Genomic DNA, 72089 nt, shown 5'->3' on the forward strand with positions numbered 1-72089 from the left:
ACTATTTTCAAGGAATTGGGGATGCAAGCCGCAGAAATATGCCCTATGCCTACTGTGAGTGTTTAGGGTGGTGGCACTGATGCGGTAGAAAGTGCTATTTCAGAACATAAATCTGCTTGTGGGAGCGCTATTGCAGAAATTCATATTGCACCAACTGCTCCTGTAGAAGGGGAAAATGCAGTCAAGGTACATTATTTTATTTTACGGACCCTTTATTTTAATGTACCTCCCAAATTACTCTTAAGTTATCTTCTAAATATGGATTGAAATGTTATTATTTTAGTGGGACATTATGTTCCTACTGTGTGACATCATAGATGCCATCTGACTTCATTCCTTTCTGACACAGAATGCTTGTGAGACATCCATTGTAGATGATCGTGGTGATGGACTTTCTAAGAATAGGGTGGAAGGTTGCCTCCTGATTGTTGATAAAGGAGAAGGAGAATATTATGTGGCTACTTTTGTGATGCAAGAAGATATGGCACAGGGATCGCAGCAATGAATATTTACTCAATATATAAGGAGTGAACTCGAGGTTGAAGTGGCTGACTTTTGCAAAGATTTGATTCTTGGTGTTTTCAATAAGGAGTGTGATAAGAGCCCAAAACTGTAGTTTTAACCCTGTAACAGTCATACTTTTAGACCAATTATGTGAGTAATAATTAAGAGTTAACACTGATTACGTGTTTTTATGCATTTCAGGCTTCAAAGTCCATTATGTGTAGAAATGTGCCACTTTAGCAAGATAAAGGAGCAAAGGTCGGTTACTAAGGAGTTCCGTGATTAAAGGCCAAGATTCAAGAAGACAAAGCCTTTCTAAAAGCCCGGTCAAAAGCTGAAAAGTCAACACGGGCAGAAACAGCACACAAAGTCAGCAGAACTTCCAAAGGCCGTATCTTTGGACTCATACCTCGGAATGGGGCCTACCTTATGTCAAAATGACCGGCTCAGAAAGAGCTTTCCAATGGTCTAAGCCTTGATCCAATCAGAGGCGCAGAAGTGGATGAAAAGTCTGTTGAAGGCAACTGCAGTTGAAGAGGCCTTTTTGGACTGAAAGAATTGGGTTTTGGGCCTGATTCTCTGGCCCAAAACATGGCTCCAAGCCCATGCACGATTTTTGGATCTGAAAACATTTAAAAACAAAAGCTTAGCTCTTTGTTAATGGTAGCTAATTAGACCTAAAAATATAGATAATTCTAGATCTAGATCTAATTGTTTTTAATTTAGTTTAGCTTCAATTCAATTCTTGTTTTAGATTAAACTCTTAGAATTATTGTTCTTAATTAGTTTGATAAATAAAATAGCTATTTGTCAATTTTGATTTTGTCATTTCAAATTATAGATCTAGTTTTAATTCTTGTTGATTATCATTTCTGAGTTATTAAATTAGATTGAAGTATTGTTAGTTAAATTAGTCAAGTTAGAATTTTGATATGATGTTTAGTTATAATAATATGGGAAATGATGGTTTGATGAATCAAGGCTAAACCTCCATTAGAGGGGTTGATGAAGCCTTGATGAAAGCTTAGTTGTAGAAGTGTAGCATCGTTGTAGAGTCTATTCCATTCTAGAAGGTCGTGTTTCGCCATGAGAATGGGTAAACGACCTCACATGCTAGTTATAATTGGTAGAAATGCCATGTTAATTAGGAATTAGAACGAGCAATTCTTACAGTAAGAACGTAAGAATTGGATTACAACAGTCTATGCTAGGTGATTAAGTTGGATTCGAGGTGGAATCAATTCCCCTCTAATTCTTTATCTAGATTCACATTCAGTATTCAATATCATTTCGTTATTCGTAACTTGTTAATTTCATTCACCTCGTAGTATAGAATTCCCCTCGTAAACCTCTCATTAGACTTAAGACCGATTAGTTAACTATGAAATCATTCCATGCTAGAGAACTAGGAGTGGAACGAATTTGTTACTCCACTCTATTTCAATAGAATTGAGAGTAGAAAACTTGATAAATAGAGACACGTAAGAAGTTTTAGTTTACTTACGTTTTGAGTTTCATCGTTCATTTCGTAGGTAAACTATCATTTTTATGTTTTATCAAATGGCGCCGCTGCAATCTTAGTTTCACTTTAGCATTGTTTTCATAGTATAATTAGTCATTTTTAAGTCCCATTAAACCCACCCACCCTTGTTTGATTCATACTGTGCTTGTCCGTTTCAGCATTGAAAACTTCCGAGAAAAATTTGCACGGAGCGCACCCGCGCCCAAAAGGAGCGCACCTGCGCTCAAGTTCTTGGAAGTTTGGAAGCGACCAGCGCCAAACACTGTAACTTTAACTTACAGCGACCAGCCACGAGCTTAATTTTGCGATTTCCACGAGTTTGATTCGAACTTTGATTTTTCAAGTTTTTCAGTGTTCTAACTAGTTATATACACTGAACACGCGTAAACAAGACGCTATTCATAAGCGAAGCAAGGATGCAATCAGGTATTCCTTTCTTCCACACCTCGCAACTCCTGTTAGAGGTTTATACTAGTATATCAGGATTGTTTGGAGTGTTGACGTGTTTAGCTAAGTTTGGTCTTAGCCTTGTATGAGATTAAGGTCCAGTCGAACAAAACACCAAACGTAATTACAACAACAACGTCAACAAATAATTCTATCTAGTATACCACCCACTACACCTCTAGCTACTATTTCACACACACCACCTGATATAATGCCTGAAGAAGGAGAGACTCCTCTCTCTGACTTCTACAAAGCCTTGAGCGATAGCCCCAAATCTTGCATCGTTCTAGCGGAGACCCGATTAGGGGATTCGAATCCCCCTAAATATTTTAATTTGTTACCCGTTTTCATGGTTTAGACCATGAAAAACCTTATCGGCATCGTAGGATTGAACAAGTCATAACAACATTGCACCATCCCTACGGTTGGTGCGGAACAAATTAAACCGATGGTATTCCCTTTCACCTTAGCCGATAAAGCGCGTCTTGGTTAAGCTGCTCAAACGCTTAATTACGTGGACTCGTGGGCTAAACTTGTTCATTTTTTTATGGAACATTTTACCCACCCCCCTAAAGACGGATGAGATGCTTTCCAAGATTCATTTCTTTTCGACAAAATCCTCATGAATCATTTTGGAGGCTTGGAATCGTTCACCGATCTCCTTATAGAGTGTCACATCATAACTTAGCGAAAGACACGTTAGTTCGTGCCTTTTTCAAAGGACTTCTACACCACCATAAAGAAGTCCTTGACATAATGAATGGGGGTAGTTTCTTAAGTAAAGGAGCCTCGGAGGCTTATAAATTTATAGAGGATCAAACTAAGCGAAATAACAACTGGGGGTAGTGACGATATCCACCGCTCCGCTAGTTCTTCTAATACCGTTAAGGCCGCCGGTATGTTTGCAATCAAACACGATCCCGAGCTTAAAACTCTAATCGAATCACTCACTAAAAAGGTAGAGGCCATTTCTGTTCAACAAAAGCCTATCCCGTCATGAATGTAAATTCAAATCCATGTAGTTTCTTTGGAGCCCCGAGCATCCCGACATCCATCGTCCTATAGCCTATGAGCGGGCTTGTTCCATTAATAGTGAACCTAACCCTTGGAGACAAAATCCCAACTTCGTTGGAGAAATAACCAACACGTCACACCTCCGGGTACAATAATCAATATGTTAGGCCAACGCGTTTATCCAAGCTCCACCACGACAAGGGCGAGTCGGGGGTAATTTTAATAATTACAACAACCAAGTGCAACCTCGACAAGGTCAAGTACAAGGTCAGGGTAGTTATAATAATTATAACGCTATTAGAGGTATCGTTCCGGTAAATAATAACTATCAAAATCCGCCTATAAATAATTCACGCGAGATAGTTCCAGTCACACCACCCATGACTACTACACCCACACAACTGGATCGTCTTGACACCTTCATACAAGTGAGCCAAAAACTTTTCCAAACCATGGCTCAATCTAACCAACAGCTTCTACAATCCTTTAATAATTTAAGCCAATAGTTGGCCCAAGATAAAGCCCAACCCAAAGGTGTGTTTCCAGGTCACGCAATACCTAATCCTAAAACAACAAACACAGCCTTTGAGGTAACCAATAATACTAGTAATGAATATGAAAATGTAGGTGAGCTAAAGGCCATCACCACTTTCCGTTTTGGCAAAGTGGTTGATAACAAAGTAACTTTACCTATAGTTACCCCACCAGTAGCCCCTACACCTGCTATTTTACTAGATACCGAAATAGAAACTGAAGAACCTACCACTGTAGAGGTACCAGTTACAACACAACCTAAGAAACAGAAAGCCAAGGTTAAACATCCAGGGATACCACCATTGCTAAATATAGAGCGAAGCCACCGTTTCCACAAAAATTAGCCATGTTAACTAGGGATACTAATTATGAGGAGATTAGGGACGTTTTCAAGAATCTAACTATAAACCTTCCCTTCCTCAAAGCTATTAAAAAGCTACCACATCATGCTAAGTTTCTTAAGGAATTGTGTACTACTAGGCGTAAGACAAATATACCAAAAGACGCTTTTTAATGGAACAATTCCCAACCTTATCCAACATAATGGAATTGTTAAGTACAAGGACCCTGAGTCGATCCTCTTTGTAAATGCACCTTAGGAGATTCTTATACAACGACCAGCGTTATTAGACTTGGGGGCTAGTGTTAACTTACTCCGTTTATTTGTATAGACAAATAGGTCTAGACGAGATGCAACCCACTAAAATGGCGTTGCAATTAGGTGATCGGTCTATTAAGTATCCTAAGGGTGTGGTCGAAAAATGTCTTTGGTAAAAGTTCGGGATTTCTACTATCCGGCTGATTTTGTCATCCTCGATCTGAGGAAGTCGTTAATGACTCTATCCCGATCATCTTAGGGCGTCCCTTTCCTCGCAACCGCCAATCGCTCATTAATTGCGATGGTTCAATGTCCATGTCTTTTGGCCATCTTCTTTGTTGAAGTAAATGTTTTAAAACAAAGACACATTTACCCGATTAGTCTATGGATGGAGAGGTTAGCATGATCGAGAGCTTCGCTCGAGATTATTTCAACAACATGTTCCCTGATAATCAACCCGATTCGTCTGTTAAAGCCAACTGCAGCTGAAGAGGCCTTTTTGGACTGAAAGAATTGGGTTTTGGGCCTAATTCTCTGGCCCAAAACATGGCTCCAAGCCCATGCACGATTTTTGGATCTGAAAACATATAAAAACAAAAGCTTAGCTCTTTGTTAATGGTAGCTAATTAGACCTAAAAATATAGATAATTCTAGATCTAGATTTAATTATTTTTAATTTAGTTTAGCTTCAATTCAATTCTTGTTTTAGATTAAACTCTTAGAATCATTGTTCTTAATTAGTTTGATAAATAAAATAGCTATTTGTCAATTTCGATTCTTGTCATTTACAATTATTTAGATCTAAATTCCCTTATTACGTAGAAAGCTAGACCTAGATTAGTTAGATTATTAATTTAGTATTTGAATCATAGTTTTATTATTCATTAGATTAATAAAATAGTGTTCTCCATAATCTAGTTTCATTTTCATTAATTGTTTAGTTTCAATTCGTAGATTCAATTATTTGTCAGTATTAGTATCATTCAATTATTGCATGAGTAGTTTTGAATTGAGTTTAAACAAGTAAAGTTCAAATCTTTATATCATGTCTTGTTTGAATTCCATTGGGAATGATAGCGTGATGATTCTCGGCTAAACCTCCATTTGAGGGGGTTGAGAAGCCTTGATGAAAGCTTAATCCCGATTATCGGAGAGTCATCGTAATTTCCTTTCCACTCTAGAAATGATTAGTTCACCATGAGAATGGGTGTAATCGTTCACATGCTAGTTATGAATTGGTAGAAATGCCATGTGTAATTAGGGATTAGGAGTAACAGTTGTTCTGCTTGGCAGATTCAATTCGGATTACTGACGATTATCCGATTAGTAGGATTAAGTCGAAGTTAAGGTGAAATCAATCCCCTCAATTCCTTATCATAGAATCGACGTAGCATTCCCATAGTTGTTCTAATAGTCGACTAGTTGCATCTTGTGGGTAGTTGCATCGTAGTCTAGTTGCCATTTAAATGTAAATCTCTCATTAGACTTTAGTTAAGAGTAATTATCGTGAGAGCCGCGACATCTGCGGAAGGACTAGGAGTGGAACGAATCATCTACTCCACTATATCTCGTAGGACTGAGAGTAGAAATCTTTGATAAATCTTAGGCTCATAAAATAGTTTTAGTTTACTTACGTTTTGAGTTTTATCGTTCATTTCGTAGGTAAACTATCATTTTTATGTTTTATCAGAGTGGGATTGCTAGATAGAGCTCCTGGTGTTGCTAGTCGGAAAAGTGTTGGAGATGACCTGACGAAATTGCATACCTCAAATGTACAAGTGTCATATTACTGGAATAAGCATGACAATGATGAAACCAGTCACTCTAACATTGTTAGACAGTATGGGAGTGGTTTCATATTGACATCAGCAGCTTCTATGGACTATTCAGGGGAGGATGGCTTAATGATGTGGTATGTCTCTGTCTATTAAAGTACTTCTTCTACATATACTTGATGTTGATTATTATTATTGTTTTTGGGTTCGAGGTACTGGACTCGTACATGTGCTTACTAGGCTGGTGGTACACTTCCGTAGCTCAGCCCTGTGGAATGGAGAATTTGTACATCATAGTTGCAGAGTCGTGGTTCTCGATAATTTCACACACATTTCATGTCTTTTATTCTACATAACTCTATAATAATTTATTCTTTCCTTATTTTATTCAGTATAATGATTTATTTTATTTTATTTTATTATTGTAATGACAGCATTATTTGTGTGATTTGTACAATGGATTGGCCACAATTTTAGAAGACCAGCAGATGCCCGTAGAAGATAAGCTTTGTGCAGCGGGACTACAAATTGTCGGTAATTTAAAGACCCGTATCATCGAATTGGTTCAGCGTGACAGTTCAAGGCCAGACTTGAGAAACTGCCGTGGGTTGATGATGACGGTGAATGTTGAAGGAGTGCATTGGATCCTCATCATCGTTAACTTTGTCACGTGGACTGTTCAAATCTACAACTCGTTGGAGAAGCCTAATGATGGTGTCGTCTAGGCTCTGGACCCCACACCTCGTTTGACAAAGTTGTTGACGGTGCTCCCTTACGCACTTTTGAGCTCAGATAGTGAGTGTATAGACATGGCAAAACTGGGTCGTCAGTGGAAATTGGAGTTTGCCGAATGCACCAAACAGGATGACGACACCAGCTGTGGTGCATACACACTTGCCTTTGCTGACTGCTTACTCAAAAATTTGCCACCCGCCTTTCAATCAAAGAGGCGAATGTATATCAGGAAAAGAATAGCAAAGGACTTGTTGGAGTGTAGCATGACTGACGAAGAGTACTATATGAGGAAAGTTGCTCGGTCTTTGGACTTTGATGCGGGAGAAAAAAACTCCAACAGTCAAGGGTATATCTAAAGTTGAAAATGCACCAACTGCTGCTGCTGAGGTTGAAATGGTTGTTTAAATATGTTCCAAACACTCATTTATACTCTAATTTTGGTTTAAAAGTCTGCTACTTCAGTAGGACATTGTGTGACTGTTGTAAGATATCATAGTTACCTACTGAGTTCTGCACAATTTTTACGCATGATACTTGTCTGATTATTACTCAATCAGTAACGGCTATGCCGACCCCTTCCTAGCTTTGGAAGTGTCTTCCTTTTATCTTTACAAATAAAAGTGTCACGTATATCATATACCAATTATCGTGAGTAATTATGTTCCTCTGTCGAGACTACTTATTTGCTATCTCTTACAATTTGACCGCCCTAGGTTCTTCATCGAAAATACGATAGCCAAAGATCTTATAGACTACGGGTTGACTTCCATGCCTGGTGACCTGTGAAAAAACTAAAAAAAGGCTTAGTGGTTCATTGACGGAATGGACAAACTAATTACGTGCTCTTGGATTTTGTTTTTCATTACTGCTGGACTATATTTAATTACTTTTGTGTTTAATCCAAACATCCCCTCCACCAAGACAATTTATGCTCCCACTAAGACCTTATGCACGTTCTTTGAAAAATTGATAGATCTCTGTTGCCCAGGTGAGAGCGTAAAATCGCTTTACGACATCATAAGTGTTCTTTGATAAGGGTAGATCTCTGATGACTTTGATGATACTTTTTTGTACATATCCCCAACTTAAATGCACCTTTATCCTAATTTTGGAAATCTAATTTGACGCGGACACGTGGTCGACTGGTAACTGCCCAAGACTTCAATTATAGTGTGTCTGGTGTAGCAGATCACTTAAGTTTTCGGGGAATTTTGTGAACTAAAATGGTCATTGGATTACAGCTGAAGCTCACTTCTCACCTTTGACTTCTCACCTTCTTCCCAATTAAGATATAAAAAATAAAATAAAATAAAAACCTCGACCAAAGTGATGGAGACAACAGATAGATTGAGCAAGGCTTTAAGCAAACCCTAAAAGGTGCATTTTTTAGGATCCTTCCCCCACTACAATACCAAACCCTAAAAGGTGCGTTTTTTATATACGGAAAATTATGGTAGTTGAGGAATTCCATGGTTTCTTACTTCAGTTGATATTGTGATAAATGTGTTTGATAATGTAACCAACTGATGAGGAATTCCTTTGTTCTTATGTATGCATTACCATTAGAATTAATCGTATGTGGTATCTACGATGTGTCAAAGTTGTTTCTTGTCCACTTATTAGTTATGTTGTTGTAATGTGCTTACAAATTGTGTCCATGTATGCAGTAGTTGTAAGACGAAGGGGAAGAAATTTACAACCAGTTTAAGGTGGCAAAAATGATTGTATAAGGTTTTTTTAGGATCCTTAGGGTCCCTGGAGAGCACAAGATTGATTAATTTGATACTGATGAAGGAGAAAATTTTTGGACTTCTCCATTTCGGTTTCTTCTGAAGGTTGATGGGACTGTGGACTCTAGGGATTCTAAAAACAACTGCATACAATCATTTTAGCCACCTCAAATTGGTTTCAGAGTTGCTGAAAATGAGAATCGCTCCATGATACATCTCATTCAAGTTGTCGGATATGGCACTACTAACTGGGCTTTCCACCCAACATCCACCTAGCTGGTATTATGAAAGGGTCCGTTATGAAATAAACGAGAATGAGCCAAGTGATTTCCGGACGAGGTATTTTCCCTTAATAGAAGCTCATTCTTCTCTACATGGTCAAATTAAATGTAAAGATATTCTCAAGGCTAGGGAGACAGCCAAGGATATTGCCATAACTGATCCAAACAGGGCTGATGATATCCACCGCCTTAGCAGGCTTTTCTGTCTTCGTGCTCCTGATCATCTTAGCTAGTTTTTGAGTTTTTATCAAGTTTTATGCAGGAAGTCTGTGTAATGGAGAACTTAGAAGATGGGAAGTAGATCTTCATCCTAACCTACAAGACCCTGATTCAACTGCAGTTGATATGGTAATACCAATACTTCTGCTTCACCATTAATTACTTTTTAATTAATACACTATGCTTAAGGAGTTGGGGTTGCACATCGAAGAAAAATACGCTATGCTTGCTGTGAGTGTTCCGGGTGGTGGTGCCGATGCGGTGCGAGGTGCTGATTTGGAACAAAAGTTTGTTCGTGGGAACATGATTTCCAAAATTTAAATTGCAGCAACTGCTCATTTATAATGGGAAAATGCAATCAAGGTACATGATTTAAAATGACTCCCAAATCACTCTAAGTTATCATCTAAATGTGGGGGGGAAAGGTTGTTATTTTTGTGGGATGTTATATGCCTGCTGTGACACATCATAGCTGCTTGCTGACTTCTTTCCTTTTTTGAGCAGGATGCTGCTGAGACTTCAATTGTGGATATGATCATGGGGTGGACTTGCTGAGAATGGGGTGGAAGTTTTGACTTGCATGCCTGCTTAGCCGTGAATAAATATTAAAAATGCATAGTGGTTGATTGACTGGATGGACAAACTAATTACATGGTATTGGATTTTGTTTGTTTTAGTAACCTCTTGGATCAGATTTAATTACTTTTATGTCATGCAGTTAGAACATCCCTAGAATATTACCTAGAGCAAGACAATATATGCCCCCACTCAGACTTCATGTCTTCTTTGAAAAATATAGATAGATCTCTATTGCCCAGGAGACAAAAATATCCATACTAAGACTACAAAAACTCGCTTTGCGGCGACATCATACGTGTTATTAGATAATAGTAGATCTCTGATGACTTTGATTATATTCGCATTGCAAAAATTACATATTTCAGTGACATTTATTGAAGTTGTTTATGTGGTGCGTCGTGGATTTGTTTGTTTATTTTGGTGTACTTTAAATTTGGAAAGCGTCGTATTTTGGTCTATTTTGGGTTCTCACTTTCGACAGATTAAAACTATCAACTTCTACCATATAATTTACTAAAACTTATCAGTACAAGTATTCACTTTCATCACAACAAAAGGGTAATATAAAACAAGTTTGAAACTCCAAAACTTTCCTCATACAAATAACTCCAAATCACCATATTCGTCTTCGTCGTAGAAGTCAGCTTCAAGAGATCCACATGGCAGTGTATATGTGATGCATGGGTCCTTTGGCTTCGCAGGCACATAGCACTTACGACCACTTCCACCCATTCCTAGTCGTGGTCGTTTTGAGAGTAGATACGCCTTCCATTCAATGTCCTCATAATCTGTCATAGCCTTGTCATATTTTCTTTTCAACTACACAAGATTTGAACTCAGATTTATTGCACATAACATACAACATAAACAGGCAAACAATAACTTTTCATTTCCTTATATATCAAATACTATTATATATTTCAAAACCATATTTATTACCTTTTTTCCTTGGCTATCTACTGATACTTGGCATGGTAGTGGAAATGGCAGTGCTTCCGGGCGTGGTGGTTTTTCTGAAACATCATAGTCCTTTGTGCTTTCAAATTCTCCCAGGAACTTAAGCGCATAAACCACGCTTGGGTATAGAATAAACCTCATTTCTTTGGCCTTTTTTGCATTGCTGTAAAACATGGTCATGCTTTACAGTCGCATCCCATCTCATACAGATACCTAGCCATATATGAAGTTTACATCGAAACGCCAATTCCTGAGCAAGTCTATGTCAGAAACTAACTTGTGAAATTCTCATTTCACCACCGCCTCCATATTGAGCTCGAAGTTGTACAACTTGTTAATTGTCACCATGAAAATCTCCATCAAATGGGCCAAAGTCTCTAGATCTGGACAGTGAGGGGTCTGGGGATGTTAACTACGGAAATGATGGTATCCATTATTGTTACATATAGCCATAATTGCTTCTGGTCTCTTGCAAATAATCCAGTACTCGTCAAATGTGCCCATCTCGACATGACGTTTCCACCAATAGTGGGATTTCTTTCTACAATAATTCCTCTCTATAGTCTTTTCAGAATCACCATCATGGTATAATTCCTCTGGACTTTGATATGCTTTAGTGACCATGGCTGAAACAAATATCCGAAACACTTCTATATAAGTTCACTTTAGAGAGCACACTACAGTTTAACTAAACTAAACATAATCTTATTAAGACATCTTATCTCCCACCTAGGACACTATATAAGTCCACCTTAGACACCTTACTACAGTTTACCTAAACTGAACAAGATCATAGTACGAGATCTTATCTCCATGGTACGACACTATATTAGAACATTTTAGACACCGTACTACTGTTTACCTGAATTGAACTTGATCATGTCAAGACATCTTATCTCTCAAATACGAAACTATATTAGTCCACTTTAGACAGCATGTACTGTTTACCTGAACTGAGCTTGACCATCTCAAGACATCTTATCTCCTAAGTACGACACTATATATGTACCCCCACTTTAGACAGCGTACTACGGATTATCTAAACTGAACATGATCATATTAAGACACCTTATCTCCCAAGTACAACACTATATCAGTTCACTTTTGGGAGTTTACTACAGTTTAACTAACTAAACATGATCATATTAAGACATCTTATCTCATATGTACTCCACTATATAAGTGCACTTTAGAGAGCGTACTACACTTTAACTAAAATGAATATGATCATAGTAAGACATCTTATCTCAAATGTACAACAATATGTAGTGCTATAAAATTTGAATTTGGATAACCTAAAAATACATAGTTAATACGGTTTTCATCCCTATTTTGCTTTACTTTTACAACATGTGGAATGAATCCAATGATCAAAATGACTTGGGGATAGGATGTTGCTATTAAACTGATATTTAACTCGAATGTAACATAAACATTTATAAGTGTAATCAACTTAAATATAAACAATTAATTTTAGCCTATTATCAAGCACACGGTTACTTGCAGTGCTTCTCCAAATGATTTTCTTAAATGAAGAACTCTAGAATGAAATATAGAATATATTATCAGAATAGAAATGGAGGGAAAAAAGAGGGGAGAAGGAAATTGGGTGGGAAGAAATAAAGTTTTCATTGGAGACTGTATACTCAGGAGTGAATGTTGTTGAGAGAGAAGAAGAGACGTCCAGTTTGGATAGGAATAGGAGAGAAAAAAAAAACTTCAGATATAAGAGAAGTGACTAGAGGGTGGGAGATGTTCAAGGGTTTATATGTAAATTTCTATTATGTTAATTTCATTTTTTTCAAATAAAAATAACTAATATGTGGAAAGGTATTATGGGTACTACACACTATCTTCTAGTAGGGCCACGTCCGGTTGTGAAATAAAATTTGTCTGGCAGATTCAACAAGTTGTTCTGTCCTCATTTCTCAGTCAACGTCAAATCGAGACATTTTCCATTTTTTATATACTAACTCGTTTCTCTCTTTCCGCAGCTCGTACACACAGTGGACGACTCAACTCAGTTTTGACTTGTGGACTAGTCTTAAATTCTTAATAATAAAACAAAAATTCCCGACACTAGAAAAGTGAAACAGTCAGCGTATCGTAGTGGTAGTGTGGTGGCACTACGTAGTCCGCGTCATTTTCATTATTAATTAGTAAAAAGAAAAGGTGTATATATCGTTTGGTGCGTCTGAACAACATTTCCTTCTCCGAAGAATTGATCAGTGCGTTGAAATGAATATGGTACATCCATCAGTGCACCCAATAGAAGCACCCCCATTCACAGACGGTGGAGCAGGCGTACCACCAAATAGGAGTTGGATGAAAGACGTACAAGGCATGCCCGGTACACCTGGAGGGCTTGCTTTGCGTTTTTCTCAGTTTGTTTTTGCTCTTACCTCACTTTCCATCATGGCTTCTACCACTGATTTCATTGATGCCTCCGCCTTTCGGTAAAATTTTTTAATCATTTCTTCATCTTATTATTATTTTAATTCTATTGTTTTATTTTCAAAAGTTAATGTACTAAAATTGGAAAGTTCGCCCATAGAATTTCCCAGAGAATCTAAGTTGCTCCAAGCTTCTATCTAAAATTCACAGCTTTTGCTAATCATCCTACCTGAAAACCTCCACCACTGAAAGAATTTTTGTCAACAAACGTTATATGCTCTTTTGTAATATACAAGCTTTTCTTTCATGTTATCTGTCAGTTACCTTGTTGCGGCAGTTGCCTTGCAAAGCTTGTGGAGCCTGTCACTCGCCATTGTTGATATATATGCGCTTCTTGTGCAGCGCTGCTTGCGAAACTCACCCCTGATCAGTTTCTTCACCATTGGCGATGGGGTAAGAATAAATATGGGTAGATAGTACTTCATACAATAAACACTTACATTGTAGTATGGCGAGGCTCTATTTCTTTTGCTTTTACCTTTGGATTTATTTATATGAAAAGAAATGTCAGTTTCTAAGGATCTACTACTTTTGTTTTTACGTTTGGATTTATATATGTTTATAAAAGAAATATTACTAGTAAAAGTTGCAGATCATGGTTTACTAGTTTGACACCAAGCTATACAAGTACTACATTAAGGTTTTCTCGAGTAATAAGAACTTGTGAACATATTTTCCATGTTGTTTCTTTGAATATGAGTATGTGGCCGTAGTCCTTACTCCTTAGTTCTTACAATTTGTAGTTTGTGGCATAGTGTTAGTTAGCAACCTCCATTTCTTTGGTCCAAGCATGTGTAAACTGCATCCTTAATGGCTAAAGCAAAAGGAGTTAGAAACAGCTTCTGCTAGTTATTTCTTTAATGCTGTATATTTATTATATGGTATGATGACAGATGGGATTAATTAGTTTGGTCTTTACCAAGAGCAGACTTTACATATGAAACCATTTTGGGAATACATATCGTCTCCCCCCCCCCCCCCCTACACACACACACACCCTTTTTAATGTACATGCATGCATCCTTGTTTTTTGACTTTAGGCAGACTCTCCTTCTCCTTCCCCCTCCCCCAGCTTACCTAATGGTTGCTTCACACCTGCAGATAACATCAACTTTAACATTTGCTGCTGCTTGTGCTTCTGCGGGCATCACAGTCCTCCTTGGCAACGATCTCAGAGCATGTAAGGACAATAACTGTAGAAGTTTCCAAACTGCAACTGCCATGGCATTTATTAGTTGGTTTGCTGCTTCACCATCTTTTATCTTGAATTTCTGGTCGTTAGCATCCAGATGAAAGAGATTAGCATACACATAAAGACATTTCAGTATCAACATGTTTCTGCTTAGATAGACAGAAAAGAAAATATATTTAGATCACTCATCTGTGAATATTACAGAAACCGTGCCATATTTTCAAAGCATAGAAAGCTTAAAGGTACCATGTGTTTCTTCTTGTTAACATCTGTATGTTCTCAATTATTCAGCTAACAAATTTGATGTCCGAGCACCAGCATGATGACACTCTTAACTAGCCAGTTGAGTGGACTGGTCCAATATATATATTTGTTTTGCAAAATGCAAGCAGTATATTTTCTATTAACAAAAATAATAATTTACATCCACTCTCCGACGTATAGTTATCTCAGGTAGTCCCTTTCATGCTGTAATAGCTACTCCCATGCTCATCTCCTCACATGTATTCTACCATTTCTATCTTCTGCTAATATCCTATTTAGTATGTCCACATGAGGATTGGTAAAAACATTACAGCCTGGGGGACCCCTTAGGGAGGCCAAATAGTCTGAAGCTCTATTTGCCTCCCTATATACATGAGCAACCTGCACTTGTCCTACTTGCTGCATCAGCTCCCAAATCTCTAAGACTCTGTTTTCCATTTCCCATGGAGTTCCTTCTTGTTTATTATCTGAGCTGCGTGTTTTGAATCTGTTGTAACCTTTAACTTGTTAATTCCTTCTGGTCTGCATATTTTGAAACCATTAACAATTGCTATCAACTCCTGGTTGATCACAGTGCTTGCACCCCCTTAGGCAGAGTAACGTAGTATAGCAAAACCAATGTGGTCCCTGATAACACCTCCTGATCCTACTCTGTCAAGACTGTAAGCTATAATCAGTGTTAAGTTTCATTTCTCCAGGGTTACCAAATGAGAGAGAGAGTTGCTGAGCGGGGGTGAATGTGACCATTACACCCGAGTCTATTTGTAAAACCCTCAAAGGAGTATCGAGTGCCCTAATCATTTTGTTTTGTAGAATCCTTCTGTTTTCTTCCTTGAGCCCGTTGAGTGAAGTCCTCTCATTTCATGCTTGTTTCTTGAATCTTCAATTGTTTCGTTCCATCCATAACCTGTATAGAGTAGTTGCCAAGCAAACTTTAAAAATTACAGAAAAGTGATTCTTCTTTTTCACTCTGGACAATCCATTTCCATTCTTCCTGAGCTTCTAACATTATTCTTTGGTATCCCAATATATTAATACTGAACTTCCTATCACCTAGAGTGTTGTTGGCTAATCGCCATCTTCAGTTCTGGATCTTTCAGATATCAGTGGGACTAGGTTGATATAGTTTGATGACAACTAGAGTTGCAATGTAATTTACCGGATAGAAAAAGTGTGGAAATTAAAATACCTCTCTTGGCCAACATGGTTCGTATTTTGGTATCGAGGAGGGAAAGGAAAATAAATTTGGGATATGTGAATGATTTAGTAGCATATAATGGCAAGCAATTGATATTGCATACCAACTCAGTGATCAGTATGCATACCTTAACGAAATCCAAACACTTCCCCTTGGTCTTGTTTTCCATTTAACAAGTTGTATTCTATTAATTATATATATATACAATGTAGTTGGCATAGACGATTTTTCAAAGGTTCTGTAAAAGATTTGATTTTCCTGTTTTGCAATTTTGATAAATCACAACTCACAATGAGGTTGGCAGCTATTCGTGCTCAGTTCAGGCCTCGACACCTTTTTTGTCTCTAGCTTCTTTGCGTTGCTAGAGATTTTAACTCGTTTGTTGGATATCATATTTCAATTTTGAATCATGGTAGCGCTGAAAAGTTCACAACGTATTCAAGTTTCTTCTGTGCGAGTCTTGGATAGAGGGTAAAAGAAAAACAAATGTAGAGTCGGTTGGGAGCAAAATTCTTTACATTGAGGACATAGTACATATTAAGAAGGCTAAAAACAGTTGCTAAAAAGTAAAAAATCAGGTCACAGAATCATTCAAGAGTACACTTTATATAAATTATGATAGGAATGCAAGTGATTTAACCCGTTAAATTACGTCAGTTCGTAATGATTATTGTGGTTCCATTCGACTGAAACTGAATGTTCTTGATAAAAGAAAAATGCATCTCTCTGGTTCTTGCATTTCCAACGGGAAAGTATGTCAATTAGAGAGTGAGTCTGGCGAATTATGGTATGACAACCCCCAACGTAGAATTTAAACTTAAAAGCATACAGTTTGATCCCAGTCAGTCAGAACAGCAGTCTACTAAACATATTCTCTCATATTTACATTTCCACGGCAAAGGGGGGGAAGGATGTTGATTGACTGGAAATGCATTGCACTCCAAAAGGGCCTTTTGAGCGAGCATTGGTTCATTACAAATTGTCTTAAACAGGTGAACATTAACCAATGAAAAGGTGTATAGGTGATGGAGTGCCCTTCACTATAGTGCAGGAACTCTGTGTCTAAGCCGGTCCACGAAGTCTAATGTAAGCTGCACTTCAACTTCTCAGTTTGGAGCTCTTGTGACAAGGACTCCACACGATCAAGTAACCCAATGTTTTCCTGATGGCATGTCAAGAAGAAATTAGGAGAAAGCACACAAAAAAGATCACAAGAGAAGATGCAAAGTGGTGTTCTTTGAGAATGTTGAAAATTTTCACAATATGGTACTTAATTTATTTATCTAGTTACAATACAAGCAAAATTATGCACACTAAAGCAGCCATATCAATCCTTGCTTTGAGATAGCAGCGAGGGAGCACACAGATTGCATAAAAGAAGCACCTTCTGTAACATGGCAACATTCTTGTTTACACTAGCAACTTCCTCCAGCTTCTTTTGAAGAGTCTCTTTTACCTGCCAACAACATAATTCAATAAATCTTTACCCTTTCGTTTCTTTTGTTTTAGCAAAGATACAGAAACATGGAAAGTCGTTTAATACGGAAATGCCCATATGAAATGACACATCTAGCTCAAACGCATGTCAGTGGTGCTAAGGTGCCAAACATTGAAAGGAATGTGTCACTGTGTCACTGTGACTACAAAGGTCAAGACAATCTCACCCTACTTCTCTAACATCTCCATGACTATTAGTCGGGAGTCGGGACAAAGTGATGTCGCTGGTATTCAAGTGAAACATCATGACAGTTTTTACTTAAGGATGTCGCTCAACACCATACTTGTACACAATAACTTGTGCAATAACTGTGGGATAAGTGAGGATGTTCATATTTTTCATGTAACAAGATTTTGGGGGGGCAGGACCTTCCCTGACATTACATTCTTTGTCCTCCTTTGTGACGTTGCTAAGCAGCTCATCAAGAGGAGGGACAAAGTAAGACACAAAAAGCTATTAGTCTCCTTGTATAGCCTCGGCGAGAACGTTTATTACTTCTTTCCTTGTCATCTTTTATTTCTGTCATAATCTTGCTCAAGTTCCTTATCAACCCACACAGATTCTAAAAGAAGACTAGATATCATGGCAACTAAGGATAAATGGTGCCACAGTTCTAAGGGTAGCTTCATGCACTCTACATAGGGAACACGCTTAAAAGAAAGAGCCAATTGTCGAGTTGAAAGTATTTGTACGGCTCGATTATTGTTTCCCTTCAGAGGCATGAATTGAAACTTCTTTCCAAACTATATGGCAAAATTGTATTCTTATAAAAGTTGTAGTAAGTTCACCGGTGACTGCTAAAAAATGTTAAACCGTGGAAGTGCTATATTTGGTGTCTGGTAAATGAAGTTCAATGTAAAACTGTTGGGTGTCTAAACATTTTGGTATTACATCAAACAAGTAGTGGGCAGGTACCAACCTGAATAAGTTGTTTGTTACATTTTGTAGTTCTGTCCACCTCAGCATCATACTTAAATCTCCACTCAGCTGATTCATCCATTGCTTCCTTGTTTGCTATATCAAATTGTCTTCTGCAAACGACAATAACCAAAATACAATTCGTTACTAAGCGAACAAACAAACAGTAATGAAAAGAAGGTAAGAACAAGAAACGAACCTAATAAGTTCACTATCTTCGTGAGAAAACTCGGAGTCGATGGACCACAGCCTCAAGTAGATGCTGAACCCCAAAACCATAACTATCCCCAACCCCACTAACACTGCTTTTCTCATCGTTTCTCTGCTTTGAATTTGCTCTCTGGGATTGTGAGTTGGTAACTTGGTGACAAAGGAAACCAGAACTAGAAACCCAAATACAAATGCCAAAACGACCGTCCACTAAAGTGGGTGCCCATAATCCACTAGGCCCATCTGTCCAGCCCATAGCCCAGTCCACCCTAAAGCAACTTTAGCAAAATATGTATGCGACTGGAAATTATAATTCTACTCTTTCAAGAACGAAGCCAATATTAAAATTAGATTCGTGTGTTTATGAATTAAAAATTGATCGATTAATAGGGAATGAAGTGTTTACAGCTGAAGTAATATAACAAACTCATTTCTCAAAAATGTCACCAGTTCCAATGGATAGCTGTGGTTATCCTGTTTGCCGGCCTATTGTATAAAACTAGACTAGAGTTGTGACTAAAATTGATACAATTGCTGGTACACAAAAACGTTACTCTTTTGTCGGAAGAGAAAAGAATATAAGAATGAAACAAAACTTTGTGGAAGCTAAATTTATTATCTTCTCCTTTTGGTTTCCTTGCGCATTTCTGTCATGTATATCTCCATGTTGGATTTCTCCCATAAACGTCTACGAACAAGATCCTCTTTCATTGAATCATCTGGAAGAAGCGGATAGGGCATCAGATGTGTGAAGAAAAAAAGACGAAAATAATAAAGACAGAACATCGTGAAGATAAGACAATCAACCTACCAATAGAATGTCCCAAATATCACTCTGACCTATCTCGGGAGCGACCATAAACATATAAACTGACAAGTGACAATCACTTAAACACTACCTCTTGTGATGCTGATCTCCATATGAGAAGAAACAGTGACCATAGCTTGACATAACGGGGTACATAGTACTCCACTATTCCCTGGTCAGTCCTATTTAGAACTGGAACTTTCACAAAGGTTTGAAAGTTGAACCATTTAATAAGGTGACGAGTTCATTCAAACCCCAACTAGCATTCATCTATTAACACCACTAGTTTTGAGCACGTGGCTACGCCACTCTCTGCCACAATTTGCACCGACCAATTTTTTCAAAAAAATTCTTAATACATTTTTGCCCCTAAAACATAACAAATATTAAAATAATATAAAAACAATTATCTTGTAATTGAAGATGCAAAATAAGGACAGAATCGTCCAATAATTTGTATTGACAGAGACAACTCAATCAAGAAAGTTAGCCCACGCCATCAATAAAGTAAGTTTCGTCTTTTACCGTTTAGCCCCTAAATAAATCAACTATTACATTTGTATTTAGCTGACTCTTTTGTATTTTAAGATAGAAACTGGGGGTATAATCGTCTGAATTGGTGCGAACGGAATTTGCCATGGCAAACGGCTCACTGGCATGCGCCTCATTACATAGTAGAATAGATATATCTAGCATGACCCAGTAAATGGAAAGGCTGACAATATCCAATGACGACTTTCCACTGCAAGTTCTCTTAAGTATACAATCAATCATTTGGCTGTGGTCCAAATGAGTAACGACTTAGATCAGAGTTGCTTGTGTGTAAAGTGAGCTTACCAGTATTCGCCCATGCTTCATCAGGCACTCTTAGGGATCTTTGCGTCAAATAACAGGCATCGTTCCAAGAATACAGGGTTTTCTTTACTCGATACCTCCAGAACCAGCACACGCTCCATACTAATAACTGGATGGACTAACAAAAATCAGACATGTATTGCGTCTATGATTGATCATATACGGAAAAAGAAACAATAGATGAAAAAAGAAAATACAACACAATGACACAGACGCATGTCTCGTCAACCCAAGAATATTCATATTATAAAGCCTCTGCTTCTTCTTTGATGTAAGTAGGTATCTGACCTTGCTAAGAGTGTAAGGAAGGAGTAGCAACTGGACAGCAACAAGATCCCACATGGAGGGTTTCTCGGCTCCTTTTATTTGCAGTTCAAGCTCTTTGCCAAAGTCTTCCTCGGACTTTCTGGTATAGACAAATAATGGTTTAAAATTACATTATTAGAGCTCAAAAATGTTAACCAAGACTCAGTAATTCTCTGAAAGACAATAGGATGAACATTAAGGTGAACCCTTACTTGTCTATCTGCTTGTGACCCTTTTTCTTGTTTGTTATTCCCCCACTGCGCTCAAGTTCCAGTGCCCGTAGTTTATTTTTATAAGCAGGTGTCTTCTTGACCATAGTTATAGCCTAAACATGAGAGAAATGAATTATTTCATATAAACATATCCAAGACTTGAGAAGAAAGTACAAAACTAAACACTGGGAATGTGTCATGACTGGCATTACAATTCAGTCAAAGTGGTTACACGCAACAAGTATAATGTTGAGTACTATAAGATATACTGGAATTTATAGAGGCAGGGTAGTGCAAATTTACCAAAATGCACCCTCTAATTTTCAAGTGAAAAAAGAAAAAGCAGAATACATGGACGTCTGTACAAATGCTAGATCAGCAAAGGAAAATTATAAACTGGATAAAAGCACATTTTGTGAATCTATCATTTATGGATAATTCAAATAAGAATGAGAGGATGTTGTATTCAAATGAAGAATATTAATAATAATATTGATGAAAAGAATAACAAAGGTTTTTTTTTTTTTTTCTCAATGAGGGACAGAGGGATAGACAATGATAAAGAAGAAGGCTATCAGGTAAGCAATGAACAAAAATAATAATCAGTGGAAGTGTATTGAAAAAAAAATCAATGGTCTCCTGCTACTCCCAAGACTCGAGGGATCAAAAGCTTTTTAGAGTGACTCCCATACTTCTTTCATGTCCAATCATACTCTAGTAACTGTTGCGATGTTATACATCTACGAGTGATATATAAATATAAATACATATCTTACTTGGCTGGTCATAGAGTGTAATATAAATATATAATATGAGTCCTTTAAAGCATAGCTTTGTACATATCGTGAAATTTGTTTCAGATTTATCTTGGTACCTGAGTATACCTTGTCCACTGATTCAGATATTGAAATGCAGAAAGAAGCAATAGTAGACCCACTAAAACAGCACGAGGATCCTGCAGGTAAAAAGAGCAATTACATCCAGTACAAGGATTTATCCTACCTATACCAGAAGCCATTTTTAAATAACAAAAAAAGAGCAAAAGCTGACAACAATTAGCAAAATTGAACTAAAAATATCTCACTGTTTTGTGCCCGTAGTATGCATGATAGTAACGAGCTGTATTGTAAAACACCTGAAATAGAGATCATAGTTTAGATAATACTTGTTAGAACCTCGTAAGTTTAATGAACAAAACACGAAACACTTTAGATTGTATAAGATTATGATAAAAGTAGTTTGAGAGGAAGACGGTACTACTAGAGAAAAAACAGCAGGCAAGTAGAATTAACAGTTGAAAACGCTATTCAATTTGCAGAACGCTGAAGTCTTCAATGAAAACAGAGTAATTTCAAAGCTCATTACTATAACCAAGTTTCAAGGAAAATTTCCTCCTACCTGCCATTTCAAAACATACTATATATCTATCCTTCGATTCTACTATCAACTAACTGAACTAAGTATTCAAAGGGGGGATATGGAGATGTACTAATAACTCTGATCAGCAGTCTTACATACGCAATATCCCAAAGAACATTTCTAGGTAAAAGTTTTATATAGATATTACTGTTATTTGCGTTGCTGTTAGCAAACAGGTTTCTACTTATTCTCAGAGCAAATATTTACAAATGGGTCTTATAAATAGTGGTGTTTGAGCACGACAATGGCCAAAAGTCAGTCGCCATCCCGAATCAGTCAAGTTCTAATTCTCTGACAGAAACGAAAGTGTAAGAAAACAAAACCTATTAATACAGCAAAAGGACCTAGCAGCAGTTATGGACTCATAGTCTGTCCTCACTCCTTGCCAAGCTCGGTCAGTAACAACATCTATACTCTTACCACTCAGAATTTGTAAAATTATTACTCAGGATTGGTACCATAGTCAAATAACTCCAACTCCTTAAACTTGTCAGCAGTTACACTCTTAACCTCTCATATGTTTAAGAAGCAATAAAACACCATTGAGATTTTTAAAACAGAAGTACGACTATAAAAAGGGTATTACAAGTTCTAGGTCAATCCTAAGGAACGTTGATAGCAGATTTAAGGATTACATAGATAACAAGGTGTAAGGAAAAAGTAGCAAGAAGCTACTTGCACCACTCAAGCTCCCCAAGTTACAAAAGTGCTCTCTTCTTACAAGCCCATCCCAATTACACGAAAAAGCTTCAAAACATACTCCCTTAGAGCAAGTCCAATGGAGAGCCTACTAAATTGGGCTGCTAAAAGGTGCCACATAGACCTTTTAGCTTGCCCAACCAAATTTAACACCCCAAAATCAAAAAACCAATCCAATCATGTTTTCTATTTTGAAGTGCTAAATGATACGGATAGCATAGTTTATGTCCGTCCATTATTTTGTAACTTACGTTGAAATTTTTTTGGACGGACGGCACAGTTTTCGCCGTCCGTCGAAATTTAACACACGGACGGCAGAAACTATGATGTCCGTCTCCCAAACTTATTATAGCAACTGCTAGCGAAAGTCTTAACTTTGGTTGGGTTTTTTACTCCTTCCAAATTTAAGACCCTTTTAGCAGTCCCATTGGAATGACATTTTTGTGGTTGGAGTGCTATATTTGCCTTTAGTAGCCCATATAGCCCCCCATTGGACTTGCTCTTAAATGATGGATTAGCACATGCCCCATTGAAGAGAACCTTTTTCACTTCCCCCACCAACTTATGTAGCTCCTCCTTTCGCTACTGTTAAGTTTTTTTCCTTCCATGGCATTCATAAAAATGACAATACGAAGATGATCCGCTAACCTTTTGGCTTTTGCAAAAAGGGAGCTATAACAATATCCTTACCCAAATCCTCCTTAATATGGGATGGAGGCACCCAAGCAATTTCAAAAGATGTGAAGAATGGTACCCATCTTCCATAAGCAAAGGGGAGAAGTAAGAAGAAGATGGTCCACACTTTCCTCCACACCATTTGCAAAAAGACCACACATTATTACTATCCATACCCCTTCCGCCCCCCCCCTCCCCTCCCCCACAAGAGAAAGCCACTCTAAAAGGGATGGAGTTCTTCCAAAATCCACTTGTGTGAAAAATGAGTAAGCCTCTCATTTTCCTCTATCACAACCGAAGCATACTCATTTGCCAAGACTTGGAAAAATTACTTCACCATGAACACTTGTTGTCCCACCAAATTCTTGTACTAAAGCCTCTTCAAAGTACAACATTCGCAGGTGCCGACTAGTAAAGTCGGTAAAACCTTTGGGTGATGATACCAGAGGTCTGGCTCGAACCCCGCCATCATCAAAGAGTTACTGATATCAATTAAAACAAGCTTACCAAAAAAAAAAGTACAACATTCCATTCCACACCATTAGCACCTCTCTCCATATAATCCGAGATAGAGTGCATTTTTGTTAGAAGCTAACATACAGATTCCACCAATTTGTGCTTAAGTGAGGTATCCCCCACCCAAATGTCATCCCCATAAGAGATACTCTCTAGTACCAGGAAAAAAAATAATTACTTTACCAAATTTGTATTAACCAGTTCTGAAACCCCTCCACAAAGTAATACCAAACGGACTTTTAGGTTCCTTAACCAACCATTTGCTTCCTCCATCTCCATAATTGTCCACCACCACCACTTTCCTCCACAAATGATCATCCTCTTCTCTATATCTCCAAAACCACTTTCCCAACAAGTCTATATTCGTTAGCATACAACCAAAACCACCCTCTTATTTAAGTAGGCAAACTCCATTTGACAAAGTGAATCTTACCCTTGTTTCCTTCACTACAGCACACAAGAATCTTCCGAACAACTTTTCCACGTACTTTACCACTCCAAAGGAACAAAGGAACAAGGAAGAGTTAAAGATAATAATTACGAATAATATAAAGAGTAAATTTTAATCAAATTCAATCTCCACTCCACCAACCGAGATGCTACTTTCTCTATCACCTTTAACTTTAAAACCCCAAATCTTATGATTTTGTTCGCAGTGGGATACTCTTGTATTGTAAAATGGATAACGACTATAGAGATGTAAATCTTAAATTAATACCTTACTAAGGAAGTAAGAGGTGGGACAATAAATGGGCCAAAGGGTGCCAAACTAGTTGGAACGTTTTGGTCTCCATGCGCAGGCCTATTGACTCCCACAAACTAGTTCTAAATATATATACAACTAAGAGTCTAGGAGGTGAAAAATCGTAATATGTAGCATGTTGCTTCCCATCCTAAAAATTGCCTATTCTCGGTGTACTTATCACAAGGAATCTAATGAGAATTTAATTGAACCTATTCTGGTCTTTACCATAAATCTCTTCAAACATTTTCACGAGTTCTATAAGAAACAAGGTGCCGAGATTGAGATGAGTTCAGCAATTAGGCAAAGGAAATTGCCTGAACCAAACTACAAGTTTATTCATTATACATCTGCATATAAAGAAAAAAAAAATTGTTCGTACCTCCTCTGGATGTGCAATTGCATAGTCATACTGCTCTCTTGTGGCTTCATCCTTCAAAATCTGCACTAACATGTGACAATCATATGTTATAATACCAAGACAAACTGACAAAGAAACACATAAGATTAACATTTCTTTATTAATAAAATTATTTTGATCAGTGAAATAGAGATATATTAGTTAACCCAAAAAAGTAACGGTTGTAGGATGAGATACTCTGCCACAAGACAGAAACCAAGAACAAACTCGTAATTCCAAAACAAAAAGGAATATAGAAACAGAGATGCCCTAACCTATAAGTCTATAACTGAACCAACGTGTCTGGAGTTCAATTAATATCTAACACTGCACCTATCTACATTTTATTAAATTATTATCTATACAATCCAATTAGGAAGTAAATTCGATTGTCCAGATATAAACGCAAATACACAGGCTGTTCTGACCTATACAGATACAACCCCATACATGCAAGTTCAAAACTGAATTGATTTTCAAACTTAATAATTACGAATCACATTTTTGGTATACTAGACACACAATTTCCCTACATTCTCGTCCTAGTAAACCAATTGATTCGTTATCTTTTTTACACGTAATAAAAGAATCAAATTAACCTCATAAGCATTTGCTACTTTGACAAAGATCTTCCGAGATTCTGGATCGGGATTTTTATCTGGGTGACTGCAAATATCAAATAAAAAATGGAAAGCAATTAAAAATGCTGCTGCAATTAAAAATAAAGTAACAGAAGAAACTTACTGCTTCAAAGAGAGTTTGTAGTAAGCTTTCTTGATTTCCGATGAATTAGCTGTTTGAGAAACCCTGGAAGAAAGAAAGAAAGATTATAAAAAAAATGAATCAATACTACCAAAAGAAGGGTGGTAAAAAATAATTACCCGAGAAGATCGTAGCAATCATCTTCGTCACAGTAAATTGCAAAGGTAGAAGGAAGAAGAAAACATAATAAAATTAATAACCGAATCGCAGGTGCTGCCACCATTTTTCTTCTTCCTTCCTTGAAATGAAAAGTGAGACAAGAACTCTTATTTATATATATATTGTTTTTTCTACTAGTCGAATTACTGTATTACCCTTGAGTAAGTTTAAGGCACCCGATTCCACCGTTTTAACTGCCTCGGGACACTTACGCCGTTTTATTAAGGCCGTCATCGAAACGGTTTCTGTTTTTTGTGGCTAATCCCATTCCATCGTACCTATCCTCAGATATATACTACAATAACTGCGATGGCAGTGAGGCGTGAGTGTTATGGAGAGTGGAGAAGAAAGAGAGAGGGAGAGTTGGCGAAGAGAGAGAGAGAGTTGGGTTTAGTTGAGGAGGGTTATGGGCGAAGGAGAGTCATGGAAGAGGGAGCAAGTGAAGACGGTTGTGCGAAACTTTGCGTTGTCTCAAACTAGAAGAAAAGCTTCTCCGTATTACTAAGTTCTCTTAAACCTCATCAAGAAAAGTTAATATACTTCCATCATTATTCTCTCTATTACCAAGTTCTCTTAAACTTCAATAAGAGGAGTCAATATACTTCCATCATTATTCGATATCAATACTGAAAAAGTAAAAAAAATAAATAAACAAAATTTAGCAAGTTTGGTTAAGATAACAGATCAGATCGTATACAGCTAGAGCTTCTTCATGTGTTTGTGTCTTCGGAGAACTTGATAGATTATTGTTTGTAATGGGACTATAATTATTGTTTGTAATTGCAAATTTTGGATGGTTACCTTCTTCTCCGACGTTGTGATGCTTCAAATCAAACTACGAACTCTTATGAAAGCAGTAGAGTGATTTATGCTTCTTACATACTTTAAAGTTATAAATTATTAAAAGAGATAGTGGAACCTGAAATTGTAAATGTGTTGCTAACTCTTAACATGTTTTGATGATTTTGGCCGATAGGTTTATACATCAATCTCAATTTTTACCTAATGTCACTTTTTGCTAGCAACTTTCAATCAACTTGCTTAGAGAGTTGACGCTTAATCACAATTTGGATCGTTACATATTCTATAACTCTTTTATTAAATGGATAGTCGGATGCATTATAGGCCAATTAAGTAATTATGTAGAATTTGTAAAGTATTTGTCAAGCTTTAATATTGTAGTGAGTATATTTCAAATTAAGAGTTTAGAAGTTAAGGTTCATCCTAAATTGTTTAGAGTTTGAGTGAGGGAGATAGAAAAATAAATGAAGACTCTTGAATCTTAGAATGGTTCAAAGCTAATGAACTTGAAAACTTTGATTGTAGATTAAAATGACTTGAAAACATAAAAAAAATAATAATTAAAACATTGAAATGAAACAAGCAAACAAGATGAAAATTGAAACAAATAACAAGTAACAAGTTTGATTGAAATAAAGGAAATGAAATAACAAGAAAATTAAAAACATAAATTGAAAAACAAGACAAGAAAATAAACAAACCAAATGGTTTGGATCTTAAGACAATTGATGAGTTCTCTCACCTTTGCTTTTTTATTATATACCCCTACTTTTGTCATTTACATATTTGCCCTCATCCATTCTAAACTAGACACATCACCCCTTTCACTTTTGTTTTTGCTTTATGGGTGCCTTCTTGACCAAGGTAGGTTTAGGGATAAGTCTTCATAATTTGAAATAAGAGCCTCCATCTTTGGTATTCTGATTTGAGTCCTTTGACTATTGACTTTGACCGGTTGACTTCACTTTTTTAGCACTTTTCCATAGCAGCTACTGGTCTTCATAATAAACGTAATTAATGTTCCTTTTGGTGCTAAGACGCAGTTTTTATGATAAGTAGTCTGAAATACTCTTTAACTTGAAAAAAATAGTAAAAACTATGAGTTGTCTTTTCGTTAAGCGTAAGAGGGACTGTAATACGATAATATATAGGTAATAAAATGCACATTTGGGAGCTGGTCACCACTCGCAAATAGCATCTTGCTTGTCCTCAATTAATGATGAGAGAAAAAAAAACTAAGATCACAAATGAGTGATTTATTATCAATTATATTAATCTCGTTCTGCAGAGTACGATTGCATTGACCATATGCAACAAGGCCTTAAACCACTAGGAATTCCCTAGTGGACGAGCTTTAAGCCACGTGAGTTTTCCAGTGAGGGTACTCACAAACTTCTTCTATTTAGTACAAAGGGTCTTGTTTCCTTATTTATTCTCATAAGTTCATTCATCTCATTAGTGGTGAATAAAGACAAGCTCCTTTGAACTCAGAATAACATATGTACAGTAATTTAAGCATCTAAAGATAATTGTACAAAACATAAGCAATAAAATGCAAAAGCAGAGTTGTTTCCTAGGCTTTTGGAGAGCTTCCTTAAGGTGGGTTCTCACAGCGGTGTGTTGCAGTCACAACTCTCTGATAGATTCACTCAAGATTTGTTCTCTCAAATGCAGCGAGCACTTATATTTCTCGCATACTCAAATGACATCCAAAGGAACTGGGGTCGATTGATCATGCTTGCCACTTACTATCCCACCATCATATTCCTAATCGAGCTAGAAGTCATTTATTAGGAGTTACGGGGCTAGGGTGATGGTTTAGAAAGAAAAAAGAAGGGAAAAACAAAATCTGATAAGATAAGAAGCTGGGTCTTCAAGATACTTGTAATCAAATAAGAACCTCATTTTGTTCTTTTGCTTCCGAATTGTGATACATTCTTTTAGCCCTTTGGCTTTCTAACTCCATATGATTTTGAATTTTGGGAGTTCTAACTTTGCTTTTTTTTTTTTTTTTTTTTTTTTTTTTTTATTTTGTTATCGTCTTCTTTTGATTTTGAATTCTTGGGAGATTCAATTTTTTACTCCTTTGAATTTTTGGAGTTTTGGTTTTTGATGGGTCTTCTCTTTTCTTCTCTTTTTCTTTTTCTTTTTGAAGCAAATAACTGTTCTATTTTTGTACAATGTCTTCTCTTCTCTTTTTCTGATAGCCATCCAGTTCTCAACTCATCAGCTGAGTAAGCTTTTTATTGTATGTTGTAATGGGTTAGGATTATTGGTGAAGAATAAAAAGGCTTTTAGAGAGGGTGAAGGCTCAAGAGGGGTAACTAGAGGAAAACTATATTTTTGAGTTTTTAACGTTTATTTGGCTATATCGATCTAAAAATGGCATAAATTCCCTCATAGGATATGGCGTGGTGATCAAGCAAGTGGACGTGTGGTCTTTCTATCCGAACATCCTTTGTGTCATTACTCAATAATCATTCAGATGAGGCTTTTGATTTCACAGGATATGAAACTTAATTGTTCTAACTTTGGCTTCGGAAACTCACTGCTATATATAAACAAATTCCGATGCATGTCATTCATGAAAAGATACAGAAACTATTGTACATATATTAGTCTAAGTACGAAGAACAAGTCCTTACTCTATTGCTATAATGTGACTTCTAAAGTTTTTATTCATCATAGAAAAAGAAAACAAGACTTTTTAATACTAAACGGAAAAATAATTTTTGGTCTTTTTCGAAAAAAATTTAGAAATAAAGAAATATATTATTATATATACTATATAGAAAATGCCTAGTTTTTGCAAAATACGTCACCCCCAAATAAGTTTGGGGCGTGGGTTGTTTGCTATAGAACGAGAAATACATGATATATTATACTAGAGATATTTATTCTACTATAAAATCTTTTTGGATTTTTATATTTTTGAAAACATGAAATGCATGAAAGAAAAATGAAATTTTTTGGCATGATGTATCTGTTTGACCTTCTACTCATAAACCAAATTCCACAAGAAAAAGCAAAACAAAACAAGCAAATAATATTACGCATAAAATTATACTTATACTACGTCATACACGTGAAAAAGAAACATAAAAATAAAAAGATCCAACTATACGGACATTAGGAATCCTAGTCAGACTCCATACGTGACTCGTCTCGACGTCTAGAAGATCCTTCTCCTTGCTGACGTCAAGGCCTAGCATGTCTATCACTACGTGGGACCGTGTCTCTGATGCTCTGCAGTGTTTTAGGAACTGCTTGCATACGATCATTGAAACTGATCCATCTAGTCTTGCTAGGTGGAGGGTTTTTGTTTGCTACAGAAGACGTTTTTGAAAAGTTTTTCAGAAATGAGAGAGATTTAGAAGGGGAAGAGATTTAAACGAGAGGGGAAAGATTTTTAAGAAATGAAATTTTTGGAAATTTTTGAGTCTTTTAACGTCATATTCTCGAGACAAAATAGAGAGGTGGAGGCAAAAAGATAGAATTAAACAGAAAATATTATCACTTTGGGTTACTCTATTTGTTTAATTCTCGTTTGGAGATGCCTCATCTTTTTTTTTTTTGGGTTTGTTTTCTCATTCAAAATATATCTCTATCCATATAGAGGTTTTTGCCAAGAAGATAAAATTATACGTTAATCCGGTATCATTTTGGTTACTTCGGACGTAAAAATTTCATTTTTTATATCTTCTGGTTTTGAAAACTATGGAAAGACATTTTAAGAAACTTGTACTCAACAGCTGTGATTCTAGATGTTACTACTTTAAAACAAATCATAACAAATATTTCTTAAGCAATTTTCGTGTCGGCTCTATGGCGAACCCAATCTAGACAGACATAGCTTCAGCTACGCGAGTCGGGGGATTTATTGCGTAAGACATGGAATGTCCTGACCCGGGCGAATAGCTCGGTGATATAGGTGACCCTTAGTAAGCAAAGCTGATCTCAAACCGCCCCTAGATTGCGTAGTTCTAGGGGTTGGTTTGTGTAAAATCCGTTGCCCGTTTTGAAAAATCACTTAACTATTGATTCATCGAGAATCTATCATTAATAGCACAAAGAAATCAAACATTTTTTAAAAAGAAGTGTAAAATAAAGAAAAAAAAAATTGTATACTCGCTCCACAGGTTCACACTTACTCTAACGACGAGTACAAAGTGTTTTACAAAGAATATGCGAGATATACTGTTGACTAAGGCTCCGGCACTTACAACCACACCTTCTAAGTGGAGAGGTCCGGTTACCTTATTTATGTATCCCCCTAAAGTAAAAGATATAATGGAATGGGAAAGGAATACATCAGAAATGAGGATTCAGTCCTCGTAGATGGGATCTTGGAGAAGGATTTCTTCCACATCCGTAAACCGTAACTCATGAAAATGCTTGAGGTGCTGACCATTGACTTTAAAGGTATTGTTGTCCTTATGGTTTTTTAAAGTAATAGTCCCATAAGGGGTGACTTCAGTTATATTAAAAGGACCAGTCCATCGAGTATTTAGTTTTCCTAGAAAAAGATGCAATCTAGACTTATAAAGCAAAACCTTTTGACCGACTTCGAAATGTTTTCGTAAAATATGCTTGTCATGAATCCTTTTCATGTTGGTTTTGTAATCTTTTGAAAGATCATAAGCATCATTTCGAATCTCTTCGAGCTTGTTTATCTGCAGTTTACGCTTTTCACCTGCCGCATCGAGATTATAATTAAGGATTGCCCACAGGGCATTATGCTCTAGTTCAACTGGCAAATGACAAGGTTTTCCAAAGACAAACTTATAGGGGGACATCCCTATAGGTGTTTTAAAAGCGGTTTTGTATGCCCATAGTGCATCGTTCAGTTGGACATACCAGTTTTTCCTATTTGGATTAACTGTTTTCTCCAAGATATGTTTAATCTCTCGATCAGAGACTTCAACTTGACCACTTGTTTAAGGATGGTATGGAGTTGCAACCTTGTAGGTTACTCCATATTTTTTCATGACATGCTCAAAAATTCTATTGCAAAAATGTGATCCACCATCACTGATGATGGCTTTTGGGACAACAAACCTTGAAAAAATGTTTTCTTTTATGAACTCGATGATTGTTTTGTTATCATTGTTACGACATGGTATGGCCTCAATCCATTTAGATACATAGTCTACGGCTACTAGGATGTAAATGAAACCATTAGAAGTTAGGAAGGGTCCCATGAAATCGATGCCCCAGACGTCGAAAATCTCCACTATGAGAATGGGATTTAAGGGCATCATGTTACATGCAGAAATACGACTGAGATGTTGGCAATGAGCGTACACATGCTTTGCAATGAAGAAATGCATCGCGGAAGAGTGTTGACCAGTAGAATCCACATTGTAAGACCTTAGCAGCAGTTTTATTGGCACTAAAATGCTTCCACAAGCCTGCTCATGGCAGAAGGAAAGAACGGTAGATTGTTCCCATTCTGGAATGCAACGTCGGATGATCTGATCTGGACAGTACTTGAAAAGATATGAGTCATCCCAATGATAGTACTTACTTGAGCCAGGAACTTCTTCCTCCGATTTCTATTCCACAATGGCGGGGTCTCTTTCATCACCAGATAATTTACAATATCAGCATACCAGGGTGCAGAGAAGATCGCGTAAAGGTGCTCATCAGGAAAAGAATCTAAAATGGGCTCGGAATCACCGTCACTATCATCAGCTAACCTAGAAATGTGGTCGGCCACTACATTTTCAACTCCTTTTTTATGTTTTATCTCCAAGGTGAATTCTTGCAGGAGGAGAATCCATCGGATCAACCTCTGCTTAACATCCTTCTTTGCAAGAAGGTACCTAAGTGCTACATGATCAGTGTAGATTAAGGTTTTTGAACCTATTAAATATGGACAGAATTTGTCTAAAGCATAGACAATGGCTAAGAATTACTTCTCAGTGGTCATATAATTCCGTCCCTTATCATGTTCTTGACCTAGAACAACGCCAACAGCGTAGTTGCTGGCGTCACATATGAGCTCAAACGGTTTCGACCAATTAGAAGGATGAATTATAGGTGCAGTTATTAAGGAGGCTTTCAACTTTTCGAAAGCCTGCATGCATTTTGAGTTAAACTTAAAAGGTGCATCTTTTATAAGAAGATTAGTTAAAGGTTTAGCAATTTTTGAGAAATCTTGGATGAATCTTTTATAAAATCCAGCATGGCCTAGGAAGGCTCGTATGTCACGGATGTTCCGTGGAATAGGTAGAGTAGAAATTTTGTCTATTTTAGCTTTATCTACTTCTATACCATTTTTAGACACAATGTGATCTAACATTATTCCCTTTTTTTACCATGAAGTGACATTTTTCCCAATTAAGGACCAGATTCTTTTCCTGACAACGTGCCAATACTTTGGATAGGTTGGATAAGCAATCATCGAAAGAATCTCCATAGAGGGAAAAATCATCCATAAACACTTCCATGAATCTCTCCACCATATCACTGAAAATGTGTAGCATGCAGTGTTGAAATATGGCAGGTGCATTACAGAGACCGAAGGGCATACGTGCATAGGCATATGTTCCAAAAGGGTAAGTGAAGGTAGTCTATTCTTGATCTGATTCATCAATTAAAATCTGAAAGTATCCTAAATACCCATCCAAGAAACAGTAATAAGCATGCCCTGCTAAACGTTCAAGCATCTGATCTACAAATAGCAGGGGAAAATGATCTTTCCTGGTGACGGCATTCAGCTTCTGATAATCAATACAAATCCTCCACATGATGGGAATACGTGCTGGAATTAACTCTCCTTCCTCATTGCAGACCATAGTAATCCCAGATTTCTTTGGCACCATATGAATAGGGCTGACCCATTCACTGTCAGATATAGGGTAAATGATTCCAGCATCTAGTAATCTCAGGATCTCTGCCCTTACTACCTCTTTCATAGCTGGATTCAATCGGTGATGTGGCTTTCTAGAAGTCTTGGCATTCTCTTCCAGGTAAATCCGGTAGGTGCAAATCTTTAGATCAATTCCCTTTATATCATCAAAAGACCAACCAATGTTAGAACGGTGTTTTTAAATCACTCTAATCAAGCGCTCCTCTTCCTCTTTTGACAACTGGGATGAAAAGATGATAGGATGTGTACCATCTGTATCAAGATAGATATATTTTATGTCAGGAGGGAGAGGCTTAAGAGTAAGAGTAAGTGTTGTGGGTAACAATGTCTCTGTAGGATCATGTTCTTCTATTGAAAACACCTGGGCTGGTGATGTCTCTTTCTGTTCAAGTAACTCATCATCTGAAGTGCATAAGGGAATTGATTCTAAAGCTACCGAGGCATCCTCTTTATACTGATCCATATCGAACTCTGAATCTCTGAAGGATAAGAACTAATGCACCTCATTTTCTGGGAAAGTCCAATCACAGTACTCTTGCATAACACTGTCTGTCATGCTAACTTCATCATCCAACTCTTCTTCCATCTGCTATTGCATCATCTTGAAAACATTGACTTCTACTGAGAGGTTTTCGAAAGACATGGTCATAGATCTATTATGGCAATTTATGAGGGCGTTGGCAGTTGCCAAGAATGGGCACCCAAGAATAATGGGTATGGCATCATGAGCAATTTCGGTGTCGAGGATGACAAAATCAACAGGATAGTAAAATCCTTAACCTTGACAAGCATATTTTCGACCACTCCTTTTGGGTATTTGATAGATCGGTTGGCTAATTGCAATGTCATGGTTGTAGGTGTAAGCTCGCGAAAACCGAGTTATTTAAAGAGATAGTATGGAAGGAAGTTAACACTTGCTCCAAGATCGAGCAAGGCAGTGGTAGTATACTTGTCTCCTATATTGCAAGGGATGGTAGGGCAACCAGAATCTTTATATTTGACGATTCCATTAGTCTCTGTGAGGGATGAAAATTGTTCACTAAGGAAGACATCTTTTGGAATGTTAGTTTTTCTTTTGTTGGTGCACATATCCTTAAAAAACTTGGCATGCTTGGGTAAATATTTGATGGCATCGAGAAAAGGCAGATTTATGGTTAGGCTTTTGAATGTTTCTCTGATTTCATCAAAAAATTTATCCTCCTTGGGTGTTATTAGGCGAGCTGGAAAAGGTGCCTTTTGTTTGTATTGTCTAACTGGGTTAGGTGGAGGAATTGATGGTTTAGGGACTGGAACATTGCTAAGGATATGTGGAGGTATTTGGGTTGCAATTTCCGATTCTGGTACTGGAATGGTTACCTCTACAAGTGTAGGCTCTTCTGGTAAAACTACCTTGTTGTCAACGGTTTTGCCAGATCGCAACGTTGTGACTGCTTTAATCTATTGGGTTTGAAGGTTTTGAACTTTTTGGACTGGTAATGAACTTTTTTGGGTTCTATCTTGGGCTAACAAGTTTAGCGATTGTTGCATGGATGCTAGGATTTGGGTTTGATATTGCAGGATAGATAGCATTATTTCGGTGGGCTTATTTGTTTGGACACTAGTTGATGGTGTAACGGGGATTAGGCCTCAATGGTTGTTGATAGGTTGGTTTTGATAGTTCTGATTAAACTGGGATGGAACCAATGCTCTATTCTGATTGTTATAGGTACCTTGTCCTTGTCTGAAGGTATTTGTTGGTTTGTTGAAACTTGGTGGTGTTTGGTTTTGTGGAATGTTTATCCATGCAAAGTTTGGATGTTGTCTCCATAGTGCATGTGGTACATTGAAAGCACATACTTTTTCGGGATGAAGCGATGAGGTTTGTTATCAAGGGACAAGTGGCATCTATATGATTTAAACTTAGATATAAACACATGGTAAGATATTTACGTTCATGACAGGATGAGGGGTTTGGTCTTTTTGTTTGGTTGTGAGGGCATCTATCTTTCTTGTGAGGGTTTCTATTAGGGTTTAGATTTCTGGATCTAATTTCACCTCAAAAATACCACTAGCCTTGGTTGTACTAGGTTATGTTGTTCTGGAATTGTTTATGTCGCCCCAATGGGTACTCTTTTCAGCTTGGTTTTCAAGAAAGGTTAAAGCTGCGGTTGCACCTCTATCCAAAAATTTACCATTACTCATGATGTCGAGGGTTACTTTGTGTTATGGGAGAAGGCCTTTGAAGAAACATTGGACAAGAGTGGATTTTTCTAGTTTATGGTGAGGACATGAATGGAGTAGGTTAGAGAATCTATCACATGCTTCGGAAAATGTCTCACTCGAACTCTGTCTGAAGAAATGTATCTTGCTTCTTATTTCTTTTGTTTTCTTCGGCGGAAAGTACTTCTTTATGAAGGAGAACACAACCTTTTCCCATGTATCGAAAGAGTCGACCTTCTGTGAGAGAAACCAAGCATGACTCTTGCCAGCTAGAGTGAAAGGAAACACTCGTAGCTTAACCTGATCATCGGTGGTGATGTTTCGACCAAATATGATCAAAACACTAAGTGGTGACGAAAGAGATGAATTATGTAGAAAAGTAATGAGAAAAGTGATGGTGATTGAGAGAATGATGAGACTGTACCTTTCGGTTGCCTACGTACCCAAATTATCGATGGGTTCAAGTCTCAAGAACGTAGTTTTGTATGAAAAATAGTTTGGTATTTATATAGGTAGAGTAGAGATTTCTTGTAGCTCAAGTAATCGTAATTGAACATGACCTCTTAATTGATAATTATCTCTTTGATAAGAAACGAATCTGGACATAAATCAATGTATATTAGTGGCAAGCCATGTTGCTAAGGTTCAGCCTTAGACACATAAGTTAATGGGCCTGTACATTGATCCATGGTATTGCAAATTGGGTTTTAGCCCTGTCGATTAAACGAATAAAAATGGAGACCCCTACTAATGGACGTTTGCCACGTAGGTGAGGGTCAAAACACCGCCCCCTCTTTGGCATGCGAACAAAGTTCATATGGCAAAGAAGAGAAGAAAAATCAAAGAAAAAATGGAATAAAAAAAGAGTGAGCGGAATGTATAACAAAGTGTCATGTGAATATAAATGATAGGAAAATGGACTGTCAGGAAAAATTCGTGAATTATCAGGAACGAAATAATGTCAAACTAACGTATACGGGACGCAATGTAGTTAAATGAAAGATGGCTGAAGTGAGAATTGACATGGGTGGCACAGAAAAAATTGTACCGAAATAATTACGTAATAATACGAAAATTGATTTCAACGACGCATGCCAGCGGAATAGCAATAGTAGGATTTAGACATTTAAAATTAAGTGTAAGGGCAGTTTAGTAATAACAAAAAGAAAAGGAAGTTAAATACGAATTTGATTCAAAGGTTTCGGATTAGATAAGAATTTGGATTAGATAAGAGTTCGGAGTAGATAAGAGTTTGGATTAGATATCGGAGTAGATAAGAGTTTTGATTAATTAATGAGAAAATTAACGATAAATATGCATGAGAAAGTTAATTAATGTCAAAAATGTGATTCAAGAGAGTGGCAGTAACGTAATAGCAGTAGGAAGTAAAGGAGGAACTTTTGATATGGACAGAAACAGGGATGATTGTTTGTGTGAGCAGGCATGCATGTGAATTAAAAGGAGGGGCAAAAGAGTAATAATAAGAGGTCAACGAGTTAAAATATGAATTGGAATTGAATACAACTGCACATGTGCGTGAACTAGCTTTAGTATATAGAATCCCATTTCAAAAACAAGACTTGGGATGGACTTGGAATAATATTTGAACTTGAATGAGAACTGCCTATAACATATCTTCAAAGGAAAATAAAAAACAAAAACCAGAACTCTCTCTCTCTCTCGAAAAAGGGGCGTCTTCTCCTCTATTTTTGGCTTTTCAATTTTGGGGCAATAAGTGGGGTAAGTGGATGCAAAAAATTGTGGCAAATGGGGTATATATTGCTACTGTTGAAGAGAATTCAAGTTTCAAATCGGATGCCGCAGATCTCAAACAGGTGAACTCAAAAAGACCAAAAAGGTAAGAAGCGAGAATATCTTGGGAAAAATTGTAAAACTAATATAGGTTGGCATCAAGAAAAACGTACAAACTCGGATTTGGAACAATGAATGAATCTTTTCTTCATTGTTATGTGAGCCACTGGGATAATTAAAACATTTTCCCACTGTATGCCTTTCTTAACCTAAGGTTATGTCATGGAGAGAATATTTGGTGACGCTACTTTAGTGTGCTTCCTAAGTACGACGAGATTTACCGTATTACGGGGCATTTTTAGGAAAGCGACTGAATATAATTGAAATGACATGAATGTTTAGGGAAGACTTTTTGATATTACATCTATTTTGTGACTCATAGCGGGCCTGTGACTATATTTTAATATGTCATGAGTACAAAACAAGGAGGGAATGTAGCACTGCTTTATACGAGGGATTAAGAGTGTTGATTCCAGTGTAATCAACAATGTCTAAGGCATATACAAGATGCTTCTGGGTGACGCGGTTTTTATTAGTTGGGTGAAAACTTAATAATATCGCTCCTGTTGCTCTTTGTTCTTCTCGTGAGGTCTCACACCTTATTCCCTATATGCAAAGATGAGTAATATAGATATTGAGATTTGCCCTATGTGGGTGAGTGGGAGATGTAAGTGGGTTGGACCACTTAGGTCCGCCCACATGGATCAAGGATCCATCCCCAATTTAAGCTACTCCCTGGATCGTAGTCCTACTGGATAGAATATACACTGGATAGAATATAATCTATCATGAATCTCTTGTTGCTCAAGAGTCGTGGGAGTTAGCTATATATTTGCTTGGTTGTTTTTATATACCTGACGTAGGTATTAGAAACACAACAAGCAGAAGGAAAAGAAAATCACTCTCAACTCTCTTCTTTCTCCATTCACCAAGGGGGTGGGGCTTAAGGTGTGGATACAAAGGGGATTGATTCTAGTAACAATCCTTCTCAAGAGACAAGGCTAGTAACAACTCTCGAGGTTATCATTCTTTGACTTCGGGTTTCTTCCGCTGGACAAGAGGTATGTTCTATAACTCGAATAGCATATTAATGTATTCTCTACAGTTTTGTTATAAGGCATTACCAATATTGGTGGGAAGTGGGAAGTCTGAACATAGCAAGTTCACATCAACATCCAGAAGAAGAAGACAAAGAAGATATCATCTTAGAAACTGTTAAACAATCCAAGGACGAGTTTAGGTACTTCAACCTTAACTCTCGAAAGAATAAGAAACCACTGAAATTGATATTTTCCACAAGATAGGGTGTAAATCCAAACGAATTATCATTGAGGTCTTCTTGTAACTATCGCTAAGCTTGCGGCGTTAAGCGTTAGCCAGAGGTTGGTGGTGGTGGAGATGCCTTGGATTGTAATTAAGAGTGTTTAGATGCATTGGATGCAGCGACTGCTGAGAAATGGGTGGCTGAGATTTTGTTTAGACTTGAGTTCGACAAGAAGATGCAAGCTAAGAAAACTCGGGATTATTCTGGTGGATGACGAATGAGAATTGCATTGGCACGTGCCTTGTTCATGAATCCGACCATACTTCTCCTTGATGAACCTACAAATCATCTTGACTTGGAAGCTTGTGTCTGGTTGGACGAGATGTTGAAGAAATTCAATCGCATCCTGGTCGCCGCGGCTGGTATCATTGCTCAGGAAATTGCTGGTGACGTTAGGATATATGACAGATACTCGCGCAGATGACAGGCATAATCTAGGTCAGGATTGATCAGGTTCAAATTGGATCTGCTAGGATATTAAATTCAAATTGTTGGGTTTCGATCAAAATTGAATTTGGGCTGCCGAAGAAGACGGAGAAAAGTTTGGAGAATATGAAAAAAGCGGTGTCAAAGAGTTTCGACAGTATAAAACAGATATGTTAGTATTTTTTATCAGTTATCTTAAAATTTTGGTTAAGTCTGAAAGACTGACGAAAAGTTTATTCTTGTCGTCGCAGGTAAAAACTGCGGTATGACGGGCGAAAAAAATCGACGAAAAAGTCTTCGAAGAAAAGATTCTAGCGGAAAGATCGCAATGCTTTATAAGAAAGAAAGAAGCTAGAGAAAATTTTCGCTCAGAAAAGCCATCGAAAAGTGTCACTCAGAAAAGTTGATATAATGCGAATTTTCGCCGCACGGAGAAACGACGGTATTACGAGCAAAATATTTTCACAAAGAGTCGACAGAGAAAAGTTTTACGCAGAAAGGTGTCAATTAATGCCGTAGAAGAATTAAAGAAGCTGACAGAAGTTTCGTTGAGAAAGATCGGCTCAATGTCTTAGTGAAAATAATGAAGCTGTCGGAAAGTTTCAATTCATTCGGAAAGATTCGCTCCGAAAAATCGGCTCAATGCCTTAGAAAAAACAATGAAACTGTTGGAAAGTTTCAATTCGCTCGGAAAGATCGGCATGTAGCTGTTGAAATTTTTTGCTCGAAAAATTTCTCGTAGAAAGATCGGAACAATGCCTTAGAAAAAATAATAAAGATGACGAAAATTTTCGCTCAGAAAATTTTTCGTAGAAAGATCGGCACAATGCCTTAGAAAAAATAATGAAGCTGACGGAAAATTTCGTTAAGAAAGAGCGGCGCAACGCCTTAGAAAAAATAATGAATGTGGAAGATAGTTAACCGAAAGTGCTAAGCGAAGCGAATGTAGATTTTGAAGAAGAAAACAAAAATTTAATCGAGCGACCGCAAGACAATTTACAGAGACAATTGGTTAGGTAATTGTGTGATTGTAATACCATGGAGTTAAAACTTCTTTTGATGAAAAATAAAAATAAAGTATGGGTTTGCTATTGAATATTGTTGTTGTGTCAGATAATATACCTGCGGAAAACTGACAATGTTGTTGATTTATGTAGTTGAAATAAAATAGAACGAGACGCCCCCATGTAGAGAAAAACGCTCCCAATGCTAACTTAATTTGGCAAAATTAGACTAAGCGAGCATAAAAACGTTCAAACTTCGACTGACAAAATGAAACACGGTGACTTAGTCGGATATTGTCGTAGTGATAGTAACGGACTAAGTGAGCGTAAAAGCGTTCAAACTTAGACTGGCGAAGCTAAATGTGGTAACTTCGTTAGATTTCGTCGTAGCGATAGTAACGAACTAAGCGAGCGTAAAAGCGTTCAAACTTAGACTGACGAAGCTAAACGCGATAACTTCGTCAGATTTCGTTGTAGCGATAGTAATGAACTAAGCGAGCGTAAAAGCGTTCAAACTTAGACTGACGAAGCTAAACGCGGTAACTTCGTCAGATTATGTTGTAGCGATAATAACGAACTAAGCGAGTGTAAACGCATTCAAACTTAGACTGACAAAGCTAAACGTGGTAACTTCGTCAGATTTTATCATAGCAATAGTAACGAACTAAGCGAGTGTAAAAGCGTTCAAACTTAGACTGACGAAGCTATACGTGGTAACTTCATCAGATTTTGTTGTAGCGATAGTAACGGACTAAGCGAGCGCAAAAGTGTTCAAACTTAGACTGACGAAGCTAAACGTGGTAACTTCATCAGATTTTGTTGTAGCAATAGTAACGAACTAAGCGAGCGTAAAAGCGTTCAAACTTAGACTAACGAAGCTAAACGCGGTAACTTCATCAGATATTGTCGTAGTGATAATAACGAACTAAGCGAGCGTAAAAGCGTTCAAACTTAGATTGACGAAGCTAAACGTGGTAACTTTGTCAGATTTTGTCGTAGCGGTAGTAATGTACTAAGCGAGCGTAAAAGCGTTCAAACTTAGACTAACGAAGCTAAACGTGGTAACTTCGTCAGATTTTGTTGTAGCGATAGTAACGTATTAAGAGAGCGTAAAAGTGTTCAAACTTATACTGATGACGAAGCTAAATGTGGTAACTTCGTTAGATTTTGTCGTAGCGGTAGTAACGTACTAAGTGAGCGTAAAAGCGTTCAAACTTAGACCGACGAAACTAAACGTGGTAACTTCGTCAAATTTTGTTGTAGCGATAGTAACGAACTAAGTGATCATAAAAGCGTTCAAACTTAGACTGACGAAGCTAAACGTAGTAACTTCGTCAGATTTTGTCGTAGCAATAATAATATTGTGATGAAAACAAAATTATACCATTAGAACTGAAGTGAAAAAAAGACTTTATTGATCACCAAATCTTGAAAAGTGTCAAGATAATAACAGAAAAGAAACTATTGAACTGGAAACAGACTAACAAATTTTTGTCTGGTTTTTCGTTCAACTTTTCTATTTTGTCCGCTCACTTAGTAAAATAATTTGTTACGACGAGCAAGAAACGAACACTGCCACGGTTGTCAGAAATAAACCAACAATGTCAAGGCCCCATTTTGCAAATGACCAAAGTTTATGGATTGGATGATGCTTCATCGCGGGAAGTTTGACCCATATCATATATCATGTTTTTGACAAGGTACACACTTCTCGAACAAACATTTAACATCCTTTGGCATGTATGGCCACCAATACCATTGGGTCATTGCTATGTGAGCGATACTTCGCTCCCAGGATTGGTGTTCACATAGTCCTGAATGAATTTCTTCGAGGCCTAGTAAATCGTTCGTTCTGCCCAAACAACGAAGGATAAGATTGAGACTTGTGCCGCTGCGATAGAGTTTTTGGTTATCAGGAATTTCGGAGCATCGTTAGCTACATGATCGTCGTCGGTAGATACCGAGACATTATCAGTGCCAAGCTCATTGGAATCATCTGACAGCATAAATAGTTAATCCAGTGTTGTCGTGACAGCGATGACTTGATTTTCCACGAATAAGTATACGATATAATCAGGATGCCTTACATCATAACGCGGATACTGTACAATACTGATAGATGTAAAATTTAATGCAATTCGTTGAACTAAGTCCAAATAAATGTCCATTCTATCATCGCGAGCCTCATATTATCATTCAAAGTGGTTAGCGACTAACGTAGAATAATTAATTGTAACTTAGTCTCCCCCAGTTGAAGAGTTATGCGTATACCGCAAATGATAGTTTCGTACTCAGCTATACTATGTGAAGCGTCAAAACCCAAACGTAGAGACCTCCCAATAATGTCTTCATTCAGCTTCAAGATGACAAAACCAAGACCGGAGCCAGACTTATTATGCAAACTATCGGTGTAAATCTAACAATCAGCTGATATATCCGATAAGTTTTTCAAGTCATTGCCCCCGGGAGGTAATAAAAATTAGGGATCAACGTGTTCCTCATCGAGTAATGCGTTCGACATAGGAATATCATCGATAAGAAAATCAATCATTAGCGAAACCAAAGTTTGTCTCGTTTTACCTATATGAGTGTCAGAGACAATGTTGAAAGCGGTAAGATAACTTTTTCATTCAGCGACTCGATCTGTAGACATTGCGAAAAAACTTACACAGCGGATATTCGATAAGTATACACTTCGACTATTTCTTCTTTGAAATAAGCTTAAGATGTCTGACAACATGAAACAAAGCCAATGCAATTTTCTCAAAGCAAGAATGCCTCCATTCAATTGATATAAGAGCCGTACTAACAAATAATATGAGACGACCATCATCACTATCAAACGACAATGGACAAATATGAATTAGATACGCTTTGCTGAGATTCGTGAAAAGTAACCATTGTGAAGTCCGTATTTATTGTCTTGAACTCGTAGGCAATCATTGCAAACAACGAGAATCTAATCATCACCACTTAAACGATCCCACACATAACTATGTTGTTGGCGTGTGTTACGTTGTGGTGTGACAAATACAACATCATTTTTTAGAGGAATGGTTTGTTTCAGACGACATTTGTAGTAGTTGTTATGTTTGTCATACACTCGTGCACTTTTGAAGAAGTGTTTCTCGAGACATATGACGAACATTATCCGCAACACATGACGAAGAATCGTCAGAGGCAATAACTTCGTGCCGAATAATTTGGCGCATCGGTGGAACGGTAATCGGGTCGCATGCAATCGGGTGTTGAAAAAGAATAGGAGGGAGTAGTCCGATACCGCCAGGTTGAAATGATTGTCAGTAAGTGTATCAAGAACTTAGGGTCGTCGAGTATTCGTCATAACTTTTGTAGAACGTGATCGTCGGTTTTGAATAAGAACCGCAGACGGCACCAATTATGTTTCGACCAAATATGATCAAAACACTAAGTGGTGATGAAAGAGATGAATTATGTAGAAAAGTAATGAGAAAAGTGATGGTGATTGAGAGAATGATGAGACTGTACCTTTCGGTTGCCTACGTACCCAAATTATCGATGGGATCAAGTCTCAAGAACGTAGTTCTGTATGAAAAATAGTTTGATATTTATATAGGTAGAGTAGAGATTTCTTGTAGCTCAAGTAATCGTAATTGAACATGACCTTTTAATTGATAATTATCTCTTTGATAAGAAACAAATCTGGACATAAATCAATGTATGTTAGTGGCAAGCCATGTGGTTAAGGTTCAGCCTTAGACACATAAGTTAATGGGCCTGTACATTGATCCATAGTATTGCAAATTGGGTTTTAGCCCTATCAATTAAACGAATAAAAATGGAGACCCCTACTAATGGACGTTTGCCACGTAGGTGGGGGTCGAAATAGGTGACGCCCGAATGATGAAAGGTATTACATACTTTTTGAATCCAGTGTAGATGCTCGTATGGTAACTCGTGTTTTAACCCATGGAAGATGGGTAGAAGATTGAACATGTTCAGTGGAATCCTAAAATCGTTATTAAGTGGTGTGAGTCATATACAAGATGGAGGCCCATCTTGCAATGGTGTGTAGTAGTTGGAGAGAGGATTTTCAGCTTGCACTACTTCGTCAGTCATCTTAAGAGATGGAGGACTAGAACCAGGAGATTGTCTAGGTCGACGAACTCTCCTATATGAGTAAGTTTTATTCTTTTTTTTTTCCCGAAAATAAGCTAGGGTTAGGCCGACCCCCACCTGTATTAACCAATAAAAACTATAATCTAACATACATTTTCCCAGAAGCATCTTCCTCTACTATTACAGTTAACTGATAATCTAGTGGAGGAGTTAAGAAATTACAGAAATTACATTTTGTCCCACAAAGGCTCGTAAGGTAGTCAGCAGCCCTATTGCATTCCCTAAATACATGGGTGAAAGACACAAATTCAAACGCCTCCTTAATCTTATGTATGACTTGAACCAGATCCTCACAAAACCAGGGAGGTTTTTCAATCTTGTTAATAGCTTGGATAGCTCTCATAAAGTCTGACTCAACTTGAACTTGCTTAAACAACTTGTTTTCACAAAGTCTCAGTCCAACTTCTATACCCTTCAGCTCTTGGTATATGACCGACTCCATTCCTCCACTTCCATTAAATCCTGCAATCACTCCACCTTGTTCATCTCGAATAATTCCTCCATGACCGACCCCTTTAGGTGCCACTGAACAATTTGTATTCAATTTAACCTTTCTTACCTCAAGCTTGTTCCAAGCAGCTTGTTTTTGAACTGGCGTGTTCAGCCGTGTCTGCACTCCAATGGATTGAGAGTAGCATCCTCATGTCCGCAGAATTAGTCATCTCGGGTAGAATAGACTGCATATATGTCTTAATTTCCCTACACAATCTGCGAAAAACCACTGCCACTTGTTTGGACTGATTTCGGAATCTCCTTGCATTTTGCTCCTTCCAAATTGCATCGACCACAACACAAATATAGACTTTGTACACTTCATAGATCAGTCCAGATTTTCTGCATAACCTGATGATTGACGACCATTCTCGATTTGCATTGTGAGCATTAGTCGATATTTGAAGCAGTTGCTTGATGTGTAGCAGCAGCTCCTTGGAGTATGCACACTCCAAAAAAAGATGTTTGGAGAATTCCCTGCTATTGCTGCAAAGACAGCACGTTGAGTGATTGAGAATCTTTTTCTGGACTAATCGATCTTGTGTTGGCAGGCTGTTAGACCATAGCTGCTAGCACGAAAACGAGTGCTTGGGTATCACCCATTTGCCCCACACTACCCTGCTCCATCTTACTTTGGTTCCCGACAATCTCAATGCCATGTAGGCACTTTTGGATGTAAATTGTCCTGACTGATACGGCAGCCAAATAACTCGGTCACTTTCCAAATTTCTATTTATGCCAACCTCCAAAATAAGTTTTTTCAAGCTTGGGTTGTGAGTGTTGTGCACTGCTACCGACCATACTCCATTGTTGATGATGTGGCTAACTTTGGAATCGATGGGGAATTGCCATTCTGCTCTTGCTAGAGGATTTTCTATGAGAGGAGCCGAACCACACCAAATGTCATGTGATAAATGTAAAAATGAATAGTTTACCTACGAAATGAACGATGAATTCAAAACGTAAGTAAACTAAAACTAATCTTACGTGTCTATTTTATCAAAGTTTCCTACTCTCAAGTCTATCGAAATAGAGTGGAGTAACGAATTCGTTCCACTCCTAGTGCTCTAGCATGGATGTTCTCTAATCTAATTAGTCAGTCTTAAGTCAATGAGAGCTTTAACGAAGGGAATTATACTAACGATGCAATATGAAATTGATTATTTGAATTTAAACTACGAATGCTATGGAAATATGATTGTTTTAAATCTAGATAAAGGATTAGAGGGGAATTGAATCCACCTCGAATCCAACTTAATATCCTAGTATAGATTCTTGTATCTCGATTCTCACGTTCTTACGGCAAGAAATTCGAAGTTCTAATCCCTAGTGTTCATGGCATTTCTACGAAGTACTAACTAGCATGTAAGGTCGTCCACCCATTCTCATGGCGAAACACGACCTTCTAGAGTGGAATAGAATCTACAAACAATTCTATACTAACAACTAAGTTTTCATCAAGGCTTCATCAACCCCTCTAACAGAGGTTTTAGCCTTGATTCATCAAACTAACATTTCCCATTGAATCTAAACTAAACATGATATAAAGAATTGAAATTTACTAATCTAATTTAAACAATAATTAAAATCTAATTACTAACTAATAATTGAATGACAAGCAATAAATGAAATCGATCTAACACAAATGTAAATGACAAGAATCTAAATTTAACAACTAGCTATTTTATTAATCAAACTAATTAAGAGTAATGATTCTAATAGTTTAATCTAAACAAGAATTGGATTTGAAATTAAACTTAATTAAAACAATCAAATCTAGATCTAGAAGCTATTCTAATGGCTACTTTCTATTCTAAGCTATGTACCCTAATTCTCTACTAAAAATCTACCATTAACAATGAGCTAAGCTTTTGTTTTTATACATCCAGATCCAAAAATCGTGCATGGGCTTGGAGCCATGTTTTGGGCCGAGAATCGGCCCAAACCAAAATTCTTTTCAATCAAAAAGGCCTCTTCACTAGATTCGGCTTCAACAGACTTTTCGTCCACTTCTGCTCCTCTGATTGGGTCAAGGCTTGGACCATTGCAAAGCTCTTTCCGAGCCAGTCGTTTTGACATAAGGTAGGCCCAATTCCGAGGTCTGAGTCCAAAGATATGGCATTCGGAGTTCTGTTGACTTTTGCTCCTTTATCTCGCTAAAGTGGCACATTTCTGCACAAATGCACTTTGAAGCCCGAAATGCATAAAACACGTAATCGTATTAACTCTTACTTATTATTCACATAATTGGTCTAACAAGATGATTATTAAGGGGTTAAAACTACAGTTTTGGGCTCTTATCAAACCACCCCAAACAAAGATTTTGCTTGTCCTCAAGCAAAGATGAGAAATTAGAATAAGTGACCAAAAAAACGGAGTTCTAACTAACTACTCGTTTCAATCGAGTCGCGATTGCATTGACCATATGCAACAAGGCCTTAAACCACTAGGAATTCCCTAGTGGACGAAGTTATAGCCTCGTGAGAGTTTTCCGATGAAGGTACTCACACACTTCATCTATACTACAACGACTAAGAAAATAAAACTATTGTTTCCTTTATTCATGCTCAACTATCTATACATCTCTCTAGAAATTGAATAAGAATAACCAAGTCGAAAAACCTAAGTTAATATATGCATAATAATCTATCATCTACAATAAACATATACATAATGAGTAGTACTATAAAATGTTTAGCGAGGTTTGTTTATGAGAACTTCGGAATAAGCGTCCCTAATAGGTTCTCACAATAATAGTCAAGAAACAACACTCTGATTTTTCCACTCAAGTTTCGCTACTCCAATTAATACAAGTGGGCACACTTTACCTTACACTCTCAATGACACACGAAGCCGAGTCGATCAAACACATCTGCCACTTACTATCACACTAACCTATTCCTAATTGAGCTAGAGGTCTTTATTAGGTGTTACGGGGATTAGGAGATGGTTTAAGAAGGAAGGAAATGGATATTCAAAAAGGACAAGTCTGAGATAATAGAGTCTTCATATTGTGTAACTAGAGAAAACCTTGTTATTTACTTTTGCTTCTATACTTTGTTTCCATCCTTAGCCATATTTTTCTTTTTCTTTTCTTTGGCTTTTGACTCCCTTTTATTCTATTTTTGGAATTTTTATTTTATTTCTATTTCTATTTTTCTTTTCTTTGGATGGAAACTTCTTTTCTTTATTTTCCTCAAGCAACTAACTAATTTTTTTGTTTACACGTGTTTTTCTTCTTCTTCTTTCTTCATTATTCTATTCTCGGACTTATTCTAAATTGGGTAGGTTGATTTTTTTTTTTTTTGTTTTGTTTTTGTAACGGGTAAAGAATTTGTGGTTTATGAAAGGGCTAATGAAAGGCTCGATTAGGCTACTAGCTTAAAAATATACTTAGGTCAGAATTTCTAGCTATATCGATCCAAAAGGGCCTAAATTCTCGCTTTAGGATATGGCATAGTGATCAAGCAAGTGGACGTGTGATATCTCTATCCGATTTTACTTCTTCCTTTGTGTCATTTCTCAAATGTTTTAACTCATATAAGGCTTTAGGCTATATTCTCCACAGGATTTGTAGAATAAGTACTCTAGCCTAGATTTCGTAAACTTATCGCTAACAATCATAGATACTCATGTAATATATTTATAGATAGATGTAAAGATTATTGCCTATATATTAACCTAAGTTTCTAACAATTATTCTGATGCAAAAACTACGTGAGACTTCTAGATTGTTAAGAGCATGGAGAAAGAAAACAATACCAATATTCCTAAGTGTATAGCATGGACTTATTTATTTATATTTTTAAATTTTTGAAATTTTAACTAGAAAACAAATGCATATTATATATATTTATATCCTAGCAGATGTCTTAATTACACGTGTTTCTATGCCCCCAAACAAGAAGCATGCTGCCCTCAAAGCATTTAAATAAAGAGGGTAGGAAAAATACCATTGAAGCGCGTGAAATTCAGAAACATCTACAAAACAAGGTTAGAACGTACTAATATAAGAAATAAAAACTGACGCAACTCTATAAGAGTTCCACCCATTATGGGGTTAACAGAATTAAATTGCTTGGGACATAAGCGCACACTAACGTAAACTAAAACTTACCTCCACTCCCCTGTTATTCGTCATCTTCGCCATCCTCTACTTCTATAAAGAAGTGAGGCTCCTTCAAGGCCCTGCCATGCTATGATAATTTTCCGGGCTTCACGCCATTTATCATCTATGGTTGCTAACCTATTAAGTGCCACTTGGTCCGATGGGGTGTAGGGTGCAACTGGGTGAGGTTGTATCCGCCACCCTTGCCAAGTCATTGCACGGAAAGATCGAATAATACTATTGGTGGGTCGCGACCGTCTATCCTAATCCAATCCGTGAAACGTGTACAAAAAAGCAGGAAAGAAACATAGCATAATACGTGAAATTAGAACGGGCATAAGAAGGTACTTATGCCTCATGGTATGGGCTCGTGCTAAACTAGACATCAAAGTTCGGGAAGGTCATAGAACCGGGCCCCGTGGCTAAAGCAAGGAAAACGCCGCAAGTGGCGTCATTCACGTAAGAAAACGCCATTCCCTAAAATGTTTAGCATAATCCAAAACATAACAGCCTTCCTATGTTCATGGACAGGGCTACCAAGGGCAACGCTATAGTCCCTTGGTCCTCAATACTGGAAAATGCACGCCCCATAAGCCTCGTGCAAAACTCATAAGTGTAGACATGCATATTATCGACCCAATAGCACCATGAGTCTTGTATCTCAAATGCGGCATAGCAAGTCCAAGAACAAATGCTAGCAAGAACCTGGTAATTTCCATTGGTTCATCGTCAATGTTGATGGAGAACACTTGTTCTCCATCCGGTCTCTCAAAGAAAATGCGGTTATTATAAAAATAAGATGCAAGTCTTTGGAGAATAAAGTTCACCGGTCTTACCATAAGAGGTTCCAGCCAACGTATGTGATCACCTCACAAACCAAGCACCGTAAGTAGTGCTTTGGAACAAATCTTCGAAAAGACTGTTCGGTATTATTATAGGAGATGTCATCTCAAAACTACGCCTGAACAGCCGCAAAACAACCGGCACAACTCGCGAAAAACCGGAATTTTTCGGTCCACGGAAGTCGTGGCGATGCCTGAAGGCTAACTAGGGCGCTGAAGTCGCTCTTTGTAATTTGAATTCCAGTGTTTGAGCGCGAAGTCGCTGACTTGAAGCGCGCGGCGCCTCGAGCAAAATTTTCTCGTCGTGTGTAGAGCGCCCTCCCTCTCCTGGCCCGAAGAAAGGCTGATTTGCGAAAATGGAGACGAAACGTGGGAATCGCGGGTGTGAAGGGTGCGTGATGGAAGTTAGATGTAGTGTGAGTTGTGAGTGTAGAATGTATGAAGTTTATATAGGTTTTAAGTTGCTAAAACGGATCGGGAAGTTGCCAAAAAGTATTTACGGCAGTTTCCGGATATCCTAAAATTTCCAAACCCGAAAACGGAAACAACTCATTTTCTTTATTCTAATTCAAACCCAATATCTTTTAGGTTGATTTTATGATTGAATGTACCTATTTAATCTAGATTTCATCCTACAATGATTCTCAATCATAGATATGCCTAAACGGCCATATTTTCACCTTACTCCGCAATAAATTCTAACACTAGGGTTATATAAAAATAAAGCTTGAATTGATAAAACCACCCCCAAACAAGTTGGGAAGGTGGGATCAATATGAAACAACCACACATACTGAAAATAACCCCTTATATTAAAATTTTCATTCGGAGTACCTTTCACTACAAAATTCAAATTACGAAAATAAAAGTTACATTACAATAAAAACAACAAAAAAATAAATAAAACAACAACCACTATCAATCCTCACACTCTCTAAACACCTCGCCATCGGTGGCGGAGGGCACACTCTCTAGTGGTGGCTCCCGGGCTCGAAGGTCCAAAGCAGTCGTTCTTCGTCGACGACGCCATGCCTCGTAAATGTCCCCCTCGGCGAGTCCGTATGAGGTGGGAAGCGTCAAAGCATATCCACTCTAAACCGGCTACCGAAGCTTCCATCTCAGCCCTCGCTCGTTCCCATCTCTCATCCTCTCGGGTGCGGATCTCGGTTGTGATGAATAGTCGCCATCGAAGTCCGGAGGTCTGCTGCACAGATAGTGTTTAGTGAACGATGCCCCTATGAAGCCGCGACCATGCGCTACGCATCGTAACAACACCTCCGAAGGCATCCGTGATCAAAGCAAGTCACGCCTCCTCATCCTCCTCCGAATCATCCTCATCTTCTTCCTCTACCTCATCCCCGCTCCCTATCCTCGGCAATTTCCAGACTTGTTGGACACACTCCCTATAGATACGCTGAAGTTACGGTGCGGGGTAATGTAAATCCTATCGACGGAGTCGCTTTCATCTTCAAAGATGATCTTGGTAATTAACACGGAAGAGGTGCCAAAGACTTTCCGACCCTAATCATGCTTCAAAAAAACTCCAAGATACGAAATCGTATTTCGCTCCTGGAGTACCCATAAGATGTGGAGGCAGGTCGGACCGATGTCACCGACCTTGTCCTTCCCTTAGGACATTCCGACCAATCCACCGAGTCAGCCACCGTTGGTCCCGGTGGATGCCCGGCGAACACAATGGGAGTTTGTATTGTAGCTCCCATTGATGACGATCCACGCCTATCAAAGGCTCTACCCGTCAAACCGGGGCTCTGTAAAGTGGCATCCGGATGGATTCTAGGCGGGATGCCTAGAATCTCACCAACATCGATGAGGTCAACTCCTTCCTCTTCTTCCTTACCAACACAAAAATCCTACTCCCCTCCAACTCCCGGTGTTGTAGAACCGTCCGCACCAAGTCTTCGCGTGGTAGAAGGCTTCGGTCGAAAGTACCATAAATTACTCCAGTCTCTACTAGCCATTTCACACCGTAAAACGGCGCGAAGTGGTCGGCAGTGAAAACTTGCTCCGGTAAAATTCGGCGTTGTTGAGCCATCTAGTGTTTGGAATGGAGTGAGGGTTGAAATGTGATGTGGTGGTGGGATTTTAATAGGCCGGTTGAAGCAACAGTGGTGGTGGTGGAGTGGTGGCGCGGCAGTTTTGAATTTCGAATTTTTCGGTGGTTTTTGGTGGTTTGAATTGGTGGTGTTTGTGGTGGGTGGTGTTTGGAGAAGATTTGGGGTTAGGATTTGATTTTGGGCGTGGGTTTATTGTATTTTCTTTTTAATTTTTTATTTTGTTTTAGGTTTTGGTTAAAGCTTGGCGTTAATGGCGGAATGGAGGAAGAAGAAACGCGACTGTTGGTGGAGGTAAGGGCGCGTGCGCGCTGTCCGTGGGCGCGGGTTGGGCCCAAGCCCAAAATCGAAATTTTTGATTTTTTTTTTTCGATTTTTTCGCGAACTTCAAATCAAAATTGCCGCCTTTTCGGGTCCGATTTTTATGAATGAGATATGGAAATGATCAGGAGAGAATTTCCTATCCAATGATCCATAAAACACTCTATTCCGACTTCAGATGACATACGAGATAGTGGAAAACGCCTCGAAGTGCGTGCATGACGTAAGTTATGCGAACGAATGAACTCTAAATTAATAGATTATGTCAATCCGAATCGTAATACAATAAAACGGCCTAAGCAACTCTAATGGGACATAAAACATTTTAGTACGGAAAACACGAACACCCCACCCCAAACAAATTTTTTACAACGAAGCTTAGAAAATTTGTTTTTAGCAGTGGGTCTTTTAAAGTCAGATTCCCGAGACTTCCTAGATTACTATGTGTATTTTTATTTTTTTATTTTATTTTTTTTTTAATTTTTAGAAGGAAAAACAATAAGCAATAAAGACATAATTCACACCATAGAGAAACATGACTAAAAAATCCGAGAAAAACATGCAAGAGTGGAAAACGTGAACTATGTGAACCGTGGACTTAGGATCCGGTACTTTACACCACACACACTCCATAGGGAGGGCCCGGTTACCTTAATGGTGCACTCACCAATATATTAAAGTGAAAGGAAGTGCACCAAACACAGAAATTGAGTCGTTTATAGTCAGATACTCGAGACTTTATCTAAAACATATGTATGAATATGCAGTTGATCATATATCAACAACCGAAATAGTTGTGGATCATTCCATAAATAAATATCACAGAAAACATATCCAAACACAATCAAGCACCAAGATTTCCTCTGGACGCAGCCTAGTGGAATGAAAACGAAGTCGGATAACCCTATTGTGTAACCTATCATGCACCTTCTTTTTAATTTTTGAATGAGTGGGTGTTCTAGTAAATAAGTGTGGAAAAGTGAATGGTTGTGGAGAATATGGTGGATATGGATAAGTTGTAGAAAGACAGCCTGTACACAATGAGGATGTGGTTTTAGCACCGAACTCATTCATTGTGTGTGTAGGGTCTGTCTCAATTCTGAAAATGAAGGTGTCAAATAGTTTGTCCTTCTGAAGTATCTGTTTGCTAGGAGGATTTTAAAAATTATGAAGCATAGGAGAAACAAAAGGATCGAGTGCAAACTCGAGATTCCTTTGAAAGGGTGGAAGGAGGGGAGTTGTCACACCCCGAATTTCGACAGAATTCGGAAAAACATTATTTGTCCCCGACTCTTCGATCTCCGAGGTGTGACGCACTCTCCACTCCCATAAACCCATAAACAGTTTTAAAATATGCGGATAATTAAAACCAATAAAATTTTTTTAACTTAAACAACAGTCATCTTCATTACCAAAAACAATTTACAAATGAAAATGCAAATAACCTTATCTCAACTGAGAATCTACATCACCTCAAGGGAAAACAAAACTTATCCTGAGATGCAATGCTAATGCAAACCACAAGCAGCAACCACTCTTCTTCAACACTAAACCTGTCAAAACTTATCAACTATGTTCATTGAATGAACACACCCGATAAGCAAACATGCAAATCGGGTCAGCATTATAAACAATGTTGGTGTGAGTAGCCCTAAAATACAACATATAATTATACATATATATACACAATCCATCCGGCAGTTAGTTCCTCCACCGAGGCGCCTTTACTTTCAACGACTAATACAACATCCTTAAGTTCAATAACTAAGGCAGGTAGTTCCTCCAATCGAAGCCTTTAACTTCCCACTAACCACACAACAAACTATACTCATAATAAATAAGGCATGTAGTTCCTCCATCGAGGCTATTTTAGGTTCTAACTAAACTATAACCAGCCAAGCATATACAATCATCTATCTAAAGATACATCATTAACCAACACATTACCATAATTAGATTATTTCAGGCTTTCTTTGCGTGTCCCTAAAATCACGTCGTATCTATGTCTTACCTAGTTTCCCTGGCTACCACAATCGCAACCCAACGCCGAACATGTACATCCACATGCCTCCCTTACATAATGAGCCACTCCGTGCGTAACCACCCCGAAATGATGCCGCGACACCGTAAATCCTCACACGGAAGCCAAATCTATGTAAGCACTGCCACTATTCGGCATAAAATATTGCGCATCATCGTTCTATTTTGCGAACGGAATAATCAACATCTTATATATCAACATCTTATATCTCAACATCTTATATATCAACATCTTATATCTCAAGCCACTATTCGGCTACGATTGCCCAACACATGGGTCAATCAACATCTCATATATATACAACATCTTATATATCAACATCTTATATCTCAAGCCACTATTCGCCTACGATTGCCCAACACATGGGTCAATCAACATCAATATCAACATCTTATATATCAACATCTTATATCTCAAGCCCAAATACACATGTAGATCACATGAGTTGTGGTAGTCGGTTCTAGGATTTTCGTTCGTATTTATTCAGGTGTCATACATTTATGACTCATAAACGTTTCACTATATCAATGCATGTCAAATACATTATTGCACTAAGCCACAATATTTAGAAATGTCTCAATATATCTCATAACCATTTTCATACTTTCACGTGATATATTATTGCACTACACCACACTCCCCGTGGGCAAATATTCACCAATACTATGCTACCTCATAGTAGCATCTCACATATATAATAATGGAGTATTTATACATTTATGTCTCTAAAACTATTCCACTTAATATATATATCCCAACATATATATGCTTTACACACTACTCACGTCAAATCTTAATTAAATAATGACAACTAGATTTATATCGCCTTCCACAAAGATTTCCACATTTAATTTGTCCATACCATTTACAACATAAAAAATAGCACAATTATACGGTCTACAATCCACAATCAAAGCCCAATATATATATGCTTTTACACACACTACCACGTCAAATCATAATTAGATAATGAATATAAACAAACGTGTGAAAAACTAGAAAAGTCAACGTTGCCTAGTCAACGGTCAAAGTCAACGGTCAACGGTCAAAATCAAAGTCAACCGTCAATGGTCAAAGGTCAACAGGTCCTGGTCAAAGTCAACAGGTCTTGGTCAAAGTCAAACTGCCGTTTCCATGTTCGACAGGTTCAGGGTCATAGCCATGGTTCATGGCTAAGGTCAAAGGTGCATGGCTCATGGGCTCATGACCAAGGTAATGGTTCGGACCCAACTGGCCGAGCCCAAACCTTAGAACCCGAAAGTCTAAACATGTAAAGACCCAGAAAGATCTATTTTAAGTCCAATGGACTGGTCCCAAGCTATATTAGAAAACTGGCCCAAAACAGTTAAGTGGTTCGGTCCAAAAATCTTTAAATTGAACTGGTCCACAAATAAGAGAAAAACCGGCCCAATCAAAACAAAATAGAACTGGTCCAAGCTTTAAATTAAACTGGTCCACCAACTAAACCAAATTGGTCCAAGTTTAATTGAACCGATCCGCCCGACCAATCTAAAATAGACTCGGGCCTAAACCAAAACAACCGGCTCCAAAGATCAACTCGCCCAAGCCCAAGTTCGGTCATCTTCTCCAACAAAGACCCACCACCACCGCCGAATTCCGCCACCGCCATCCACCTCCATCATCCTAAGCGGTTTTGACCCAAATCAAAACCCCTATAGCTTTAATGAAAGCTCCACCTCGATTTGCTAACTCCATCTCCTACCTCCAAACTAGATCTAAAGGTTTATCACCGCCATTAATGGCTCCGAGGTAAAAGCTTCGCAGCTCCCCATCTACGCCCACACACTACAATCAACACTAAACAACATCCCCACATCACCACAAAACACCCCAACCAATCAAACCCAAAAACACTGCCCAACCACCGCGCCATTAACGCTCCAAGCTTCCACCACTCCCCAAAGACCCAATCGACCATGCTAAACCCGACATTCATCATATATCAACAACCAATTAATATTTAACATCACAAGATATAAAAAAGTTTAATCGAATCCATCGGGACGATTTGTCCGACGCCATTAGCGCCTCAGTCGAAGCTTTTCGGCGGTTTAAGGCACGCTTCAACAAGATGATTACGTAAAACGAAATTTAACAAAGTTGACTAATACAAAGACACGAACTCCAACACAACAGTATAACGAACAGTATTAATAGGCCGAAACCTTAGTCGGTATACTCTGATATAGGGAAAACCATAAATCCGGTGAAATAGCAAAATAGCTACTCACCTGAATTAAAACCCGACGAATCCTCCGTAGTCCGAACCGTCGTGCTCCACCCTCCAGCAAACAAGCCTCCATTTTTAATATATTATTTTTCTCTGAACCCTATTTTCTAGAAAAATGTGTTTATATACTTGGGTCCGAAACCCAAGCCCAACACCGACTCGGGCCCAAAACCAGGCCCACGTATCCCGAGTCCGGTCCGACGAATTTTGAAAATAAATAATTTAATTAATTAATAAATATAAAAATACGTATTAAAAAATACGGGTGTTACAGGAGTCGAGGTGGATGTTGTGCAAGTTAGTTCTTGATAGGGTGAATTGTCACCTACTCGAAGAAACTCATCGAATTCCTCATCTAGATTGGTCATATCCACATTACTATGGTAGTCCTCTACATCTTTGAGAAAGTCATCTATCCCGGCCCTCATCAATAATATGTGTATCGACTAGTGTAGGGATGAAAATGTTGAGTCCGACTTTCCAAAGGAAAGAATTTTGGGCATATGACTATCGAGGAACGTGTTGTTGAAATAACCTCGGCGAAGCTCTCGATCATGCTAACCTCTCCATCCATAGATCGAATCGGGTAATTGTGTCTTTGTTTTAAAAACATTGACTTCAACAAAAAGATGGCCAAAAGACATGGACATTGAACCATCACGGCAATTAATGAGCGCATTGGCGGTTGCCGGAAAGGATTCCTAAAATGATCGGGACAGAGTCGCGAGCTTAATTTCCTCAGATCGAGGACTACAAAATCAGCCGGATAGTAGAAATCCCTCGAACTTTTACCAAAGACATTTTTTACTACACCCTTAGGATACTTAATAGACCGATCGAATAATTGCAACGCCATTTTAGTGGGTTGCATCTTGTCTAGACCTATTTGTCTATACAAATAAAATGGGAGTAAGTTAACACTAGCCCCCGTGTCTAATAACGCCGTCGTCGTGATAGGAATCTCCTAAGGTGCATTATCGAGGGGGGCGACCGGGGTCCTTGTACTTAACAATTCCATTATGTTCGATAAGGTTGGGAATTGTTCTGTTAAAAGCGCGCTTTTGGTATATTTGTCTTACGCCTAGTAGTACACAATTCCTTAAGAAACTTAGCATGATGTGGTAGCTTTTTTAATAGCTTCGAGGAAGGGAAGGTTTATAGTTAGATTTTTGAAAACGCCCCTAATCTCCTCGTAATTTGTATCCCTAGTTAACATGGCTAATTTTTGTGGAAACGGTGGTTTCGTCTATATTTAGCAATGGTATCACCGGATGTTTAACCGTGGCTTTTCTGTTTCTTAGGTTGTGTTGTAACCGGGTACCTCTACGGTGGTAGGCTCTTCAGTTTCTATTTCGGTATCTAGTAAATTAGTAGGTGTAGGGAGACTCTTGGTGGGGTAACTATAGGCATAGTTACCTTGTTATCAACCACTCTAACGAGAGTGGTGGTGATGGCATTTATCTCACCTACATTTTCATATTCATTACTAGTATTATCGGTTACCTCAAAGGCTGTGTTTGTTGTTTTAGGATTAGGTATTGCGCGTGACTGGCAACACACCTTTGGTTTGGGCTTTATCTTGAGCCAACCTGTTGGGTTAAATTATTAACGGATTGTAGAAGCCGTTGGTTAGATTGAGCCATGGTTTGGAAAAGTTTTTGGCTCACTTGTATGAAGGTGTCCGGCGCGATCCGTTGTGTGGGTGTAGTAGTCACGGGTGGTGTGACCGAATTATTTCACGTGAATTATTTATTGGTGGATTCTGATAATTATTATTTACCTAACGATACCTCTATTAGCATTATAATTATTGTAATTACCTTGACCTTGTGCTTGACCTTGTCGAGGTTGCACTTGGTTGTTATAATTATTAAAATTACCCGACCACTCGCCCTTGTCGTAGTGGAGCTTGGTTAAAGGCGTGCGTTGGCCTAACATATTGATTATTGTACCCTTTGAGGTGTGACTTGTTGGTTATTTCTCCAACCGGAGTTGGGATTTTGTCTCCCAAGCGGGCGTTAGGTTCACTATTAATGGAACAAGCTTGTTCATAGGCTATAGGACCCGATGGGAGTCGGGATGCTCGGGACTCCAAAGAAACTACATGGGTTTGAATTTACATTCATGACGGGGATAGGCTTTTGTTGTACGAAATGGCCTCTACCTTTTAGTGAGTGATTTGATTAGAGTTTTAAGCTCGAATCGTGTTTAATTTCAAACATACCGCGCCTTAATTAGTAGAGAGCTAGCGGAGCGGAGTAATCGCCACTACCCCCAATTATTATTTCGCTTAGTTTGGTCCTCTAAAATTTATAAGCCTCCGGGCTCCTTTGCTTAAGAAACTACCCCCATTCATTATGTCAAGGACTTCTTTATGGTGGTGTAGAAGTCCTTTGAAAAAGGCACGAACTAACGTGTCTTTCGCTAAGTTATGATGTGGACACTCTATAAGGAGATCGGTGAAACGATTCCAAGCCTCTGAAAATGATTCATGAGGATTCTGTCGGAAAAAATGAATCTTGGAAAGCATCTCATCCGTCTTTAGGGGTGGGTAAAAATGTTCCATAAACAGCTGAACAAGTTTAGCCCACGAGTCCACGTAATTAGGCGCTTGGCAAGTTAACCAAAGACCGCCTTTATCGGCTAAGGTGAAAGGGAATACCCTTAATTTAATTTGTTCCGTACCAACCGTAGGATGGTGGAATGTTGTTAGGACTTGTTCAATCCTACGCATGTGCTGATAAGGTTTGAAAAACGGGTAACAAATTAAAAATATTTGGAGGGATTCTCAAATCCCACTGGTCCGCTAGAACGATGCAAGATTTGGGGCTATCGCCAAGGCTTTGTAGAAGTCCGAGAGAGTCTCTCTTTCTTCCCCATTATATCGGTGGTGTGTGTGAAATAGTAGTTAGAGGTGTAGTGGGTGGTATACTAGATAGATTTGATTGTTGATGTTGTTGTGTATTTACGTTCGGTGTTTTGTTCGGCCGACCTTAATCTCATGCAAGACTAAGTCGAACTTAACTAAACATGCAACACTCCAAACAATTCGATATACTAGTAGAAACCTCTAACCGGAGATCGAGGTGTGGAAGAAAGGAATACCTGATTGGCCCTTGCTTCGCTTATGAATAGCGTCTTGTTTACGCTTGTTCGTGTATATAGCGCGAGGTTAGAACACTGAAAAATATGAAAGATCAAAGTTCGAATCAAAACCGCCGAAATCGAAAAATTTAACACAAAGGCGCCAGCTATGCAGATAGAAGCCTTTCAAGGCTCGGAAGTAATTTTCAAATTACAGGTGTTTTTTAGCGCTGGTCGCGCTCCAGGTTAGGGGCGGTCGGCGCTTCGATGTCCGTGCTATAGGGCGTCGCGCTCAAGGAGGAGGCCCATGCTGTCGGTAATTTTTACCCGGAATTTTTCAACTTTGAAATGGACAACCACAGTATGAATCAAACAAGGGTGGGTGGGTGAAATGGGACTTAAAAATGACTAATTCTATTATGAAAACAATGCTAAAGTGCAACTAAGATGGCAGCGGCGCCATTTGATAAATGTAAAATGAATAGTTTACCTACGAAATGAACGATGAATTCAAAACGTAAGTAAACTAAAACTAATCTTACGTGTCTATTTTATCAAAGTTTCCTACTCTCAAGTCTATCGAAATAGAGTGGAGTAACGAATTCGTTCCACTCCTAGTGCTCTAGCATGGATGTTCTCTAATCTAATTAGTCAGTCTTAAGTCAATGAGAGCTTTACGAAGGGGAATTATACTACGATGCAATATGAAATTGATTATTTGAATTTAAACTACGAATGCTATGGAAATATGATTGTTTTTGAATCTAGATAAAGGATTAGAGGGAATTGAATCCACCTCGAATCCAACTTAATATCCTAGTATAGATTCTTGTATCTCGATTCTCACGCTTCTTACGGCAAGAAATTCGAGTTCTAATCTCTAGTGTTCATGGCATTTCTACCGAAAGTACTAACTAGCATGTGAGGTCGTCCACCCATTCTCATGGCTAAACACGACCTTCTAGAGTGGAATAGAATCTACAAACAATTCTATACTAACAACTAAGTTTTCATCAAGGCTTCATCAACCCCTCTAACAGAGGTTTTAGCCTTGATTCATCAAACTAACATTTCCCATTGAATCTAAACTAAACATGATATAAAGAATTGAAATTTACTAATCTAATTTAAACAATAATTAAAATCTAATTACTAACTAATAATTGAATGACAAGCAATAAATGAAATCAGATCTAACACAAATGTAAATGACAAGAATCTAAATTTAACAACTAGCTATTTTATTAATCAAACTAATTAAGAGTAATGATTCTAATAGTTTAATCTAAACAAGAATTGGATTTGAAATTAAACTTAATTAAAACAATCAAATATAGATCTAGTAGCTATTCTAATGGCTACTTTCTATTCTAAGCTATGTACCCTAATTCTCTACTAAAAATCTACCATTAACAATGAGCTAAGCTTTTGTTTTTATACATCCAGATCCAAAAATCGTGCATGGGCTTGGAGCCATGTTTTGGGCCGAGAATCGTGCCCAAAACCCAATTCTTTTCAAATCCAAAAGGCCTCTTCAAATAGATTCGGCTTCAACAGACTTTTTGTCCACTTCTGCTCCTCTGATTGGGTCAAGGCTTGGACCATTGCAAAGCTCTTTCTGAGCCGGTCGTTTTGACATAAGGTAGGCCCAATTCCGAGGTCTGAGTCCAAAGATATGGCATTCGGAAGTTCTGTTGACTTTTGCTCCTTTATCTCGCTAAAGTGTCACATTTCTGCACATAATGGACTTTGAAGCCTGAAATGCATAAAAACACGTAATCAGTATTAACTCTTACTTATTATTCACATAATTGGTCTAACAGTATGATTATTAAGGGGTTAAAACTACAGTTTTGGGCTCTTATCATCATGCCAGAATAATGTACTATCTCCATCTGCTATACTATACCTTATCACCTTCTTGGCCTCTGTCCTTGCTTGAAGCACATGTCTCCATGACAGCAATCTCTCGAGACTAACATAGTCCAAAAGAATTTGTCCTTAATATGATTCTTCCAGGTCCATTACACCCACACACTTTTTTCCTTCGGTGCAACTTTATGTACAAGACTATAATATGCTCCTCGATTCCAAACTTGCAAGTTCATGATTCCAAGTCTGCCTTCTTCTTTGATTTTACTGATGATGCTAAAACTAGCATGATGGACTGCTCTTTTCATATTTGCTCCACTCCACAGAAATCTAGCACAAATTTTTTCTATATTATCCAGGCAAGTTTTGGGCAGAAGGAAGGTTCTGGACCAATAAGAGTGGAATGCACTGAGTGAATAAGTTGCAGTCAACCGGCATGTGACAAAAATTTTGACTTCTAATTGGTGATTCTGGATGTGACTTTCTCAATGAGAGGTTGGCATTCCCGAAAGCCCAGTCTAGCCGATATGAGTGGTAGACCCAGGTATCTCACTGGAGGAATCACAAGTTGCACTCCAAGAATCTGCGCTAGAGAACTTCCATCTTGTTGATTTAAGGCCCCTGTCAACAACGAAGTTTTAAGAGAGTTCATTTGTAACCATATGGCCTTTCCAAACTCTTTTAAAACTTCCTTGAGACCTGCAATAGAATCTGTGTCACCCTTACAGAATATCAAGACCATCATCTGCAAAGGCTAGGTGTGACAGCTGACTTTTTTTTACATTTAGAGTGGCTTTTGATCTCGTTCTAAGAAATATCTGCCTCTAGAAACACCTGGGGTACTCTGTATCACCCCTTTGACTTGCAATGAATTGAAAAAATCATCGTCACTAATGGGCTCAGACGGAGTGCCAATGAGCCTCTTGTAGTACTGTAGAAATATCTCTGTAACATGACTCTGACCAGATACTGCATTTCCATGATCATCAAGTATACTCCATATCCCTCCTCTAGCTTTCCTTTCTTTAATGAGATTAAAAAAGAAAGTTGTGCATTTGTCTCCACCCATCATCCATTCCTCGTTGCATTTCTGCTGGATCTCCGCTTCCTCATCTTTAACCAATTCTGTATACTTGTCTAGTGCCACTCTCTCCTTTTCCCACAAGTAAAGATCATGAGGGAAATCTTGTAAAAGCACTTGAACTTCGCAAAGAACTTTCCTGGCAATTACAACTTGACCATGTAAATCAGTAAATTTATTCTTAGCCCACGACTTTATTCTTTTCTTGAGCAGCTTCAGTTTTTCCATCAAAACATACATCGGATTCGAGTAGATATTTGTGTTCCAAGACTGCTGTAATATGTCCTGGAACTCAGTTTTGGCTACCCAAAAATTCTTGAATCTAAAAGGCGAAGCTTTCTTGATGTAGTCAGTCCAAAACAGCAACATAGGAGAATGGTCGGACACTCCTTGTGGCATAAATTCCACTTGGGAAGTTGAAAATTCTCCAAGCCACTCATTATTGACAAGACATCTATCAATTTTAGTCATCACTCTGTTCTTTCCCACTACTTTATTACTCCATGTGAACTGGAATCCCAAGTATTTAAGATCATCTAGTCCAGCATGTTGCAAGCAATCAACAAAATCACTCGCTTCGTTAGGATGCATAGGACTTCCTCCCAACCTTTCATGAGAAAATCTGATATTATTGAAGTCTCCTGCTACACACCAAGGCAATTGTATGGATGAGGCAATGGATACTATGCCTCTCCATAGACTTATTCTCTCCCTTCTGGCATTCCTCGCATAGACCGTAGTAAAAAGAAAGTGTTCACTACTAGGCAAAAGGAGACCTTACAGTGAATCAGTTGATCAAAGACTTTAAGGAGCTGCATACTGATGAAGTTTGGGTCCCAACTAACCCAAATTCTACCGGAAGGATCCTGGTTATAGTTGGCAAACCACTCCCAATTCGGGCAACACAAACTACGAATGTCTTGGAATTTGTGTTGTCTCACCTTTATTTCTAAAAGACCCCTGATGCAAAGTTTCTTTTCCATTCTCAGCGTATTGATCTCTTTAGCTCGAAGGATGTCATTTGTACCTCGAACATTCCAAACACAGATTGGAGCTATCATTTTTAATATCTGTATCTGTTTTTTCACTCTTTAGGTCTTCCTCTCTTTTTCCTACTTGACTGCCCAACTTCCTTTGCTGCTTGTTTCTCGCCACTATGTCTCGAGTTGCTGCCCTGTGTATTTTTTCCTTTCTGCACTGCTGGGGTAGCTGGTTCTTCCGTTACTGGCAAGGAGTCAAGTTTTTCCACTGTTTCTATATCAAGAATGTGGTCGTTAAAGTGTTCAGTTTCATGGATTGATTCCTCTCCATCTAATTCCACACTTTCATTGCCATGCTCTTGTCTATTAGATTCATCCAATTCGGGTACTTGAAGAGCCAATTGAAAAGGTTCCTCAAAGTCAGCCACCTCTTGAAAAAGTACCAATTCATTCCCAGCGTTAGCCACCTCCTGAACATTCACTAAACCATTCCCAAAGCCAGTTTTGCCAGCATGCTAGGAGTTGGAATGATATTTCTGAGATGAAATATCAGTTCAATTCCACATGCTAACATGACATATTTAGAGATAGGTATATTGTGCTAGGGATTAGAGATGTAGTGATTTTGTTTTCTAAAAAGTTATGAAACTAATCTTTGCATGAGTAAGATTAATCCTTCCCTGTCTTTCTCTCTCTTTTATTTAAGAAACAAAATTGTAATTTATAATAACTTGTTTAGTAAGTCATCTTTAGGAAGTAGAAATAGATCATTCAAAAACCTTCTCACTAGTTCCCTCTAAAAGTTAAATTTCAGGTGATAATTGACCTAGTCCTAAGGTTTGGACGAACACCCTTACTGTAATTATACACGCGAGTCACGTAAGTAAGGTGAAATTGATCAGTAGTACCTTTTGAGGATTAGCTAAACTATCAAAAGGGCAAACAACAATATGTAGTGAGAATGTCTGGACAAATATAGTTTTGCAATTAAAGTAGTGTTTATCATATCTCTTTTCGTATAATGTGAATGTCTTTCTATTCAAGTAGCTTCAATATCTTTTTGGCTTTATGTGGGCATTCTCAAACTATGGAGTTATTATTCACGTTGCAAGAAATTTATATGAGTGATCAATATAATATTCATATCTCATTGCTTTGCACAATGCTAATATATTTTAGAATAATTTAATATACCGGCACCCGTTCGTAGGACGGGTTCGAAAGCTAGTATTTATTAAGGGTCCTGTTAAATACACGCCCTGGTTCCTAAGAGGGCACTCTCTGACCCTGGGAATCAGTTTTGGGTAAGAAAAAACCGCCTGGTCTATAAGAAAATTAGAGGGGCACACTCTGGGTGACCGTGTATGTTGGTTTTTTTGTGTTATTTCATCGGTTTCCAACAACGTTTTCATTAGCTCTTTCCTCTCCCCTCCCTCTGCAGCATCCTCATCACTCCAATACTTAGATTTCCTCTCTCTTCTAAACTTGTTGGATATTTCTCCAATACTACACTAATTAATGGTAAGTCTTTCAAAACCCCAAGTCAATCTATTTCTTCTATATTTGCCTGTTTTTTTTTAAAGTTGTAAAACAAAGCCAACATAATCGACTTGTAGTGTGGAATTGAAAATAAAAGGTGTTTGGTGAACTATTTTTTTTTTATTACTTTTTAATTTTTCTCCCCTTTGTTTTTGACTTGTTCAATGAAAAAAATTGTTCTTAGGAGGACAAAATTTGGTCTTAGAGTGCTAGAGAAAATTAACCAGAACTAGTGTCTACCCGATTAAGGTGTACTGGTGTTTTATCTTTTTGTTCTCTACTTGGATCCATCACCTGCTGTTCTGCCATAGAAATTCAAATATTCAACGTAATAGCTTATCCAAGAGAATGGTACATTGGACCCGTGGTTCAATACCTTTTCTTCCTCAACGTCAATAATCATTGGTTATGCTTAATACAAATAAAAGAAATGTTGAGCAAATCATGGCTGGTTTGGTTAAAAAGATAGGTGAATCATGGCTAATTTAGGGTACCTTATGCTATGGATGTCATAATATGGACATATAGGATAAAATAGATGGTACTGTTTTCTAAATACTTGTTGAGTATGGACGAATTAGTTTTGATGGGTAGAAAGGTGTGAAAATTAGTTAAAGGAAATTTGATAATTTTGTACATATGATTAGAGTATTGTAGTATTTTTATTTTAGTCTTGTTTAAGCTAACTCATTTTAGAAGGAAAACAACTCATTTAAAAGTCTCGTTGTAAAATGTTGGTTGGGCAAGGTGTGTATTGATTACTAGATTATTAGATTATTTATCTATTTCGCTTGATTTAGTTGATTCATTATAATTTTGTTAAGTTGCATTACTTATTATGGTACACTCAATCAGTTTAATTGTGATTATGTTTAGTAGTATGTGGTTCATTTGTTTGGTTTGCGAGCACTTTGTATTGGACACCTTGTACGTAAGTATAAGGAATAATACATGGGTATGGGGTTGTGTGGTATGTGAACTCCTCATGCTAGTACTGTAGCAGCTTAGGAGGTGGTCGTGCATGTATGCAATGAACGAGGAGGTGGCTGAAATTCTAGATGCTGGGAAAACCTTAAGCATGAACACATGGCTAATTATCCAACGAGGAGTTTCTATTTTTATTTTTATTTTTCGGTTCAATATGTAGTGCCGATGTTGTATAGCTCTTTTCTGGAGTTAGTGCCCTTCGACTCATTCATGGACATGAAAAAACCTTTAGTATAGAGTATAGACTATGTCTTAGTTTAATGTGATGAAATTCATGCAATAAATGTTTACATTGTCTTATTTAGTTAAGAAAATGTTCTTTGGAGTGTTTTCATTTATCGTAAATTTAGGGTTTATGGACTAATGACCAAACACAAGTCATTAATCCTTATTTTCCATTCTTCCACTGAAGTAGAGCCCTTTTGTTGTGGTAGGACAAGTATCATATTTGTTGGTGAAACATTCGACAGTTGTGAAGCATTTGCTCTTTTCGCGCTCAAGTATAGCTTATTTCTTTCATTTTTTTTTTTATTATTGTGATTTAATTAGTTTTAGGCATATAATTTATATGTATGATTGCTTGGGTAGTGATGTTTTTTAGTTGTAGTTTATAGTTATGCCTGTATGTTACTATGTTCAGTGTAGCATTGCTACTTACATTTATAACTTCTTCTATCAATCTTTAAAACTTCATAAATTTTCCATTGTTAATTTATGTCCAAGTACCATAATTGAACACAAAGAATTTGGTACTAGGAGGGGAAATTTGCAATTTGAATGGAACAAACTGCAGGCAATGAATAATAATGTGATCATCTTTTAATCTTTTACAGTTTTACCAATGATTGAAGCTTCCTAAAGAAGTGTCTGTCCAGTGTTTCACTTCTAAGTTTCCTGTATTACCACTACAACAGATAAGAGTTTTAGCGACGAAAAAAACTGTCGGAAAGAGTAAGAAAAACGTCGGTAATTGTTAGTGGCGATGTTTCTATGATCGTCGCTCGGTCGTCGCAAGAAGTATAGTCACAAAAGATCTGAACCTACAAAACAAAAACGTCGACAAAGGTTAAGCAACAACGACATTTTATAATGTCGGTAGTGCCCAGAAAAACGTCAGTATATATATTTTTGTATTTGATTGTTTAAAACGTGGCAAAAACTATGTTCTGGCGATTATTCAAGAAAACGTCGGTAATGATGAACACTATCGACATTCTATATCGTGGCAAGAACACCAGTTTTTTCGTGATTTAAATTAGTATTGCGACATTATGTATCGTTGTTAAAGATGGTTTAGTACAAAACGTTGGTAATAGTAAGAATTACCGACATTTTATTTCGTAGCAAAAACACCAATATTTTTGCTACTTAAATTAATATTGCGACGTTATTTATCGTCGCTAAAGATTAACTTTTAATGACGCTGTGCTTCTCGTCGTTGTAACCTTCTAGTACTACCGACGTTTTGTTTCGTGGCAACAATATCATATTTTTGGTTACTAAATCAATATAGCGACATTATTTACCGTCGCTGGAAATTAACTTGTGGAGACGTTTTTAAAATTTGTCGCAAATAATATGCTTGTAGGAACGCTTTTGTGTGTCACTACACAATTATTTTTAGTGACGCTTTGACAAAGCACTCTTTTTTTTTGTTTTTTACCCTGTTTTTATTCAATTACATACATTATTTCATTTCTTTCAATCACAAAACCTAAAAGAATCATATAAATAATTTCAATCCAACCACGTTAAATTTAACTAGCAACATTCCCAAAAGTAAATTATAAAGATCACTTTCTCCATGTTTAAGAGTAATATGATTCATTATATATATATATATATATATATATATATATATATATATATATATATATATATATATATATATATATATATATATCTTAAAACAACAAAACATCAAAAGAAATTGTATGAACATCCAACATTTATCACATAGTACTTTATATCCCAAAAGAAATATACCCAAACAAACCCATATAAATTGCTCCTTCCAAACCACAAAAGAACCTGCAAACAAAATATGACAACATTTAGTTCATATCCACTGAAATGTCAAACCAAGCAAGATATGGCAAAATATATTTAAAGTACAACTCATTGAGGATAATCATCATAAACATTTTTATAATTACATAATAATGATGGGAAGAAGTAAGCATAAACAGTGGATGATGGGAAAGAGTCTGTTATCTTTCTTGGTGTGCTAATGAGGCTTTGGAAGAGCGCACACTTTCTGACTGGCTAATCTTATGATTGATAGTTCTAATGGACTGGAATTACCATCAAAAGCTAAGAACGGTAAGCCGTTAGGTCTAAATCAGTCTTTTAGGATTTCCCTCCAAGACAGATGGCTTCCTCCTCATTTTCCAATAACAAATTCTAATAGGCTTGACCATTTTGCTTGTGTCATTCGTTACTGTTGGACCCTCTGCATAATCATTGATTATTAACTTCTCCTAATCGAACCTGCCATACCGCCTCTTCCCCTGTTAAGAACCTGACCTTGGAACAGGCCTATATATGGTCTCTCCACTAAGCTTTGGTCTACGCGCACTAGCTTTCCTCGGTGACTAATGCTCTTCAGCTGGTCTTTCGTCCATTGCCTATGGTCTCTAGTAAGTAGTCTATAGTTCACTTTCGTATATGGCCCGCCCCGCTCTCTCTTTAACTTAGTTATTAGTACTTCGGAGTGGTACAGGACTCTCCGGCTTGGCTATAGAATGAATCTGATGCTTGTCAGGTCCACTCTTGGGTCTTCTCTTGCCTATCGTTCACTTCGGTGACTCCAACCCCAGAAACATGATCTCTTATACTAACCTCTTCACATGAAATTTCGGAGTCCCTATCTAATAGTCACCCCCCCCCCCCTTCCTTACTGACTAAGGCTAAGGTAGTGTCAACCAAAAGCGCAAGAAATTCTCATACGAATAGACATTTGAATATTCGCTCAGTAGTGTAATATTAGACTAAAAAAATGGTGGTATGTCAATAACCAATCAAATAGTAAGAGGGATAGACGTACGGTAATGCAAGAGAGCACCTCTTCTTCGAGCAAATTGCAAATCATTTGTCATTTGCATATGCCGCATCCAACAACACCTTCACCAAAGCCTTTACACTGACAATAGTAGGAGTGGTTGTCAATAAATTTAAAAAACTTCACAGCATACACCATCTCATAGAAATCCATTTAGAAATCATTGTTTTTTCACTACAAATTAAGATACACAGGCATTTTCTAGTCTACATCAAGAAGAAAGGCCATTGAAAACCATATCCGTGGGAGCTCTCCAGGACCTCCAGACCAAATTATATATCAACTGGTGAAGGTCTGCTGTCCACAATTGGAGAGATAGATGTTGTGGGTTCTGGTTAAATGTAAACACAATATTCTAGTGACAAATTGATAAATTATAATCAACTTCGCTAAGGCTGAGTCCAATGGCTCCCTATCCCCTTAAAAGTAGAGTAAAGTCAACAGATTTTACTCTCTATCATTAATTTCTTCTGTATATATACAAAGGATGTTACTCTCTATCCTTATTTTACTCTCTATATATACATAGTAAAATAAAGATAGAGAGTAAAATCCTTTGTATATATACAGAGGAAATTAATGATAAAGAGTAAAATATGTTGACTTTAGCTCTACTTTTAAGGGGATAGAGAGCCATTGGACTCAGCCTAAGGACTTTTTCAGTAAGAAGTTCAACTCTTTGACACTAACCTTTCAGTCATTTGGACCAATAGATGAGGAAAAAGTTCACAAATTTCCATTATTCCACACCAAATACTTACTGAACAATAACATTTGACTTGCATGGTATCCCTACAAATGTGCAAAACCAAGTCCTTTTTGCACCGTAATAATATATTTGATTATACCACAACTAAAACATAATTTGAACCGTAATAATACTTTTTGCACCGTAATAATATCACAACTAAAACATAATTTGAACAATTCGAAGGACTAACTTACAGCCATTTGAATACCATAATTTGCATGGACATCTGTAGAGTTTCGACTACGAAGATATCTCAACAAGCGAAATGTTTGTAGATGTCCTGAACCTGCCATAACAACTCGAACCCGAACAATTTGTTTAATTACACGGTCATGGTTTCAATTTTGAAATGATAAAAAATAAAAAAGCAAAATCACAAGGGAACATATCCCCTCACCACACATAGGGAAAGTACAACTAGGTGCAGGTATATTTCCAAAGTTCCCCGATCTACATACTCTGATAATCCTTTTGGCAAGCCCTTTGGACTTGTAGAAGAAACAGGCTTGATCTGTATATTAGTTGTAGTTTTAGTTCCAAGCCAGCTGTGTGCAATAGAAAACATCGGAGTTCATGCTAAGGGGAACCTCATTCAGCAAGTACGTTGCATAATTGTGAAGTAGTTCCTTTGCATATCCATCTCCAGTGCCAGCATATCTTAACCCTGTGATCAAACCAAATAAGAAAATTCTCAAAAACAATACATAAGATAAATTAATAATCTTTCGGAAAAGATAAAATCCTAAATACATTGTCCAGAAGTTCAACTCTAGTCGGTAGAAAAATAAGAAGTCTCGGAAAAAAGAAGTAAAAATTACATCATCATCATCTCATAAAGAAGTATATAACTTGATTATCATCATCATGGTAAAACCTACCCAGCTAGATAACGTGTTACTAACAATGAAGGCCTACAATGGATGCCTAATCCATTTCAAACAACTTTACTTTAGAAAGATAAAAGTTTTAATTGAATCTGTATCAACTTTGAATAGAGATTTTGGATGTGAGACCACCTGCAAAGGCCACCAAAGCCCTTAAACACCTCTAATTTCTTCAATTTCCGAACATAAAACTCCTGCTAAACTTCCTTGAATACCAAGGAGAGACCTGATGCACCTTTATAGGTTATTTGCCCATTCTAAGAAGATTAGTTTGCATAAAAGAGAAATTATTGACATTCAATTTCTTTATAAAAGAGGACAAGGAGTAACTAATGGCAATATAGAGATGTGGTCATAGACTTAAGGTTGTTTGTAAAACACGCTAACAAAGTTTGAATACAGTTCACCAACACGAGCAGGGGCTGATCCAGGATCTTCAAGCAAGGTGAGCTACTGCAACTATTCTTCACTACTATATTTTTTTAGGGTAAATTGTATACTATTATTAATAGTTTTTTTTTTCTTTTTGTGAAAGATAGGAGGGGGGGGGGGGTCCTGACTGGTACACGAGGGAGTTTATTACATCAAAGCTTTACTAACTTTAATGGCATATCAGGTGCAACTACTTTTGGTCTCACCTAAGATTTTGTTTCATAAATTGGTTCGAATGTCATTAATAAAAACTAGCCATAAAAAGACCAACTTCCATCTGATTTTTGAAAACATCCATCCTAGCAACATTGTTGTCAAAACCAGAACCCAATCTCCGGAGTGTTCTGAACTGATAGTAGGTTTTATGGTTTTCGCAGGATATATACAAGCTACTTGTGCCCTTCCTAAAACATGAGACAAATTAAGAGACGGATAAGATAACTATGATTATTAACTTCTGACCTATATTGTACTTACCGTTTCTCTGGTATAAAATAAGTATGCATATAGA

The 72089-nt window shown here is 37.6% G+C and overlaps 5 protein-coding genes and 1 non-coding gene across 6 annotated transcripts; 2 read left to right on the top strand and 4 right to left on the bottom strand.

Moving 5' to 3' along the window:
• The first annotated feature begins 12892 nt into the window (after positions 1–12892).
• LOC147487751 (CASP-like protein 5A2) lies at positions 12893–14807 on the top strand. Its single transcript, XM_086569984.1, has 3 exons — positions 12893–13351; positions 13610–13742; positions 14451–14807. Exons 1-3 carry the CDS (start codon positions 13134–13136, stop codon positions 14640–14642), a joined length of 543 nt encoding a protein of 180 aa, XP_086426110.1. The 5' UTR covers positions 12893–13133; the 3' UTR covers positions 14643–14807.
• A 1984-nt stretch (positions 14808–16791) lies between these two features.
• Positions 16792–18875, bottom strand: LOC147487752 (acyl-CoA-binding domain protein). The gene is made up of 4 exons (XM_086569985.1): positions 18619–18875; positions 18421–18532; positions 17388–17459; positions 16792–17165 (listed from the first exon to the last, which is right to left on the bottom strand). Exons 1-4 carry the CDS (start codon positions 18732–18734, stop codon positions 17085–17087), a joined length of 381 nt encoding a protein of 126 aa, XP_086426111.1. The 5' UTR covers positions 18735–18875; the 3' UTR covers positions 16792–17084.
• A 114-nt stretch (positions 18876–18989) lies between these two features.
• LOC147487753 (Chaperone DnaJ-domain superfamily protein) lies at positions 18990–26300 on the bottom strand. The gene is made up of 10 exons (XM_086569983.1): positions 26143–26300; positions 26006–26068; positions 25861–25927; positions 25244–25303; positions 21895–21945; positions 21685–21765; positions 20811–20923; positions 20581–20698; positions 20275–20401; positions 18990–19348 (listed from the first exon to the last, which is right to left on the bottom strand). Exons 1-10 carry the CDS (start codon positions 26244–26246, stop codon positions 19245–19247), a joined length of 888 nt encoding a protein of 295 aa, XP_086426109.1. The 5' UTR covers positions 26247–26300; the 3' UTR covers positions 18990–19244.
• Positions 26301–44856: 18556 nt separating this feature from the next.
• On the bottom strand, positions 44857–45899 carry LOC147487754 (uncharacterized). The gene is made up of 2 exons (XM_086574127.1): positions 45834–45899; positions 44857–45390 (listed from the first exon to the last, which is right to left on the bottom strand). The coding sequence occupies exons 1-2, from the start codon at positions 45897–45899 to the stop codon at positions 44857–44859; spliced, it is 600 nt and encodes a 199-aa protein (XP_086430253.1).
• Positions 45900–59333: 13434 nt separating this feature from the next.
• LOC147487755 (small nucleolar RNA R71) lies at positions 59334–59437 on the top strand. Its single transcript, XR_015203393.1, has one exon. It is a non-coding gene; the product is annotated as a small nucleolar RNA R71 (small nucleolar RNA).
• Positions 59438–62647: 3210 nt separating this feature from the next.
• On the bottom strand, positions 62648–64005 carry LOC147487756 (uncharacterized). The gene is made up of 2 exons (XM_086574128.1): positions 63726–64005; positions 62648–63588 (listed from the first exon to the last, which is right to left on the bottom strand). The coding sequence occupies exons 1-2, from the start codon at positions 64003–64005 to the stop codon at positions 62648–62650; spliced, it is 1221 nt and encodes a 406-aa protein (XP_086430254.1).
• Between the last annotated feature and the right edge of the window lie 8084 nt (positions 64006–72089).

Source organism: Coptis chinensis, chromosome 7 (genome assembly GCF_015680905.1).
Source record: "Coptis chinensis isolate HL-2020 chromosome 7, ASM1568090v1, whole genome shotgun sequence".
Classification (NCBI taxonomy): domain Eukaryota; kingdom Viridiplantae; phylum Streptophyta; class Magnoliopsida; order Ranunculales; family Ranunculaceae; genus Coptis; species Coptis chinensis.

What these genes read in the sequence shown, in the direction of transcription:
- LOC147487752 (XM_086569985.1), bottom strand. Translation starts at nt 18,734, where the DNA reads ATGAGAAAAGCAGTGTTAGTGGGGTTGGGGATAGTTATGGTTTTGGGG. An exon ending in GAAGATAGTGAACTTATTAG is followed by an intron (nt 18,533 to 18,618) that starts GTTCGTTTCTTG and finishes TGTCGTTTGCAG; the next exon opens with AAGACAATTTGATATAGCAA. An exon ending in ATGTTGCCATGTTACAGAAG is followed by an intron (nt 17,166 to 17,387) that starts GTGCTTCTTTTA and finishes ACATGCCATCAG; the next exon opens with GAAAACATTGGGTTACTTGA.
- LOC147487753 (XM_086569983.1), bottom strand. Translation starts at nt 26,246, where the DNA reads ATGGTGGCAGCACCTGCGATTCGGTTATTAATTTTATTATGTTTTCTT. An exon ending in GATTGCTACGATCTTCTCGG is followed by an intron (nt 26,069 to 26,142) that starts GTAATTATTTTT and finishes TCTTTCTTCCAG; the next exon opens with GGTTTCTCAAACAGCTAATT. An exon ending in AGTGGACAAGGTATACTCAG is followed by an intron (nt 20,924 to 21,684) that starts GTACCAAGATAA and finishes TCTCATGTTTAG; the next exon opens with GCTATAACTATGGTCAAGAA.
- LOC147487756 (XM_086574128.1), bottom strand. Translation starts at nt 64,005, where the DNA reads ATGATAGCTCCAATCTGTGTTTGGAATGTTCGAGGTACAAATGACATC. An exon ending in CTTTGATCAACTGATTCACT is followed by an intron (nt 63,589 to 63,725) that starts GTAAGGTCTCCT and finishes CTTGGTGTGTAG; the next exon opens with CAGGAGACTTCAATAATATC.
- LOC147487751 (XM_086569984.1), top strand. Translation starts at nt 13,134, where the DNA reads ATGAATATGGTACATCCATCAGTGCACCCAATAGAAGCACCCCCATTC. An exon ending in ATTGATGCCTCCGCCTTTCG is followed by an intron (nt 13,352 to 13,609) that starts GTAAAATTTTTT and finishes GTTATCTGTCAG; the next exon opens with TTACCTTGTTGCGGCAGTTG. An exon ending in TCTTCACCATTGGCGATGGG is followed by an intron (nt 13,743 to 14,450) that starts GTAAGAATAAAT and finishes TCACACCTGCAG; the next exon opens with ATAACATCAACTTTAACATT.
- LOC147487754 (XM_086574127.1), bottom strand. Translation starts at nt 45,899, where the DNA reads ATGGAGCAGGGTAGTGTGGGGCAAATGGGTGATACCCAAGCACTCGTT. An exon ending in TTTTCGTGCTAGCAGCTATG is followed by an intron (nt 45,391 to 45,833) that starts GTCTAACAGCCT and finishes ATTGGAGTGCAG; the next exon opens with ACACGGCTGAACACGCCAGT.